Raw genomic sequence first — 72089 nt, 5'->3', positions numbered from 1 at the left:
ATAATTCAATTAACTCTTGCCACCTATTGATTTCCCATTCATATAATTACATTTAATAATAATAATTATTATTACAATAATTATTATACAATAATATTAAAATAATTATAGTAATAAATTTCCAACAGATAAAACATAAGAGTTTTGCAAGATGAGAATATATTCTCCGTAAAAAACGAAGTTCTAGTTTCGTGTATTTAAACAGACTAACGATTTCCCTTTTATTGGTAAGGAACCATCACGAGATGTGGTAGAAAATCAAAACATGCAAGAGGAATAGAATGGGTTCCAAAAAAGATAAATATTTTTATTGAAAAGCCAACATGAAAGAATTGCTATTAGAATAACCCTTGTGCGAAGACACATACATTTGAGGAAGGTTTCTTGCTCGTTATGCTTGGAACACAACCACACGGGTGGTGCACTGGTTAATAACGCGTTCGTGGGCCAATATAGTTTGGCAAAGTATTTCAACGTGGTGCAAACTCCCGCCTTTTTATTTTTTTTCCCATAGCCGGCGTTATAGAACCACAATTCAATCAACGACATCCGCATATCTCGATAATTCAATTAATATTCCGGGTCACGATTTGGAGCTTATGGAACGCAATAAACAAAAAGATATTTGACAACATAAACACATGTTCGAACAGGATCGTAAAAGAAATAAAAATTCTAAGATTCTTTGGGTTGATTCACCTTTTGTTATAATATATTGCCGTTTCTAAAGAAAAAAATTAGCCAACTATATTATTGTAACTCTATCAGTAGTAACTTTATTATTTTAGCTCATAGGTGCCATAACTAAGTCTTCGCTTATCCAAGTTACTTTGGTCACTAACAATTTTCTTTTTTTATTCTAAATTGATTCTACATACGGTAACTTATTTGTTGTTAATAGTCTATAGCGGCAATTTAACTAGTTAAACCCATAACGTTTTATTTTGATTGTTAAGATAATCTCACTTGTATAATCGTTATAGATTTTCATATAATTTTACTCGATTTCGCTTACATGAATGGTTATGGATGAAGGAGAAACATATTAGAAATTGAGTGGAAATCAGATACAAACGAGAAAACCTTGATTATAAATTTATAATTAATTATGATCAAGTGAGATTTGTCTTTTGCAGCTTAACTACTTAACTCTCGAAAGCAATGTGCGGTATAAAGTCTTATGATAGATGGACCATGATTTAAATATAGGGATGGCAATGGGTCGGGTTTGGGTCGGGTTTAGCCATTCCCAAACTCATACCCGATTATGAAAGCTTGTCTCAAACCCGTCGGGTTTTAATCGGGTAATTACCCGTCAGGTTTCGGGTTTTCCATCGGATTTGGGGTTTCCAATCGGGTTTTGTCAAAATACCCATTGGTTATATCCGGCCCAAAACCTATCGGGTTTCTATCGAATTTAGACAAAATATAACTAATCGATTACAAATAATGATTACCATAAAATAAAATGTCTCAAATAATTGCTATAACAAGTTTTAACAAATAATATATTTAAAATATTTCAAGTATACCATATATAAATATAGAAAAAGTTATGTCGGGTACATCGGGTATATAATCGGGTAAATGGGTTAATGATATCGGGTAATCGGATCGGGTAATCGGGTATATTGCAAATCCCAAACCCGTCCCAAACCCACGAAAAATTTCAAAACTAATCCCAAATCCTAATGGGTCGGGTATTACCCGTCCCATTTATGTCGGGTTTCGGGTTTTCCCATCAGGTTCGGGTTTCATTGTCATCCCTATTTAAATCACATTAAAAACTAAATTGTCCAAATAAAATAGTGAAGACAATCGGACGACCGCTAAATTATTTCATCTAATTATATACACATAATTAAAAGTATAAAAGGCAGCAAGGGTATAAAAAAAATGTTAAAAGAGCCGTATAACCTGGCGGCCAACCGTGAATGCAACTAAACATTGCACGCGGACCATCAAAGCTGACCCCACTTCAACGCCGGCTCACCATGCACGAAGATGCTCGCACTTTCATTGCTTACATATTACATCATCTTTGCATGCTTTCTCTTAAATCTCAATTTAACTATTATTAATATTAAATATTGTTTTATCCAAATTCGATTTGAGTTGTTATTTATTAAGAGATATGATACCAGACTCGGTTTGTCGGGTCAAATTAGACCATAGTATCCTAATCAGATTGTGACTGGATTGTGTCAGATTTCATATGTATGCTTATGTTACTACCAAACGGATTTCAGATGTCAAACATCAATACGGTTATACCATTTATAGTGACGCACAACAATACTTGGCATAGATAAAGCGACGCTATGTAAATCAGGTTATTCTCTCTCTCTCTCTCTCACACACACACACTTATTAAAGTCATATTCCGATACTTTTCTAATAATGAAGGATAGTCGGTTAGAGAATTCATATATCATGTGACAAGGCTAATGGCGTTATGTTTTGCATATTTGATCGGCTCATTCAATCCAGCAGTGTTCACTAATTATCACTGGCGGCGCAAGTGTCCAAATCCATGTGGCATCTAGTATTTGCTTATTCATTGGCATCATTCGTGAACTAGGTCGGAGTTCAACTAACGTTTTCCATAATGCTTTGAGAATTAAAAAAAATGAATTTAACACAGCTTAATTTCCATCAACTCGGTTAAAATTATAATAAATTATAAATTTATGTTTAGCCGACCTATTTCAACAATTGGCAAATCGTTTAGATGAATGGACGAAAAAATTTGTGTTAAAGTAAATTGAGTCATATGTTTTTTAACTTTGAGTGTGTAAGACGTTGATGAACTGGATAAGGCCGTCTACAATGGACGTTAACCTCCAATATCCACATCCACAGATGTGTCTCTCACCCCCATTTATATATATTTTTGATCTCGAGTTGGTTGTGATAATCAGTAACATTGATTAATGTATGTACTTGAAGTGGAGTTTTTTAGTTTTTCTTGTATTTGATCTAGTCATCATCATATCCATCGAGGAGGTATATAACATCAGGGCACGACTACTTTTGGGACCATTGTTGTAGGTCTAGTTGATCAGAATAGAATCCTATTAGGAATTATGAACAAATTACTCTCGTTCATAGTTAATTTAAATTCAAATTCAAATATTGTTATAGTCAATGGTTGTTATAGGTTGCTATGAATACTATTTTAATTACTTCTATATCCATGTATAGCTTGGCTATTTGTTCTTAAATAATATTGAAGTAAATCATTGAAGCCAATCTCTTTATGGTATCACAGCTCCTAAACTCGAAAGAGTAAATCGATCCTTTTTCCTTTCTTTTTCCACACTCATCATTAATGGCAGCCCCACAAAACCTAATTCCCATTACTGCCGCCACCCATTTCACCACAAAACTAAACTCTAATAACTATTCCGTTTGGCGGCGTCACGTTCAGTCCACTTTGATCGGACTAGCAATGGCGGAGCCACATTCAACTCACCGGGTTCGCCCGAACCCGGTTCATTTACGGTTTTATATATAACTTATAGGTATGATTTAACGAGCGAACCCATTATATTTCAACGAGGAACCCAGTGTCACGAAATCTCCGCAAACATTTCACCATTCGTCGGTGAAAAACAAAACCTTGAATTTTACAGAGAGACAGCGATGTCGTTTTCTTTAGCTTCTTTGTCGTCGTTTTTGTGATATTTTGAGTACATGCCACTTAATTTTAGAGCACTCATGGAGAAGTAGATGGTATGATGAGTTTTGTCAATTTCTCTAATTCACAATATATATGTCTAGACAACTATTGCTTTTATTATAAAAATATTTGTAGAACCGTTTTTGTTAATGGTCATCATCATCATCCATATGTATTTTTTTTATTTTTTAAAGGCTAAAATATTATTAAAAAACTCCAATACCTAGCAAAAAGCTTGAAACAGAGGAACACACATCAAATTTCAATTTTTTTAATTGTAAAATTACACAAACTCAACCGATCAAGTTCTTCTTGTTGCCCCTACTTTTTACCCATAAGAATGTACTCATTTGAATTTCCTTTATCGTCATTTTAAAAACATATTCGAACTACTCGGATGAGTAGCAGTTATATGAATGATGCTTGCATTTGCTGTATTAAAAATGAGTTCTTTTTTATAGTCGCAATCGAAGATGTTATGATTCGTTTTCAATACATGAAAATGTGTAGTTAACAATTATAATAATGTAGACTTGTTTTATTTAATATGACGTTTGTCTTTTGTTTTAATCGTGATGATGTACTTTTGTTGTGGTAATGATCTTGCGTTTTAGTTATTTGGATGGATGACCGACCCGAACCATCCGGGCCCGAAAACTTGATGCTAGAAAAAAATCGAACACCAATAAATCCCGAACCCACAGAAAAAAATTTCTGGCTCCGCCACTGCGGACTAGGGCTGGACAACTTTATCACCGGTGATGGCGATGCACCGTCGAAAACTACTACCGAAAACAATACTATCATTCTGAACCCGGAATACACTACTTGGTATCGTCAAGATCAAATTCTGTTCGGTGCTATTCTTGGTTCATGCTTCGATGACAACCAGCCTCTTATTGCCTCCGGCTGCGACTTCCAAAGAGGCTTGGGACCGTCTCACATCTAGCTTTGCAAGCAAATCACGATCCAGGATCCTCTCTCTTAAATCCAAGCTTGCCAAAAATCCTAAAGGTACCCGACCAATTGTTGAATTCTTGAACGAAATGCACTCAATTGCGGACGAGTTGGCGCTAGTTCAGAATCCAATTGATGAAGAAGATCTTCTAGTTCACATCCTCACTCAACTCGGTGAGGAATACAACTCCGAGAACAACTGATCTCCTACCCATAATTGTTTGATAAACTTGTTGATTTCGAGCGGTCTCTCAAGGATGTTGCACCTACCACTCCTCTAATCGCTACCGCTAATGCCTTGCAAAGGCAGTCGGGTCGCTCCCAGTTCAGATCCTCATCTGATCAATCCTCTCGCACCTCCCGATCCTACTCCGGCTCCTCCCAAAGACCATATTGTCCCACCAACAATTCTCCCCACACTTCACGCAACAACAGAACCAATCTGTTTTGCAACTTTTGCAACATTCCGGGACATGAAACACGTGACTGCAGGAAGCTTGTTAAGTTTTTGAATGACAATCACATAGCATTCAACAGCAACCAGGTTGCTCCAGTCGCTAACGCTACTTCATCTGCTCCTCAATCAACTCTGGGCCCTCAACGATGGATGATGGATAGTGGTGCTTCTCATCACTTAACCTCCTGCCCATCCACTCTTAGTTCTGTCTCCGAATACGGGTGACCCGACGAAATCGTTTTAGGTGATGGTTCAAGCCTTTCTATATCTCATACCGGTTCAACTTATTTTTACACTTCATCAAAAAAATCAGCTTTGCCTAATATTCTGTGTTCCTAATTTGCGTAAAAATTTGCTTTTGGTTGCTAAACTTTGTCGGACTAACAATGTCTCTGTTGAATTTTTTCCTTTTCATTTTTTTGTAAAGGATCTCAAAACGGGGGCGCCTCTCATGCGGGGGGGGGGGGGGGCATCTAGGATGTTTACTATCTCAATCGCTCGGCTCCTCTTCCTCAAGTCAATGCTACCACATCAACTTCACCAATCCAATGGCATCATACACTTGGACTGTGACACCCGGTAAATTCCCAATCCCTTAAACCAAGTAATCAACCTAAATATTAGGTAATTATGTTATGTGCGAGCGCGCCATGTTAATCAGCGCGTGCATTTGTTATGTGCGCCCTGCGCGAGCGCGCCATGTTAATCAGCGCGTGCATTTGTTATGTGCGCCCTGCGCGAGCGCGCCATGTTAATCAGCGCGTGCATTTGTTATGTGCGCCCTGCGCGAGCGCGCCATGTTAATCAGCGCGTGCATTTGTTATGTGCGCCCTGCGCGAGCGCGCCATGTTAATCAGCGCGTGCATTTGTTATGTGCGCCCTGCGCGAGCACGCCATGTTAAGAACCAGCGTGGGCATATGTTATATGCGCCATACGCGAATGTTTTGGCTTTATGTTTTCATGTACCTTAACGTTATGTTGTCTAATGGGTTGACCATCCCGCATGATGCTAAGGCGGGTGCATCCTAAATCGTTTGTGCGCGTGCGGAAGGGAACTAACCTCCCCGCATGGCGGGAACATTGAGAGCTAGTTTGTCTGAAGCTCCAAGATGGAATTGACTTCAACATGACTGATCACTATGTTGAAATACCAAGACCACCTGGAGAATCTACAAATGAAACTTAATGTCCCTAACTGCGAGAAGGTTACGTGCCTACCCGCAGCAAAGAAATGTCCTTCACGCAGAAAGCTATGCGCACAAAGTAATACGCGCAGAACACTTAGTCTATTCTCCAGTTGTAAGGAGATTACTCCCGCCCAAAAAGAAACGGTAGCGTGTTTCAGAGATTTTCCACTTTTTACTGTACACTGACGAAGTACCTGAAAAAGCACACTGTAACATGAAAAGTCAACTGTCAGCCACCCTATTCTCACCAACCCCAGACCTGCATGTCCTGACCAAATCAAATCAAATCTTTTATCCACTACTCCACTTTTAAATAAATAATAATAATTTCCATACTTTATCATCATTACCCCTAGATATGAAAAGATTTCAATCCCCTAAAGCAAGGGATTGTGTTCCCTTGAGTTTGCCTATAAATATGTAACCTAAATTATCACCCAAAACACACTCCAAAGAACTGCAAACTTGCACTAATCCTCTCCCAAGCATCCGTTGTTTTCATTTCCGATCCTGCTACTAGGTAAGCCGAGAATATAACCTTGAGATCTACTTTCCAACCCTTATATTCTCCCATTTCTTGATCTTAATATATATACTTCTTGTTATTTAATCGTATTCTAGACCTTCGATTCCGAGGCCAACACCAAGAAAACCCGAATCTCGATTAACCCCTTAACAAGAACCACAGGTGAGTCTCACAGCCCCTATTCTCGCTGTTTTCACTGTTTTTAAACTGTTTTCGGGGCGAGGGTCACGTACTTAAATAATGTTTTATCATGGTATACTTACAAGCTATGCAAGCGATTATGTGTTTAAATTATATTTCATGATGAGCAATGCGAACGGTTATCTAAGGTTTTCGATGTATGTGCGCTAGAACTCGAGTAAGTGATCACTTTACCATTGGAACTCTAAGGGTAGGGACTGCTGGTTTGATCCACCCACTCGTAGGGGTCGCACCTCTTTGCATGGACGAGTGCCTAGTATGGTCATGGGGCAGTACTATGGGTTTGAGCCCGCTCGTAGGGGTCGCGCCTCTTTGCATGGACGAGCGCCTTGTTTTCCGGCACAACGTCCGCGCGTAACCCGCGGGACGGAATTATTGATTAGCTCGTAGTGGCAGCGCCACTTTGCATGGACGAGCACATTTTCCTGAAACGTTCGCGCGTAACCCGCGGGACGGTATTACTTATTTTAGCTCGTAGTGGCAGCGCCACTTTGCATAGACGAGCACAGTTCCCAGAAATGTTCGCGCGTAACCCGCGGAACGATTTTATCAGAATATGTTGATAGAACTATGTTTTACCGAGCATGTGTTTTAATGATGCTATCAGAATTATGTTTCAGAATGATTTGTATCAAGATTATGATGCAATACGATTTATCAAGTTACTAAAACTTGTGAACTCACTCAGTTTATACTGATTCAAATGTTTTTACGTGTCTTTCAGGAGATAACTAGGTAGCGCATGGAGTCACACTTAGAGCACCTCACGCTGAACATCTAAAACTAGCTTTTTGGAAGATTTTAGTTCTATCCCTTCGATGCGCGTGGTTGTTCCCGCCGCGCAAGGGGATATGGCATGGAAATCTTCAACAGTTTTTATACTTGGATGTTTTTATGTAATTTTTAAACAATGTAATGTGTTTGTATTAAACATTTCATGCGCAATGAAAATCTTTGAATGTTTGCAATGGCCCGTGCTTAATTATCAATCCCCACTCGCGCGCGCCCGGCTGTTTCCGCCGCTCAGGGCCGGGTGTGACAGATTGGTATCAGAGCACTGGTTATAGCGAACTAGGAAAAGAAGTTTTAACCTAGACTATAACCGTTGGGGAATCGCATGAAATATTTTTCAAAGAAAATATTTTCAAAAGAAACTATGCACACACTTAGGAACACGGGTCACACAGTGTCTAGTAAATAAAGAAAAACATTATGTGCTCAGGGTACATGCGCTAAGTTTGATATATTTTCATTCTATTTTAAAGCGAGAATGCCTCCAACTAAAGCCAAAGGAATTACCATGACACCCGAGGAACTCGCGGAAATAATCGCGCAAGCAATCGCAACACATGAGGCCAGCAAGGCCGAATCAAGTCAGGGTCGTCAGAATGAGACCCCAGAACCCGAATCAGGAGCCTTGGACAAAGGATGCTCCTACAAGACATTCATGGCCTGTAAGCCTTGGCCATTCAAGGGTATCGAAGGGGCCATTGGGCTCTACAACTGGATTGACAAGATGGAGACAGTTCTCTCCATTAGCGGATGTAGTGAGAACCAGAAGGTCCTTTACGCGACCTGCATGTTCCAAGAAGCAGCTTCGTCTTGGTGGAAGCTTCAAGTGAAAACCTTGGGGCGAGAAGTTGCTCTTCACAAGACCTGGGAGGAACTGAAGGAAATGTTGATGAGAAAGTTCTGCTCTCGCGCAGAAATTCAGAACCTACAACAGGAATTCTGGAACCACACCATGGTAGGAACGGATATCGACGCCTACAACAACCGGTTCAACGAGCTTTGCCAGTTGGTGCCAGACATGGCAAACACGGAGGAAAAGAAGATCGAGAGGTATATCTTTGGGTTACCTCCTGTTGTTAGGGTTCCGCTCAACGCCGCAGCGCCTCCAACCTTTGATGAGGCGGGTAGCGCGGGCCATCACCCTTACAAGGGATACGGTCCGTGCGGGTATGTTAACTACGCGCGGAATCGAGCAGCGAACCTCTGATCCCAAGAGGAAGTGGAACTCTCACCACCGAGGGTCCGACTCCAAGCAACCACCGTTCAAGAAGCAGGAGAGCGTAAGGGCTTACGCGATCCAAGCCGCGGAGCCATCAAGGAAAGGATACAGCGGGCCTCTCCCATGGTGCAACAAATGCAAGTATCACCACGAGGGTGAATGCGCAAGAATCGAATGTGCCAAATGTGGCAGACCAGGGCACAAGACGATGAATTGCCGTGTCAGAGAAGCTGGAGCGAGCGACAACTGCTACGCATGCGGGAAGCCAGGGCATTTTAGTCGGGATTGCCCGCAAAAGGGAAACCAAGCTCGCGGGAGAGCTTTTGTGATCGGCACAGGCGAAGCTAAAGAAGAGCCGAATGTGGTAACCGGTACGTTTTTGCTTAACGGACATTTTGCATCTGTCTTATTTGATACTGGCGCTGACCTAAGTTTTATATCCGCTGAGTTTAAAGACTCCCTAGTCTTAGCGACCAGTAGGCTAGACACACCTTATACTATAGAACTAGCCAATGGTAGGCAGTTATGCGCAAACGAAAGAACTGAACAATGTGTAATAGTCATGGGAGGTCACGGGTTCAATATTAACTTGTTGCCAATAGACTTGGGAAGTTTTGACATTGTGATAGGTATGGATTGGTTAGTCGAGAACCACGCGGAAGTTATTTGCCATGAGAAGCAGGTTCGGATCCCACTGTTGAACGGAGAAACCTTGGTAATTCAAGGGGAAAGAAGGGGAGTTGCGACGAAACTGATTTCGTGCCTAAAGGCGCGCAAGTGCCTAAGGAAAGGGTGCTACGCCTTCCTGGCGCATGTCGTAGAGAAGAAAGGAGATGAGCGAAGAATTGAAGACTTACCAGTAGTGCGCGAATTTCCAGAAGTTTTTCCTGAAGATTTGCCCGGATTACCGCCGCCGCGACAAGTCGAGTTTCGTATTGATTTGGTCCCAGGAGCTGCGCCAGTAGCTCGAGCGCCTTATCGACTAGCTCCATCTGAGATGCAAGAGCTATCCAATCAGTTACAGGAACTATTGGATAAGGGTTTCATACGCCCAAGCTTTTCACCTTGGGGAGCTCCAGTACTGTTTGTTAAGAAGAAGGATGGTTCGTTCCGGATGTGTATTGACTATAGGGAGCTGAACAAGCTGACAGTCAAGAATCGGTACCCCTTACCGAGGATTGATGACTTATTTGACCAGTTGCAAGGATCCAGTTATTATTCGAAGATAGATCTACGGTCCGGATACCACCAACTTAGGGTCCATGAGGAAGATGTGCCGAAAACAGCCTTCCGAACTAGATACGGCCATTATGAGTTCTTAGTGATGCCTTTCGGGCTAACTAATGCGCCGGCTGTATTCATGGATCTGATGAACCGCGTGTGCAAACCATACTTGGACAAGTTTGTGATTGTATTTATAGATGATATTCTGATTTATTCTCGGACCAAGGCCGAGCATGAGCAACACCTGAGATTGATTTTGGAATTGTTGAGGAAAGAAAAGTTGTATGCGAAGTTTTCCAAGTGCGAGTTTTGGCTTAGAGAAGTTCACTTTCTCGGTCACGTTGTAAACGAGAAAGGAATACACGTTGATCCTTCCAAAGTCAAGGCCATCGAAAACTGGGAAGCGCCAAAAACCCCAACTGAGGTGAGGCAATTCCTAGGACTAGCTGGCTACTATCGACGCTTCATTGAGAACTTCTCCAAGATAGCTCTACCTCTGACCGCGCTAACTCAGAAAGACAAGAAGTTTGTTTGGGGCGAAAATCAGGAAGCAGCATTTCAAATGTTAAAACAGAAGTTATGTAGTGCGCCAATTCTGTCTCTGCCCGAGGGGACGGATGACATCGTCGTTTACTGCGACGCTTCACATCAGGGACTCGGATGTGTCCTTATGCAGCGAGACAAAGTCATAGCGTATGCCTCACGCCAACTCAAGACCAATGAAAAGAACTACACAACGCATGATCTGGAACTTGGAGCGGTTGTCTTCGCGCTAAAGATTTGGCGCCATTACCTCTATGGTACAAAGTGTGTAATCTTTACGGATCACAAGAGCCTTCAACATATATTTGATCAAAAGGATTTAAACATGAGACAACGAAGATGGGTGGAGTTGTTGAATGATTATGATTGTGAAATTAAGTACCACCCTGGAAAGGCGAATGTGGTAGCAGACGCGCTAAGTAGGAAGGAGCGAATAAAAACACTACGAGTCAAGGCTCTAAGGCTGACCATTCGCGCAGATCTCTTTACCAGCATCCGAGACGCTCAGCAAGAAGCTTTGAAACCAGAGTTTGCTAAAAACGAATCCCTTGGGGGTATGATTAAGAATTTGGAACTTAAGAACGGCAATCTATATTTCGCTAACCGCATATGGGTCCCTCTCAAGGGAGGATTGCGTGAGCGAGTATTAAACGAGGCTCACAAGACGCGGTATTCCGTACATCCTGGCGCAGACAAGATGTACCAAGATGTTAAAGCGCTGTATTGGTGGCCAAATCTTAAAGGCGCCATCGCGACGTATGTCAGTAAGTGCCTGACGTGTTCAAAAGTAAAGGCTGAATATCAGAAGCCGTCGGGGTTACTTCAGCAGCCAGAAATTCCCATGTGGAAGTGGGAACAAATCTCTATGGACTTCATCACCAAACTGCCAAGGACACCTGGGGGTTATGACACGATCTGGGTTATTGTAGATCGGCTAACTAAGTCAGCGCACTTCCTGCCAATCAAGGAAACCGATAAGATGGAAAAGTTAGCCCGATTGTATATTCGAGAAGTAGTTTCAAAACATGGAGTCCCAGTGTCCATCATTTCTGATAGAGATAGTCGGTTCACCTCAAGATTTTGGAGATCGTTACAAGGGGCTTTAGGTACTCGTCTTGACATGAGTACGGCATATCATCCCCAAACAGATGGACAAAGCGAGCGAACAATCCAGACATTGGAAGATATGCTGCGCGCGTGCGCAATCGATTTCGGTGGTAGCTGGGATACTCATCTCCCATTGGTTGAATTTTCTTACAACAACAGTTATCACACAAGTATCAAGGCTGCGCCGTTCGAAGCTTTGTATGGGCGCAAGTGTAGATCCCCACTGTGCTGGGCTGAAGTGGGTGACAAGCAAATGACTGGTCCAGAACTGATCAAGGAAACAACAGACAAGATTTTTCAGATAAGGGATCGCCTTAAGACAGCGCGCGATAGACAGAAGAGCTACGCAGATGTGCGAAGGAAACCATTGGAATTTCAAGTAGGGGATAAAGTACTTTTGAAAGTCTCTCCATGGAAAGGAGTCCCCCGTTTCGGCAAGCGAGGAAAGTTGAATCCGCGCTTCATCGGACCATTTGAGATCCTGGAAAGGATCGGTCCGGTTGCTTATAAACTCCGTTTACCAGCCGAACTCAGTGGAGTTCATGATACGTTTCATGTGTCCAACCTCAAAAAGTGTTTATCTGATGAAACGTTGATTTTACCGTTGGAAGAGATTCACATCGACAAACAACAGCACTTCGTAGAAGAGCCTATAGCCGTAACCGATTGGAAAGAACAAAAGTTACGCAGAAGCAGAATCAAGTTAGTAAAGGTTCAATGGAACTCGAGGCGTGGGCCTGAATTCACTTGGGAAAGAGAAGACCAGATGCGCATTAAATACCCACACCTCTTTCAGAGCATGGCTTCTGCCAGCAATGTCTCCTAAATTTCGGGACGAAATTCGCTTAACAGGGGGAGAATGTGACACCCGGTAAATTCCCAATCCCTTAAACCAAGTAATCAACCTAAATATTAGGTAATTATGTTATGTGCGAGCGCGCCATGTTAATCAGCGCGTGCATTTGTTATGTGCGCCCTGCGCGAGCGCGCCATGTTAATCAGCGCGTGCATTTGTTATGTGCGCCCTGCGCGAGCGCGCCATGTTAATCAGCGCGTGCATTTGTTATGTGCGCCCTGCGCGAGCGCGCCATGTTAATCAGCGCGTGCATTTGTTATGTGCGCCCTGCGCGAGCGCGCCATGTTAATCAGCGCGTGCATTTGTTATGTGCGCCCTGCGCGAGCACGCCATGTTAAGAACCAGCGTGGGCATATGTTATATGCGCCATACGCGAATGTTTTGGCTTTATGTTTTCATGTACCTTAACGTTATGTTGTCTAATGGGTTGACCATCCCGCATGATGCTAAGGCGGGTGCATCCTAAATCGTTTGTGCGCGTGCGGAAGGGAACTAACCTCCCCGCATGGCGGGAACATTGAGAGCTAGTTTGTCTGAAGCTCCAAGATGGAATTGACTTCAACATGACTGATCACTATGTTGAAATACCAAGACCACCTGGAGAATCTACAAATGAAACTTAATGTCCCTAACTGCGAGAAGGTTACGTGCCTACCCGCAGCAAAGAAATGTCCTTCACGCAGAAAGCTATGCGCACAAAGTAATACGCGCAGAACACTTAGTCTATTCTCCAGTTGTAAGGAGATTACTCCCGCCCAAAAAGAAACGGTAGCGTGTTTCAGAGATTTTCCACTTTTTACTGTACACTGACGAAGTACCTGAAAAAGCACACTGTAACATGAAAAGTCAACTGTCAGCCACCCTATTCTCACCAACCCCAGACCTGCATGTCCTGACCAAATCAAATCAAATCTTTTATCCACTACTCCACTTTTAAATAAATAATAATAATTTCCATACTTTATCATCATTACCCCTAGATATGAAAAGATTTCAATCCCCTAAAGCAAGGGATTGTGTTCCCTTGAGTTTGCCTATAAATATGTAACCTAAATTATCACCCAAAACACACTCCAAAGAACTGCAAACTTGCACTAATCCTCTCCCAAGCATCCGTTGTTTTCATTTCCGATCCTGTTACTAGGTAAGCCGAGAATATAACCTTGAGATCTACTTTCCAACCCTTATATTCTCCCATTTCTTGATCTTAATATATATACTTCTTGTTATTTAATCGTATTCTAGACCTTCGATTCCGAGGCCAACACCAAGAAAACCCGAATCTCGATTAACCCCTTAACAAGAACCACAGGTGAGTCTCACAGCCCCTATTCTCGCTGTTTTCACTGTTTTTAAACTGTTTTCGGGGCGAGGGACACGTACTTAAATAATGTTTTATCATGGTATACTTACAAGCTATGCAAGCGATTATGTGTTTAAATTATATTTCATGATGAGCAATGCGAACGGTTATCTAAGGTTTTCGATGTATGTGCGCTAGAACTCGAGTAAGTGATCACTTTACCATTGGAACTCTAAGGGTAGGGACTGCTGGTTTGATCCACCCACTCGTAGGGGTCGCACCTCTTTGCATGGACGAGTGCCTAGTATGGTCATGGGGCAGTACTATGGGTTTGAGCCCGCTCGTAGGGGTCGCGCCTCTTTGCATGGACGAGCGCCTTGTTTTCCGGCACAACGTCCGCGCGTAACCCGTGGGACGGAATTATTGATTAGCTCGTAGTGGCAGCGCCACTTTGCATGGACGAGCACATTTTCCTGAAACGTTCGCGCGTAACCCGCGGGACGGTATTACTTATTTTAGCTCGTAGTGGCAGCGCCACTTTGCATAGACGAGCACAGTTCCCAGAAATGTTCGCGCGTAACCCGCGGAACGATTTTATCAGAATATGTTGATAGAACTATGTTTTACCGAGCATGTGTTTTAATGATGCTATCAGAATTATGTTTCAGAATGATTTGTATCAAGATTATGATGCAATACGATTTATCAAGTTACTAAAACTTGTGAACTCACTCAGTTTATACTGATTCAAATGTTTTTACGTGTCTTTCAGGAGATAACTAGGTAGCGCATGGAGTCACACTTAGAGCACCTCACGCTGAACATCTAAAACTAGCTTTTTGGAAGATTTTAGTTCTATCCCTTCGATGCGCGTGGTTGTTCCCGCCGCGCAAGGGGATATGGCATGGAAATCTTCAACAGTTTTTATACTTGGATGTTTTTATGTAATTTTTAAACAATGTAATGTGTTTGTATTAAACATTTCATGCGCAATGAAAATCTTTGAATGTTTGCAATGGCCCGTGCTTAATTATCAATCCCCACTCGCGCGCGCCCGGCTGTTTCCGCCGCTCAGGGCCGGGTGTGACATGGACATCCGTGTTTTCGTACTTTTAAATTTCTTTGTAAAGACTTAGGTCTTCGTTTTAAATCATTGTCAACTTCCACTTTACATTGTCAATCATTTGCTATTAATAAATGTCACAAGTTGCCATTTGGCCAAAATTCGTTTGTTATGTCCAAACCATTGCAACTTCTTTACTCGGATGTATGGGGACTAGTGCAAAAATCTATTGATGGTTTTCAGTATTATGTTGTGTTTGTTGACTATTACTCTAAATATGTTTGGCTTTATCCGATCAAATACAAGTCTGACATCTCAAAATTTTTTCCTCAATTTAAACTGCTTGTGGAAAAGTTTTTTCAAACACCCATTCTATCACTTTTCATCGACAATGGTGTAAGTATATTAGACTTGTCCCATTTCTTCAGTCTATTGAAATTTCTCATTATACGACCCCTCCCCGTACCCCTGAACAGAATGGCATCGCTGAGCGTCGTCACCGACATATTGTTGAAACCGGGCTTGCTCTTTTACATTATGTCGGCCTCCCTCTTACCTTTTGGTCACAAGCCTTTCAAACTGCCGTCTACCTTATAAACCGCCTTCCCGCTCCTATACTTAAAAACAAATCTCCATACCACTCGCTTTATGGTGCATTACCAAATTACACCAATTAAAACCATTTGGGTGCTTGTGTTATCCGTGGCTTAAACCTTATACCACCTCCAAACTCCAACCACGATCCTAACCATGCATATTTCTAGGTTACTCGTCTTCTAAATCGGCCTATAAATGCCTTGATCCTCAAACACATCGCCTCTATCATTCCATGCATGTAGTTTTTGTTGAGGATCAATTTCCTCTCAAAACCAAAGCTACCACCATATCATCTCTTCCTACAGTGGATGAATTTTTCAAATCCATAAGCACTACTGTCCAAATTCCACCACCACCTGTCACACCCCGCCTTCGGGTCTAGGCGTGTGACTCACAATTGGTACCACTTTTGTCAATTTATCAAAGTTTGCAGCGAAAAATGTTATTTTAAATATTTACTTTCATAACATAGGGAATTAAATACCCTTGTTTGTTTTACAAAATTACTTGTTTAAAAACAAGTTTAACATATATATATATGCCTCAATACAAAATTTGCTGAGCCACCAGCTGTAAACTATGCCTAGTGTTCTTCTATCTCCACTAGCATATCCATCACTATTCCTTACTCCTGGTTACCTGAAAACAGTTTCAAAATACGTCAGCTATATGCTGGTGAATACGCTGACTCAATAAAACATTTTCACAATTCGTAATGACACAACACCAATAGTGTTCAACGACTCAGTGGGTCTCAATCCCATCTCATCGGAACTAAACATACGCACAAACCACATAATCGGACTTCACTCGCCCTAGAGACAGTCACTTGCCTCATGGTCAGTATGTCTGTAGTGTGCCCACTACAGTACATATATGTAAGGATCCAGACACGTGTGTATTTTAGTCTAAGTGTTTAGTTCTACCTTGTATCAAAACGTTTTTAGAGGATTTGAACCAACCCTCATGCAAATATTTCCATAACTCTTTTACATATGGATAACAGTCCATAGTTTCAAAGAGTAAATATCTTTTCAAAATATATAGTACATAGACGTATTCACTTCATAAAACATTTCACACTATAAAAAGGTTTGGACGTATTCACCTTTTGTTGATTTCAAGATTTCTCACCAACCGATGTCTAATCTTTATCTCGGACCTATAGTACGAGAATAACATTCTATAAATAACTAGATCTACAATCTAGCTATAGACCTTAAGTCTATTTGCATAACCTTTACCTTGATATTCATTTCCTTTTGTAAAACATTTATATGCTACGTTTCTTTATCATGAAGAAACGTATATATCAAGTTTCTTCTTTCATAAGTAATATCTTTATAAAAATAAAGAGAAACATTTCATCAATAATCTTATCTTATGAAAGCTTATATTTCACTTACTTACTTGATCAAGGTATAGACTATACCCTTGACTAGGGTCTAAGCTATATAAAATAATAATAATATAATAACTTAAGCAGAATCCCTACCTTACGCGGGTATTTTGATTTGCCTAAGCCTTGTACAAGTAGCACTTCTACTTAAACCGTCAGAACCTTGTTTCGAACTCGCTTAACCATTTGACGGAGCGTCAGAACTTCAATTCATGCACGTTTTACGAGAAATCAGAGTCTCGGAACCTTACGATAGTCGGGAACGCCTCCCTAGGTTATGTGTGTGTAAAGAAAGGTGTTTTTGGGATGAGAATGCTTCAAACCCGTAGCCCCCTTTTATAGGCAAAGTTTTGGCCACCATTGCGTAGCGCGATGGGGCTTTCCCCAAGCCATCGCGTAGCGCGACACCGCAATCCACCAGAGGTTGCCACGTGTTGACACGTGGTTGATCCGGTTACTTAATTGGGTCATCGTGTAGCGCAATACCCCCTTCCTTCTGGACCATCGCGTAGCGCGACGCCCCTTTTTTCTAAACTCATGGGAAACTGCATCGCGTAGCGCGATGATCTAGTCTGTATACCCGTCGCGACACCGCAATCCACCAGAGGTTGCCACGTGTTGACACGTGGTTGATCCGGTTACTTAACCGGGTTATCGCGTAGCGCGATACCCCCTTCCTTCTGTACCATCGCGTAGCGCGACGCCCCTTTTTCTAAACTCATGGGAAACTGCATCATGTAGCGCGATGATCTAGTCTGTATACCCGTCGCGTAGCGCGATGGGCCTGGAAATCAGAATTTTTATTTTTAGTCCTTGAACTTTAGTATCTTGTCACTTCTTGGTCGATCTTCCATAGTTCAAAAATACCAAAGCGGCCCTTATGTGGCTTGCGGCGATGCGAGCGTGCGAAGTGCGCCATCAAAACGCCACATTACGCCCATCGCCCGAGTCCGAGTCCGAGTCCGAGTCTGTGCGCGTCGGGTGCTTCACACCCTCCGCTAGGACTAGTGAGAGTGGTTAGCACCATAAGAACATTACCATGGAAAACTCCTTCCTTATAAAGTGCTTTTATTTCTTTCCCACCTTCCATGTGAGATGTAGTTTCCTTAATTATTCCCTTAACATAATATGTTTTCTTTTCTTTATCATACTTTTTCCCATTACCTTTCTCATAATTATTTTTGGTCCTTTATCTTTATGAACTTGTCAAATTTGGACCTAAACTTTTTGGGTGTTACACCTCTTTTGCATGATATTTCTACCTCATCATCCATGCAACATTGTCACTCACCCTTGCCTATCACACCCATTCTATCTCAACACGTGCAACCTATTTCCACCACTATCCAATTCCCACCGCCACCTTCTACACATTCCAATAGTACTCAAACCCCATCCTCACCCTCCACACAACATTCTTCCTCTACTTTGCCTACTGATTGCTCCTCTCCTTCCATTACACCTGTAACATTCGTTATTTTTCAAACCCGAAAATCCAACTCGTTTTAAATTTTCGTTTTTGTTTGTAAATATAAAAATATATCTTAATTTTTGTTTTATCTTACATTCGTCAAGGTTTGTTATTTATTGTATTTGGATTCGTTAAACCGACCGTTTTATCATTCAATATATTCTTATTCATTGTTTATCGTTAATATTATATTCCCACTAATTTACGACTATCGTTTGCTCATTTTCTATTCGTTTTAATCGTTTAACGAAACTACGGGACTTAAATATTTTACTAAAGTTAAACGCATTGCAAACCATTCAGGCAAAAATCAAAAATTCAAATTATACAATTTTGTTTTCATTTTATAACATTTTAAAGATTCAAGGTCCCAATTGTAATTATATTTCGATTCTGATTTAAAGACACTTGAAACTTGTTATGTAAATAATTCAAAATATATTAAAATAATAATAATATAATCAGAAAACCCAGCCCAACCCCTTCCCTTACACACGTTTTTCCGGTGCAAATTCCGGCCGCCGGAAAACGTCTCCGATGACCACCATTCGCGCCGTAAAACTCGTTCTTTGACCAATTAACTTGCGTAACGTGTTTGGACATTGTTAATAAGCAATAATCAATATGCTAATTATATTTTAACAACCTAAAATCGTTTTTCTAAGCCGTAATTATCGCCGGAAAATCGGCCCTCGTCAATTCATACCAATTAACGACTATAAGCTCCAATAACTAGTATAAATAGGACCCTAAACATCGACTAAACTCGTTCCAATCACCAAACATATCAAATATACACTCTTTCATCCAGTAATTGTTCATCCAAGTCGAAGCTCCGGCCAAGCTCCGTTCGCCATCTTCCCGACACCACTGCTGGTAATTTTATATGTATTTGCTTTAGTTCTAGCCGTTTAACAAAACCCCTAAAGTAATTTAAACAAACAAGGGACGGATTAAGCAATTCAATATTTAGGGTTTCATGATGAAGATGAAGCTTGTTAGTCGCCATCTTCCCGACACCACTGCGGGTAATTTTATATGTATTTTCTTTCGTTAGACCGTATTTTCGTTAACTTATGTCTCGTTCTCGTAAACTTTAAATTCGTTAGATTTTAATTCAATCGTTAACTTTAATTCAGTAACTTAGTTATATACGTTCAAGATAAAGATTATCAATTTAAAATCCGTACATCGTATTGATATTATATTATTAATTAAACAATATTAAAATAATTTAAACCGTTAAAATGAGTTTATAATTCGTTAGCTCTTAATTCGTTCACTTTAAACAAATAACATAATTACTTTTTGATATAAAACCCGTGTAATTATCATAACTCTTATATTAGTATTATGTTATAATATTAAATACTAAACATCGTTAAAATTTCATTAAACTTAAATATATGAAGGCTATAAAATGCTAATAAAACACACTAACGTAATGCTTAATTCCTAAAAATTTAATTGTTTAACATTTATAATCTCGTTAGTTAGATTTTGCTTTTGTTTATTTATAGTACAAGAAGTTCCAATCGCTTTGAGTTCTTTAACGCACTTTTGGTTGTTTTGTTTCATTATCATGTTTTCGGCTTATAATACAAGTTTAGCTTCGATTTCAAGGTGAGTTTCTTACAACCCCTTTTTAAACGTTTTCATATTTTAGGCTAGCATATGTATCTTATTACAAATTTAACGATTTCGCTTACAAACTACAATTCACTATATGGACTTGTGTGTTACTTGATTACTTGCTCGAATTTACTTGCACGCGGTAGCCTCAATAAGTATGATCATACGCCCCCCTTTGCACTCAGGTCCATTTGTATCAAGTGGAAAAGTGCATCATTATCCGAGTACGTTGGTTGTTACCAACTGGAAAGGACTTTACTTGCGCGATTACCTGATTACGTTGGTTGATACCAACCGGATAGAACTTTACTTGCTCGTTTATCACTTGTCCATGAATTGTATGATTTTTACGTATTATATCAAACTGTGGGAACCTCACCAGCTATGTTCATAGCTGACCTTATTTTATACATATGTTACAGGTTTAAAGATACGAGGATGAAAGTTAGAAGACACATAGCATGCCTATAGGATATTCAAAGAACAACTTATCATTTGTTTATTTATTTGTTACAACTTGTATTATTTGATAAACTTGTGTTACATGAATATTTAAATGAAATAATGTTATTATGGTCACCTAATAGTGTCACGTGTGTTTGAGCAATCTGTACGTCACACTCAGGCGTTTCCGCTTTAGCGGGGGTGTTAACACCTACATCCACTCAATCAAACCCTTCATCTGATACATCCCTTACTGCTCCTTCCTCACCTATTGTATGTTAACCTTTACCGCCGCGCACCAGCAAACCAAACACTAAGTGTTATAATCCTCATTTTGTCAACACTACCACACTCCATCCCATACCTCATGCACTTGAACCTCACACTTATCTTCAAGCTTCTAAGGACCCGTTGTGGCGTAAAGCTATGGATAGCGAGTACAATGCTTTGCTCCTTAATAACACATGGGAGCTTGTTCCTCCGACCACTCGTCATCCTATTGGATGCAAGTGGGTTTTTCGTATTAAACGGCACCCGAACGGTATCGTTGATAAATATAAGGCTCGGCTTGTAGCCAAGGGGTTTCTCCAAGAGTACAGTAAGGACTACTTTGATACGTTCAGTCCTATTGCTAAACCAGTCACTATACGAACTATTTTATCTATTGCCTTATCTCGGGGATGGTCACTTCGTTAACTAGACGTAAATAACGCATTCTTGCATGGTACCTTGGAAGAGGAAGTTTATATGGTACAACCTCCCGGCTACACGAACCCACAATATCCGAATCATGTTTGTAAGCTCAAACGATCCCTTAACGGTCTTAAACAAGCGCGCGAGTGTGGTATATGGCTCTTACATCCTTCTTACTTGACTCGGGTTTCACGAAGTTACTCGCCGATGCATCACTGTTCATACATAATCGTGATGGTATGTTGTGTTACTTTATGGTTTACGTCGACGACATCATATTGACCGATAACACACAACTATTTCTTGATCAGTTTGTTACTCGGCTAGCATTGCGGTTCTCTATTAAAGACTTGGGTTATCCAAGTCATTCTCTTGGGGTTGAATTAATACCTACAACTCATGGCTTGTTTCTTTCACAACACAGACACATACACGATTTATTAACCATGCATGGCATGGATGGGGCCAAGCCTGTTCTCACACCTTTATGCTCCTCTCAAATCTTAAAACTTGATGATGGTTCTCCCACACCTTATCGCAAGCTTGTCGGGTCCCTTCAATACCTAGCATTCACAAGACTAGAATTCTCATTCGCTGTTAACAAATTTTCTCAGTTTATGCACGCTTTCTCTCAAACGCATTGGCAAGCTCTTAAACGCTTGCTACGTTATTTAAAAAAAATTGGATTCGGCATTTCACGTTCGGGCACGTAAATCGAGAATAGTGGGCCAAATGTGCCCAAAAGGGGGCCCAACAATCGCAGCCCGCCAAAGTTGGAAAAAAGAAAACCTTTAATATTATTATTAGTTACTTAATATATAGGAAACCTTAGATATTTTTACCCATCTTTTTCCAGAAGTTAAACCAGTTTGCTGCTGTTCTTACACAAAAACAACAAACCCTAAGGTAACCTTCCATGTTTTGATCATTTAATATTTGTTTAAACAAGTTTAATATCATATAAACATAGTTTGATTATTAAAAATCATTCCTAACCATGCAAAAATCATAAAAATGGTCCGAAAATATGTTTTGATTATACACATAGTTAAGAATCAGAATCATACTCTTTTTGGCCATAAACACAGATTAGAGGGTTTAAACGACGTTTTTACGGATCAAAAGTTCGGTCTAATACCCTAGCCGAAACCCTAAGTTTCAAGGCTTCCATATTGATGAAACATGCTTGTTTTGTGATATAGGACCTGTACTTAGTTTGCATAGAAGCACAAGAACCTGAGAACTTGATTAGAAGAGCGAAAACGAACCAAAACCGCTAAGGTAATACCGAATCACTCGATTACGGGCTGTTTAGGTTAAGGTTGTGATGTGCATATTGTTAGGTCGTGAAATTTTTCAGGGACATCAGGGACCATATCATTGAGTCCCTAACCAAATTTGGGATTTTTTGACCATCCGAGAATATTTGGCAAATTTGTTACCAATTTGGGGCGTTTATTTGGGAAATATAGTTAAAATGCTAGAAAAATTATGAAATTTTGTGGGGAACTCAGATTTGGTATATTATGATCACATATGAAATTTGGGGTCATTTAGAAAAGCCTAAATATGTATTGTGCATTCGCGTTTATTTGAGTTTTTGTAGTTGTTTTTGGCTCAAAAAGGATATTTGGAAAGGTTGTTAGATTTTGGAATTTTTTCATGTTTTGGGATGTATTCAGGTCACTCAGAAATTTTGGTGGATTTTTTGAACATCGTTTGGTATAAACGGACAATTTTCGGGTTAATTATACCATGTAAAATGAATTTTTATAAATTAATAAATCAGTAAATAATTCCATAAATATTTTTATAAAAATCTACATATTTTAATTGATAAGTGGCTAAATTTTCATAATTTAATTATTAACGGATAATTAATTGTGCTAATTTGAAAATCAAACAAATTCAATTATGATAAAAACCGACAAGTTCATGATTAACGAACCTGTTGGAATATCAGAACACCAAGAGTGATAAAAAATCATATATTTGGATTAATTAAGTAAAATATGAACTTTTTGTGATAAATCCGGACAATTTGGATAGATTGTGCGTGTTTTTCTCCAAACCAAACTGAATAAACGGAAACGAGCCCCATGGTGAATCCAAACCCCCAATTTGTGATATTTCTTTATAACTTAATCATGTTATTGACCAAAACGTTTACCCAAGCTTACATCCCCATAACTGTTTTCTAAACGAATAAACGAACAACTTGGCCCAGCTGGTGAAACGAGGAAACTGAGCCAAGTTCAGTTTTAAGTATTAGACATTGAACAACATCACAATTTAAGCCTACTGACATTTCTGGGTATAACAGCTATACCCAGACAAGCTATACAACCTAGTTAGTATAATGATAATAATAATATTATAATATTAATATTATTATAATATTCATTATAGGGACTAGTGATACGAGTCAAACGAACTACAAGCCGATGCTGTACTAAATCCCGATTAAACCTTGAGTTTCATGACCTCACTTTTAGACTGTTTTTACGAACTTTTGGGGTGAAAAACATGTTGATACATATCTATATATTCTGAATTGTTTGATGATGGGAATTATCTAAGTGCTAATACACAAAAGTCCCCACTAACACAGTGATTAACTTCGAGCCGCTGTCTTGTGAATAGTACTATTGGTTTGACAAACCCAAATGGAATCGTCCTGGTTGTCGTGTCACACTTAACGTCGTTTGCACATGACCATAATTATACAAACACGCTATGTAGTGTTAGACATAGCTACTCGGGGCATGTTATGGGTAGAAGGGGGACCACAGTGGTTGATTGAGTGTGGGAAATTGAGGCACGCAACACAGACAGTCGAGGCTTCAGTATCGCTTGGCGTAATTACATCATAAACATACAAACGAACGTACTTGCGAACGTACATACGTACGTACAACATACATGCATGCATACATACATACAAACTGTGATTTTTATACGCTCAATTGAATTCTTGAAACCCGTGAAACTCACCAACTATTTGTAGTTGACCCATTTTAATATGTTTTTCCGGTATATCAGACTTGGATTAGAAAGTCATTGTGCTACGTGTCTGACTTGCGATCAATGCTGGGTGAATTGATGCAAGTATGCTAGTAAGAAGTAAAGCCGCTTAACGGGTTGGATTTAGTTTGTATCACCTAGTTGTAAACAAAGTTAGATTGGTGTAGAATATTGTAAACTAGTTTGTATTGTTCTTTATAAACAATGTAGTTGATACCAGAGGTGTCTGTTACATTTCCGTTTTACGCTTCCGCGATTTACTAAATGTGGTGTGACATAGTTTTAACTTTTAAAAGTAATAGATATACGAAAAACTGCAAATTAAAGTATTTAACTTTAAATTTTAACCCTTTTTATATCGAAAATCAAAATATTAACTTCTCTAAAATTCTTAAACAGGTTAACAGGTCAACCCATTTAACGGTTCAGGTTCGGGTTGACATGTTTAAGAAAACGGGTCGTGCTAGCCAACCCAAAACCTATATTTTTTCCGGTCGAATTTCGGGTCGTATTAGAAATGGAAAGCCCTGCTTTAAGCCTCCACTAATAAGTTAAACAAACCAAAAAGGGGGAAACAATAATAAAAGGAATTATCATGTTAACTTCCTTGGAGAATGTCTTCTTTCTTGAAAAAGCTTTCATTGGTAAACACCAGAAACTTGATTGGTGTGACAGATTCCTTGGGTTATTTACCAAATCTATCTCGAAATCCCATAGCCTACATTGTGAATGTAAAAAACCTTTTTTTTTCCTTTGTTTTTGATCCAAAATCTGGAACAATGGTTTAAACCTTATAAAAGATTAGATTTTCCTGTAATTGCTTCCTTAATATTTGTTTCTAACAACTTAACCAGCCTAAAACAGATTTTAAAATCAAGACCGTTTTCATAAAAATAATATTGTTTGCCAATAATCCAACACGTGGGAATATGATGACACACAGATGTTAACGTTAGTAGCCAACCTCTACAGCTTGTTCAAGTAAAATATTCTGATCAATGACACTTCAAGCGCCACAATACACATGTGATCACGTTCATAGTAACACAATCCGATTTACGATATCTGTTACTAAAAGTAAAATGAGACAAACAAGAGTGCATTAGTTTTAACTTATATGCTATAATTTATCTATGGCATTCAACACCTTAAAATCAATCAAAGGCTAGGCTATCCTTTAAAATGTTTTTAACCACTACTTTTAACAATCTCAAATGATTACTAAATTCAATCCAATTAAAGTAGAAAATGACAAATAAGTATGATCAGTTAAGAAAATCAAGAATCAAGGGAAAGTTTTTCAAACCCATGGTTTGAAGCCTTCTTCATTTCCAGAGCTCTCTTATAAGGCGGGTCAATCGGAGGCTGCACCGGGTCCAATATCTTGTAGGAACCATCAGGCGCTTTAGAAAGCGGATACGATCGGTCCGAGTCATAGCCACTAAGATCCCCACAAGCCAGAAATGGTATATAAACCTTGTTTGCTCCTTCTAACCATCCACTACTACAATCTGTCCTTTCACAAAAATATAATCATAAAGAATAAAATAATAAAGATATATATACATACACACACAATATAGAGAAAGAAAGAAAGAAAGAGACCTAAGTCGTCTGCACCAGATGGAGTCCCGACCTTCTCGAGGAGTCGGTGCAAATCTTTCTCATTGAACCCTTCTGGAGGTGAATAATTCTCACAAACAGCAAATGCCTCTGTTTTTTAAACCAAAAATAAGAAATCATGAATGACGCAATTATTTACTCTTTAAATGAACACACCTATGCTTGAATTCCGGCTACTTTTTGGTTTTGCAAGAGTTACTTCTGTGAAAAATAGTTTAAGCTGCAAGAAACACATATATCATAAGACATTTCAATTAGCTGAAAATACCGTATCAGTACCACTAACAGGCTTTATTTAATACTAATAGCATGTTTATATTCGTAAAGATGTCTTTGAACCTGACAATATAAGAGGCTTGTATCTTTTCCCCTGAAGATCTTTGCAATAAATTTTCCACCTTTCTTGAGTACGTGAGTGACAATTGTTAACCCCTGAAAATGAAAATACCATTAAAAATGAATTTAATCCCTAAATTCACAAATATGTGGATATAAAATATGAAACTGGTTGAACAAGAATTATAATCAATTACTTACCGCCAATATCAGTTGTGACTGAACAAATTCATCCATGTCATGAAGTCCAGTTACTGCATTTAGAAAGTGGAAGCACAGTCAACAACATTGGTCAACAGTCAACTATATAAGTTGTAGAAGCAAGAAAAACAAATATGCAGAACCGTGTTAGTAATCTCACCATCAGGAGCACCATCACAGACAACTAAATCAGCTTTGCACCCATCAAAATGCCTAATGACCTAAAAAAACAAACAATGACGAAAGAAATAAAAGTACAATCAAAAAATGTGTTTTTTTTGTTTCTTGTAAGAAATAAAAAGACGCAAAGTATTTCAATGCACCACTTCAGCTGTTCTAGCATTTGTTATGTCTCCTTGAACTTGAATAACACCTTCAATTGGAGCCATCGGTTGTAAATCAATAGCCACAATAAGTGGAAGATCAGATGACTGCTTAGCTGGTAGATACAGCTTACGACTCAAAACCTACAAAGGAAAGATAAGAGTATAAAATATAAATGAGTTTACAAATTAAGAGTGAAATGTAGTATAGTTGGACATACCTGACTCCAGCTACCAGGTGCAGCGCAGAGATCTACCACACGCTTAACTCCTGAAAGTTAAAAATATCAGAAATGTGAATAATATGGCTAAGTTTACTTTAATAATAATATTTCAGAGGTAATTTTAAATGCACCTTCAAAGATGTTGAACTCCTCATCAATTTGAAGAAGCTTAAACGCACTTCGTGCACGCCAGCCTTCTTCTTTTGCTTTGCGGTAATAGATATCCTATGTGCACATTTTTTTATTAAGAGAGAACAGAAAATCATAAAACTGAAAGATATGTAAACAAAAATAATACCCTTTTATCTCTGGATGCTTTTCCCATTTCTGCACTTGATTATCCTCTGGTGTATGAAACAAACCTTCATATAAGGATAAAAGATATACACTTAAAACATATCTTAACCAGCTCTTATTCACAAAAGGCACCAAAGAAATATAAATAACTTAAAACAAAAGACAAGTACATTTATAACTGGATAAGTGGTTTAAAGGGTAAGTGATAGGAACAAAGAAATAAGAAACGATTGCAGACTAGTTTTTATTCCAATAGAAAAGATAAGGCCCGATTCGAGAGGGGCAAGGACTCCAATTATAATAATGATAGTGAAAAACAATAATAAGATGATAAAACACCTAACTAGTCTGCCTATTTATAATAAGAATTGTAAAGTAGCAGATCCTAGAATTGTGGCACAATTGCCTCTAGAATTATGATAATTGATTTCCAGCTGATCATTGCTAAATATACCCGAATGGGTTAAACAAGCTGCCAAAAATAGCATTGAATTGCTGGTTAGTAACAGTTGTCCCGATTTTCTTCTTTTTCCTTCTAGAATACATCTTTATTGCCTGAGATTTCCTTGGTATTGCATCAGTCAGTCTGGAATTAGTGTTGATAAGCTTTTGCGTAAAAAGTACAAGTTTAAAACAGAAACAAATTACCATTTTAACCCAAAAGAGATTGATTTGCTAACTGAATGAGATTATTAAACAATCAAATAAAATGTCAAGTTAAACAAACTTTCGACAAACATATTAGATTAGCTGATTACAAAGATATACATACACCATCCAATTTCAAGTCAAAGTTCCTCAAGTTCATATTAAATAAGTTATCAAACTTAACCATCGACAGTACAGAAACTTCAAAGTAAGTAATCAAATTGGATCTTCCATGATGCAAATGCAAGCAGACGACTCCAATTAGTTTGGCAGAGTTCTTATTACAACGTCAAATGAATTGCTGCAAGCATTTGATTATTACACAGGTTAAAACTGGTTTGGGTCGGAACGCAAAAAGAAAAACAGGTTCAGGTAAAAAGGGGTGGGATATTAAGAAAATCATGAAAAATGTATCTGATGATAAGCAGGTAAGGTAGGTTCATGAACTCAGGATGACATAGTTAAGCAGATAGTTTGAGTAAACTGTAGTTGTAGACATCCTGATCCTAATATTATTAATATTATGATACAAGACGAGACAAACTAATAATAAAAGTTATTATTATTTATAGGAAGCAATCGAGGGAGGTGAATTTGATCAAACAGTTGGTGTTCATGTTGCTTAACTACCATAACCATTCCATCACATACATCAAACAGATTAAAGAATTGAGGTCATACCTACAAATCCAGTTAATGCAGTTTTAGGGTTTGCTGCTTTCTTCTGAGGTCATACCTACAAACCAAAAAACTCAACTTGTCTATTGACTATTCACAGTATAGGGTTTACCGATTGACCAATTTATTGGGTTTTTTTTTTTCTTTTTCTTTTTCTTTCTTGGTTAAAACAAAAACTAGAATCAGCTTGTAACCGGTACCGATTTGGGCCAAAAATTGTTTTGAAATGTTATTCATACACCACCAAAGAGGTTATTCACATACGAGTCCAGAAGAGCCTATGCAAGTCGTATAGAGCCTACACGACTCGTATAGGTGTAGTGTCAAGTCATTTTCGCTCAGAAGTGTCAGTTTTCATTTATTTGCATCGTATAGCCCTTATACGAGCCGTATAGTATTTTATTTTTTTAGATTTTTTTAAAATTACAAAATATTAAAATTAACATCCGAGTTATTTACAAAATAGAAACACGTAATTTAAAAGTAAATATTTTGCTATATGCATAAAAACATACAAACAGCATGAACGTTTTTGAGTAACGACTTTTTATATGTGGTAATGCAATCCATTTTGGTTGACGTCCATGTGAGTTATCTAAGCTTTTGAAATATAACTGACATAAAAATAATTACATTTGGAGCAAGAAAACTGATATCTAGCTTGTACGGGTCGTATACCATCTATACGGCTCGTATAGACCATAAAATAATTATGAATATCTGGCCAAGGTACAGCCAACATGCTGTCTATATGAGTCGTATAGACCCTATACGGCTACGAACAAGAATATCTATACGACTCGTATAGGCCCTATAGGAGCCGTATAGCCTTATTCACACACCATGGGAATGGTGTTTGTATATAACAACCCTTTTGTTAACCAGAATCGGTTTAAGTTTTAATAGTTTTGTAAATATTTATTTACTTTGATGGTCAACAGATTTCTACAACCTTAAGAGTAAAAATGTGTGGTATTTGTTTAGGGTCTTCAGGTTGTATCGATGGTTTTTCTCTTTTATTTTGAAACGACTAACACGGATTCTATAAACCTACTTTTAATTATTAGTGTGACTAAAACACTCGACCTTATATGAAGTATAAGAGGTAAACAATTTTACATATCATAATACTACCTGACTAAAAGTCATTTAGTGTGTATTCTAGATCGCGGTATACTATTTAACTAGAAGTACTGGGTGTTTATAGTTATGATATCAATAAAAAAAATACAAGTATAAAAATTTTAAATTTCAAAGAAACTAGTATTCAGTTGTTGTTATTATTATTATTATTATTATTATTAAATAACAGAAAAGGAAAAAAAAACAAGATTATTTTTTTTTTGTTAAGGTATTCATATGATACCGGCACTCGCTATAGCAACTGAAAAATAAAACTTAAAATAAAGAAAGTCATAATAGGCTCAAAATGGCAATCTCGTATCATGTTTTCAATTACGACTTAAGTTGGATGTTATTGACATGCATTGCTAAGCCGCCACCACAACAAACCGAGCACCTGTAGTTTTTTACATACATTTTGATATAAATTTTATTCAAATTGTTTTCGTTTCTTTATGCGCGCGGGTTACCATAACAAATGCGGATACCGTAACAAACCAAACCAACACCTACCGAGTTCCCACCGTGTCCCCACCACAACACGTGGGTTGATTGCAACTAGCTAATCTTGAGAATGTAACTCTATTCAAAATAGTTGGTTGTGTATTGTCACAAGTAGCATAGCATGAAACCAGCTTATATACATCTATTAACATGAATTGTGCAGCTTTCCTTAACTAATTCAATAACCCTTTTGAAACAAACTCTCAGCAAACTTCCCCAAGAAAGGTTCAAAACCGGGAATATTGACTGTCCGCACCACAAGAACTTGCAATTCTCACAATTTCTTGCACATTTTTTGCTATTTAAGGAAGCATTTCTGTCACCTCAGAATAAAACTGGGCTTCATATGCTTCTGGATTGTTCTCGTGTGTTGATGTCATGTCTCTTAGTCTAGAAAGCACCTCCAGGGCGGTCTTGCTTGAGGCGTCTAGAGTTCTTAATGCTTCTTTGCAATCAGTGAATATGCTATTGTTTTCGTTTCTGATATCTGTTACTTTGACGTTGGTTGACTTTGACGAAGAACTTGAATTACTTTGCAACGCAATGTGGTTTGGGCTTAGCGAGTTTTGTGGTAGTGAGTTTGAGTTCACCATGCCCTGCCATTAAAATAATTTATATCATTTTCTATAGTATAGTAGTGTGAGGGTCGGGCAGGCGGATTGACCAGTCAAAAATGGCATTAAGGATTTAAACAAGCCAAGCCGGCCGCTCATGAGCAACATGAGATCAGCTTGCTAAAATTTAAATCAAGCTGAGCTTGAGCCTGGTGGTATAATTAACAAGCCTGAGCTTCAGTTAAAGAGCTCAAGCTGGCTTGTGAGCCTAAACGAGCAGTTTTTATTTAACTAATATTATATTATTGTACATAAGATTAAATAAAAATAACTAAATAACATATACTATGTTATGCATAAAGCCATAACGAAAAAGAGAAAATATATACATGCATATAAAGACACACACCACACACATATAAATATATAAATAAATTATTAAATAATAAACGAGCCGAGCCCGGCCTCGGATCGGCTCGTTTACACCCTTAACTGGCATGTTCCAGGACAAGTCAGAACACGTAAGGTTGACACGAAACACATTTTTTCAAAGATTATATATTATGTTTAAAATAATTATTTCTAATATTATAGTTCTGTAATCATATATAATACCTGTGGGTTACTACATCCCCTTTCTGAATCTTCCTGTTCGGTCACACACAAGGCTGCTATATTGGTGCTGGTTTCTTTCCTGTTTGTGCTTTGACCAAGGTCAGCGATGGACGAGTCAAGTACCAGGGTTTCACCACGAACAAGATCCTGCCGCACAGTAAACCGTGCAGAATAGCATTTCCTTGCAGATGATTCTGGTGCTTTTAAACAAGAATGTTTCATGAACTTGAGATTTGTTTCCTCTAAAGCAGGGCTCTGTGCTGAATATATTCATCAATGTAGAGAAAATAAGTGGTCAACTGGACTAAAATAAATTAAAAAGTAAATTAATGAATAACTGGTGGCATGAAAGATTGTTAAGATTCAAATAAGGTAATAAACTACTAGGAATTTTTTTTTAAAAAAAAAGGAGAGAGAAAGAGAGAATCAACAGCCAAAGAATACAATTTTAAAAGCAGTACATGAACCGATTAATACTAACTTACGGGTTAAAATTTTGGTTTGGGCTTACATAAATCTGAAGATGAGGGCACCACTTGTTCCTTCACATTGTATACCTCAGGAGAATTTAATAGATCTAAGCATACAGTGTGAATAGTGAACCATCGCTTGTCCAATGCGAAGCTCCTGTAGCAGATATAAATAGCATCCACAGTTATAGGAGCTTCAAACCAATATTTTACTGGTCAGATCAATTCAAAACACTTTCGGTTCATCAGCTTCAAATTCTTTCATAGATGTCTAGTGTCTCAAATATGATCAAAGATGTTAAATTATTTCAATAATAATTATTATACCTTCATAAATACTAGTAATATGTTTATGCATCGCGAATACGCTTGAACCAGTTAGGCCGCTTCCTTTAATATTTAGTTTTTTATATGACATGTTTGGCACATTAGAGATAAAAAGTAACCACCCATTTAAAATTAAATGGGCAGAAATCACGCATGTATTGGATGGTCTTCTCAATTTTTTCAGCTATTAGATAATACCTGCAAGTTGGTTGAGTGGTTGAATCTTTGCTGTAATTAGGATCAGGTGAATTTCTGGACAGTGTTTGATTATGATTGAATGGTGTATGTAATGAAAGGTTCACAGGAGCGTTTGCCACACTAGTTGATTTGGAGGGAGAATGATCTTCTAATCTAACTTCCTGCTACCAAAAAACAATGCAATTATTAGTCATCTACAATCTAATTAATACTTTATTGAAAAATAAAAGTTATAGAATATAGATATTTGTTTGTGTATACCTCAGATGGTATAGGATCCAATGGGATAACAAAAGGACTCGTGACTTTAGACTTTGCCCATTGTGGAAGTCTGGATACACTAAGTCTGAATGTTGGTGTCTCTTGATGACATATACCTTCACAAATCACATTTGTACCAGTGTATTGCGATCTGAGATAATTTTCTTCATAATATTTAATTCGATCCACATCTGTTCGTTTAGAAATAACGTTTGGGGGCAACGGACAAAAGTTTTCCTTAATCCTCTGCAATATCCTTGATGTCAGCAGTACAGGCACTTTCCAAACAAATATACAACCATCACTTCCTACCTAAAAACATCCATCAAGTTAAAACGATAACCCACTGCAGATTATTTAATTTTCTGAATCATTTATTTACTCACAGAAACCAGATGTTTGCAGTCAGGTAAAAAGATGATCCCGTTAATGCCTTCACCATGCCCTGTTGCACGTGCAACCATCTTGCCAGTTACAATATCATACATGCAGATAGACCTATCAGAGTATGAGCATACTACATAGCTGCAACTTGGGTCTACACAAACCTGTCGACCGAATTTGTTAGAATCTTGTATTTAATTACCATGTTGAGCATATAAAAGAAACTTACTTTTATTGGGTCTCCAAAATCCCCACCCTGTTTAAATGATCTAATTACTTGCTCAGTAGCAATGTCCAAAATGTTTATCTTCTTATCCTGTCCCACTATAACAGCACTCTCTGTTGTTGAATAAATGGCAATATCATATATAGTTCCATGAGATGCTTTTTGCTGATGTGGCTGAGAAATGTTATAGTCATTATTGCTTCTAGAAACATCATGAAAAATTAAGGACCTACATAAACAAAATATAAAGTTAATCATAAAACCTAATGTGTAAAGCTAAAATGATTATCAGAATGAAAATAACTGCATTATCATATACAAAGTTACTTACTTATCAGAACCACAACTGATGATTTTGCGGCCATTTCCAGTGAGTTTTACCGATGACACGGGAGCTGAATGATCATTAATACTAGCAATCGGATGAAAGTTCCTGAATGGGATAACACATATAAAGATTCAAAGATGTATCGTTTACATCAAAAAAGATGTATCGTAAGATGTCTATCAAGGGAAAAAGTCAAACAAGTCAAACCTATTTACATCAAAAAGATGTATCGTTTTATCACGTCCACTTGATGCTAGAAAGTAGTAGCTTTCAACATCCTCAACAGAATTAGTTCTCTTTTTGACAGGCATGCTGAAACTTAAGGAAAGAACTTCTCCTTCATGAACATCCTGTATGCATGTATAGTCAGATGTGTATAAGTTAAAGATATGCAGGTTTCCATCAGAATCACCAGCAGCAAGATGTTTTCCATCTGAACTAACTGCCATAGATTGATATCCTTTAGTGATAACACCTGACACCATCGACTCACGTTCAAAAGTTCCAGCACCTACTGCACACAGAAACAGAAACAATAATATGGGTGAGTTGCCAACAGGTCAAAGTGGGTTCAAAGTAAAAAAACAATATAAGCAAGATGTTACCTAACCACAATGAGTCAAGTGGTTCAGTAGTGACATGATGTTGATCTAATGCAAGAATTGACCTATTTTGTGTTGATACGGATTGCAAGGCAAGATCCCATAACCTAATTGTACCATCTGCTGAACATGTTGCAAAGGAAACTCCTCCAGTACAGCCTCTAGCAACACATGCAAGAGAGGGATCATGCATGTTTTCACATGAAAGATTCTTGATATCCCATATGCATGCACTATGTAAAACTAGCACACAACACTTGGTAGCCTAACAAATACAACAATTTTTTATTGCATCAGAGACAACACTAACTGAAAAGGAATCAGAAGTAAGGTTTTTGTCAATGATATATCGGGCAATCACCTGAAACTTTCCATGAATGTTCCATATGTAAAGACTCTCGTCTCTGTAAACCACCACTGCAAGATAGGAAGCTTAAAATAATTCTTAACTTCTTACGTGAAAAACTAACAAAATACAACTTATGTATAACTTTGTCTTTTTGTTCTTGCTCAAATTGAAAATAAGACAAACATCCTAGAGATGCTTACCAAGCCTTTCTGAGGTAGAAAAGTGACAAGCTATTGCATCTGGAAAAGTATCTTTGTCATCACTATAATGTAAGTCTCCAGCATATTCAAGGGAACCAACAGTGTACAATTTCACAATTCCATTGTTGCATGCGCATGCAATGAACTCTTGTGATGTGGATAATGCATGAGCTTTCTCAACCTAAAAGTTTTATATAATAGATAAGTGGAACATGACAACTTATGAGAAAATTATAAGACATTGATTGAAGTATGTATAACAGATACAAAGATTGTTTGCAATACGATGAAGGCTGTAGAATTACTTACCTTTAGATTCACTGATTGTGTAATTGTCATCCCATCATGCAGAACACATAGAACACCTGTAAGCAAAAGAGGGGAATAGTTTAGATATGCAAACACAAACTGCAAGTGACTGAATCCATGAAAGAAACAATGGAAACCATCCACCTGAACTTGCTAGGGCATATGCAAGTACAAAATCACCACCTTTTCCATCAACTACATTCCCCTTAATCTTAACAGGGCATGAAACAATGTCTATAAATGTACAACCCTTGTGATGACCAAGATTAACGTGTTTTCCATGCATTGTTAGTGATACTGTCTCGGTTTTAGCTCGAGACTTTGTAGGCAATCCAACGGTCCATATCTTTATGTGCTTCTTTCCAGCAGTCAAAATGAACTTTCCATCTGATGAAAAGCTAACCGATGCAACATCAGAAAAGGGCGAACATGTTTTCAGCTTTTTAATTAACGTCCCACTTCGCCATTCCCAAAGACAAAGGCATCCATCTTGAGGGGTTCCTACTGATACTAGATGTTTCCCTGGATGATTTATAAGATAAGATAAAATAAAATAAGCTGCAACTAATGAATGTGATCATGTTCTGAGTTGATAAAAAAGATATTAGAGAGATAACTGACTTGTTTCAACTAACCATCAGGTGAGAAAGCAGTGCAAGCTACTCCATATCGATGACCTTTTAGTTCTGAAATGGAAGCCAAAGTTGCAGAGCTCCATATTATTATGGCAGGTTGATGCCCTGACTGTTAATGATGTAAAATTGTGACATAACCCAAAGAAGGTATAAGTGGTAGTGATTGTTAAAATTTCAGAATGTTGGGAATGATCAGAAGCAGATATTGCATAGTAAAGTGATTGCAGGCATAGACGAAACAAGAAATTGAAAGAAGATAAAAAACAAAGGAGGCAACATGTTACACTCCATCCAATGCAGAAGAATCTTTCATGCATTAAACTTACTTTGTGTATTCTTAATAAGTATTATTATTAATTTTGAGAGAAAAAAATGTTGTTAAGTGGACTCTAGTCATCAAACATAGCTTTATTTAATTTGTTTTTTTATTTTTATTTACTTTGTGTATTCTTGATAAGCATGTCTTCCATGTAGCAAATTAACAAGAGCAAAGATGATGCAGCTCCATCTCGGTAAACCTAAATTGGCTTCACTGATCAAATGTATATTATACAACAAAAGTTAAGCAGTGCGTTGAAATGAACCTCTCCAGCAGCAATGTAGCTCCCATCTGGAGAAACAGCAACACAGCTCAACGGCTTCGGGGAGCGATTACAAACCGCAAAGTGCGATTGAGTCCCCAAATGAACATCATACAGTACCACAACACACCCTGCCGTATACGCAAACTTAGAATCGGAAGGGCTGGACGCCAATCCGTTGGCATTCGTCACTGTTAATCCAATAATCTCTTCCAAATCTAACTGCAGATCTCAACATTTCGAACAAATTACAGTTAGGAATTCTAATTATACAACAAATTGCGTGATGAATTACCTTGAAAGAAGAAGTAATTTGCGGTTTCTTGAGCTTGCGATTTGGCTTCATCTTCGATTCAAGAAACTGCCAAATTAGGGTTTCAGTCAGGAGAAGCGGGAATAAAATGCAAATGAATACGTTTGTGTTTATAAGTTTGAATTTATAACTTTTACCCAAAAAACCCGAACTAACTCGATTGGAAAAACCCTAACCCGAGAAAAGCGAGCCCGAACCCGAACCGTAGTAATTCGGGTTAGTTATCAGGTTTGATTTATAAGTTCGTATTCACTATAGGGATCGAATAAAAGTTTCCTCATATTTAACTAGTATGATTTGAGAAAATCCATTGTGTTAATAGTTGTGCCTTATTCGCGTATTCTTTTCGTTTCTTTTTATTATGACACCCATTTATAACCAATTGGTTTGACGTCTATGGGAGTTCGAACTTCAGGTCCGAAAACGTTTGCTTGTCGAGCGAATTGTTTAAGCTTTTAAGGCATCTTGCCATTTTGGCAAATCATATATGTGTATTGATGATGCGTTGCATGATATTTTATCATGTACCAGAATTTCCTTATTCTTTCCTCCCCTAAGTCTGGGTATATTGCATCAGAAACTACGACAGTTCCTAGTGGTTGGTGACTTGATGCCCCCCCTTGTAGCAGACAGCAAGTTGTTAAGATTGCAGGAACACCGAAAACCGCAAAATCAGTGTTTAGCCGACGACAACAAAGATATGACGGCGATAATGTTTTGCACCGGAAGCAAAGAAGCTTAATATTCCTCCATCCACCCTTACTACTGACTTGATTGAGATAGTTTTTATTTGTGATTTGGTAGAGCAAAGTTGTTGATGACATGTTAAAAACTAGAGAGAATAGAGTGAAAGATATTTTATTCATGTGTGTATATAACCATTACAAGAAACATATATATAGTAGACAGAGATTGAAACTGACAATGCGATACTAATGGTGTATAAAACCGACTATATAATGAATGTGATACTAATGGTGTATAATGCCTCCATTAAGTGTATTAAACGGAGAGTTTCACAAAAGTATCAACTATAACCATGTAGATATTCCCATGTTGAAGCACATGATCAGTGACTCGACTGGAAATCCTCAAACAGAAAGCGAGGTAATCCATTGGTGAAGATTCAAGTTACATTCAAGCACATGGGGTAATTAATATTTCAGGAATACCTTAAGATCACTCATGAATGATTTAACCAGGATATTGTATAAAATCTCAAATCACCCTCGTGATATATGTGCTCTTTCATCGAAGGACACCAATGGCGTCAATTGTATTCGATGTCAAAAAGAAACTCTACTCTACACGGGACGAAAACTCTACTCTACACGGGACGAACATGCAAATTAAAAGACAAATTTTAAGTTTAAATAACAGTAATGTTTTCTGATTGAAGCTTCACTTCCATATATAGTAATAGCATTAAGAAAACATGGTGGACCAGATCAAATGAGCCAAATCCAAGTAAGCAGTTTGTTCATGGGTTCAAACAGTTAAAAGAGGTTCATAAACCCCTCAAGGTTCATTGATGACGGTCAAATACCACCACACAAAAGCCAAGAAAGTATCAATCAGGGGAACTAAAAATATACATTTACTAATCCTGGCTACCTGAAAAACAACTTCTTAAAATCAAAATGACTCGTATCCATAGCTTCACCAACTGGATCATAATTGCTGACTCACCACACCCCGCAATTTACAATAATACCCTCTTTCTCCCTCTCCTACTTACACACCCTTCTCAGTTATCCTACGCTAAATCAAACTCATTTGTGTCTTGACTCGAGTGCTGGTGGCCTTTGCTGTCACGTTTAATTCGGTCCGCATACATTGGCAGCCGAACTATCTCATTAATCTCATCCAACAACACTTCCTCTGTTATGTTATCCTTTATGCTCTTCATCACCTGCATTTGTTTCAATCCAAATTACAAGGGTAAGAATGCCTTTTTCACTTTACTAAATCCAAATTACTAACGACACACCTTTCTATATGTGTTGAACTCATTTGGGGTAGCTTTATCTGTCCTGACTCACATGCAGACCCACATGTCTTCCTCTGGATTCCAAGCACATTCCACAATCTTCCCAGAGTATGAACCAGGGTCAACATCATCTGCAACTTCACAAATATTAGTTTGACCCGTTTATAAGTCAATGGCTCAAAGTTAACATATTTGATTAGTTATTTACTGACCACCAAATGCAATTCTGTTCCCCTCCATCAGCTTCTTCTTCCCTCGTTCATATAGAAATAAAAGTTGGCGATCTTCAGCCATCTGTGAATACAAGCATGGAAATAATATAAATCAACAGCATATAAGAACATGACACCTGTAAGTTGATAACCAAACCTCGAAAAGGAAATCCACAGAGTTCATTGATGCATATTTCCACTTCAAAAGTCCTTCATGTGTACGAGGAACATAAGGATCATCCCAACCCTAACCACATCAAACAATTGCCGTTAGTATATGTGTGTGTATGCTTGCGTGCATGCGTGCGTGTGCAGATTTAGTACCTGGAAAACAAGACCATCTGCATCATGTGAAAGCTTTGGAATGAATTCCTTCAAAAGCTTAATGACAGTAGGAAGCAACTAAAAGGCCTTCCTTCTTACCTATCAATTTAAACTTCACAAGATAAGTAATGAGTTTGACCATTTTAGTTGACTTAATTCATGTAAATAAATAATACCCTGAATGGTTCCGAGTCATAGCTACATAAGGAACCTGTGAATTTATCACGGTTTCGAGGTTCAACCACTTCCCGCTCCAGCATTTTCCATCGTTCATAAAAAGGTCTCTGCATCAAGTTTCAAGCATCAGACGTGTGAATTAAAACAGAGTTATTTATCTATAACCCTACCTCAACAATAGAGATTTGATTTATTGCCATCATATCATAAATCAGATAACGTCTTTCTTGTTTCCCAGTGTCGGGCATGGTATCGATTATCATCTCACCATCAAGCAGTGTGAAGTGGTGAACCTTCTCAGCTAAACCCTTGCAAAAAAGTTTCATTTTTTGGTCACAATGGATGTTTTACAACAGGCATGCAAACAAACCGAATGTTGAGTGAATTGTGACAAGAAGTCTATGCCTGTTTATTTTATAACCGAATTGCAAACAAACACGAATAAAGTTGTGTTTATGCTCACTGGTTAAAATTCGTTTAAGTTTATTCATTTACATTCGTTTATATTCGTTCTTTAATGTTTGTTTATATACTCGCTAAAAGTTTTTGGGCACATTATAGTCTGGTTTTATGAAATTAAATATCACCCATTCCAAATTTCCAATCTACTCTAGTTTTATAATTTTTTTTTCAGCCCAACAAATTGATGTTCACGTTTAATTTTAACTAGCGTGCGCTTAGTTATTATGTTTGTGAACTGTTCATTTATGCTATTATAAACAAACACGAATACGTTCATTTTCTTAATGAACGAACGTAAACAAGAAAATCATGTTGGCTTAATTGCGCTTGTTCAATCGTTATTGAACTTAATATTCGTGTTCATTTGGTTCGATTACAAGTCCAAGTAAAAAAGACATACTTCATTACTGAATCTCCATGGAAATCTCATCTGGACCCTTCGGAACACAAAATTTCTGTCGATTAGATAACCTCCGTCCATAGTAATTAACATCATATATCTTGTTCCATCAGCTTTCCATGTTGCATAATAATAACGCTGCCTTAGAAGTTGCAAATTCTCCCTGGACAGTATTAAATCATTAAATTATAATCAATAAACATACCAACTGATATTACTCATTATGAGCAGAGTTAATTATACAGGTGGTCCCTGTGTTGTGTGGTTTTTGGTTTTGGTCGCCAAATTTGAAAATTACACCTTTAGTCCAATAGTTTGCAGGCTTGTAACAAAGATAGCCCCTAAGATGGATGGAGGTTAACTTTGGCTGTTAAATGAGTGTGAAATTTCTCACATACCCCTTCATAAAAAAATATAATAAATTAAAATCTCTTTGTTTCCCATCTCTTCCTAAACAATAGATGAATATATAACCAAAAAAAAATAGTTGAGGCCCACATGCAGTACACCCACTAGACTTCTTACCAACTTCATCTACTTACATGGCATCACCGTTTTCGGCTGGCAACCAACAATTTCCGGCAACACTTGTGAAAACCTTTCCATTTTAGCAATCAAAGTTAACGTCCATCCAATTTAGGGACTAATAGTGTTATGTTTATTGAAACTATTGAACTAAAGGTGTAATTTTTCAAAATTACGAACCACAACCAAAATATATGCAAACCACAGGGACCATGCGTGTAATTAACTCTTATGAGCATGAAGAACACCGTTACACATCACACCTGTCGAGTGAAACTGGATGTGAACCTGGAAACTGATGGTTCCCTCTAACCTAAAAAAGCAAAAAATAAATAAACAATAATAATAAATTATAAATGAGATGACGTCATAAATGAAGTAATTCAACTTACCCCTGCACTTAGTTTTAATGCTTGATAACAAAACTGTCTGAATCTATCTTGCTGATCTTGAGGAATACCATCACCCAAAACATCATCATTTGTCATGACCCCTTCTGTCTCATGATGATTCTCCTAATACAAATAAAAATTGCTTAAAACTAACTTTGTGGTAAATGGTCAAAACATGTAAACAAGTAGAATAACAGAATATGCACATCGACAGGATCCAAGGGTACGCCATCATCATCTTCATCTGGTAACGCCTCACCATTCAGGTCAAACTCAGAAGACCGTTTCCACTCGGGAGTTGAAGGACAGGTGATCATATCAGGCTTTCGTTCATGATAGAAGGTGTATAAGGCGTCGATATAATCGGGTTTGTATATTCCAGGTGGACGTGCTTCAGAAAATATTCTTATTGCCTGTAACACAAGCATAAGCGTCCATAACATAACGCGAATTTACTAAACGACACAAAACTGGTTGACTCAGTTTACTGACCTGAGTTACAGACATTGGTGATGTTCGCAAGAGAAAATGAATAATCATATACCCTGTACGGTTATGCCCGTGTGTGCAGTGAACAAGAATGTACTTCTTTGTGTTCTTTTGTCGTTCCAAAAACTGAGAAACCTGATGAGTAATGCAGTTATTATTATAAGGTGGCAAATGAACCAAATGAGACATTGTTCATGTTCGTTCGTTAAGAATTTATTGAACAAACGACTGGTTCACAAACACATAACCGAACAGAAATTCTTGTTCGTGGCCCTTCATTAGCGAAATGATTTTGTACGTGTTGGTTCATTAAGTTGATAAACGAGCACAAACATACATCAATTTGAAAATGTTAAATCGACCATTCTTAAACTCAAGCATTAGACATAATCACCCAACATAATTATAAAGTTAAGTACTTGACATAATTATCTGAAAACACTTGACATAACAAACTAAAATTATATATATATATGTATGTATGTATATATAGGGTAAGGATCCTAAGAGAATCCTTGGAAAATTGAGAACTTTGAGAACCATTTTGGGCCACTAAAAAAATCTCTAAAAAAATATTTAAAAATTATAAAAAAAAAAAAAAAGAAAGTTTTAAAAAAGTAAAAAAACCAAAATTCTTATATTTATATTTCATTCCAGTTTCATTAATAAAAAACCGAATTTTTTTTATTCGTATTATACCTATACACATATGTATACTTTCATTTAATCTCTAGTTTACGTAATGTACACATATGTACATTATCATTTACCTTAAATTATGCATATGTGTACATATATGTATATATTATACATATATGTATAATTTAGCTAAACCAAGAAAAAAAAATTTTCGTTTTTTTTTAATTCATACTATACCTATACACATATGTATACTTTCATTTAATCTCTAGTTTGCGTAATGTACACATATGTACATTATCATTTACCTTAAATTATACATATGTGTATAAAAAAAACACATGTGTACACATATGTACATATTATACATATATGTATAATTCAGCTAAACCGAGAAATTTTTTTTTTTTAGAAATCGGGATGATAAATAAGAATTTGGTTTTTTTCCTTTTTTTTATTTTTGTGTTTTTTTTTGTTTTATGATTTTTTTTATTTTTGGGTTTTTTTGTGGTCCAAAATGGTTCTCATGGTTCTCAATTCTTAAAAAGTTCTCACATGATCCTGATATAAACAAACGAACATGAACAAACGTAAAAAAATGAGAAATTCGAGCAGAAAACAAGAATAAATAACTCACCTCATACACAAACTGATTAACCGCCTCGTTCTCGGGAACTGAGCCACGCCCCTTGCAGTTTATCTGAATCAAATAAAACCAAGAATAAAACAATACTCGTATATGATAAAATAAGTACAAAACAAAGTATTTGAAAACTAACCTTAACATACTTGATGCCTTCTTTCCTCCAATCATTTACAGAATAGTAACGAGTTGTATTTGTAAGATCAATCACTATGCCCAGCTGAAAAAATAACAAATCAGATATAATAAAAAGAATACCTTCATAAATTTGGTATGTTTTATATTTTATCTTAGAGTTGTGCCTACTGACCTTCCGCCCCATAACTCTTTGTTGATGAATGACTTGTCTAAACGAGTATCTTTTGCCAGGGACAATACAGTCATTAAACGACTCACCAAGAGGAACCTTTGAAGGAACAATACAGCCTATTTCCTGACCATATGCAGGGCAATCCAGCCATCCTACATTATAACAAAGTTATTTAAAAGGTAATTTAAGAATTAGCTGATGTGTCAATCAAGCAAAGACATGATACTTACCTGGAGGAAGCCTACTCTTATCATAAGTTCTCTGGTTCTTCGTATGAAAAAGATGATCATTCATAGACTGGTAAGCCTGATGTGTCGGCTTATCATCTGGGCGTTCTCGTTTCAACCTTAGTTTTCTTTCTTCACGCTCCTGATTCAAGAATATGATTAGATATATATGTAAACTTTCATTTGTGAGTTATGACCAATTACATCAAACATTACTATAATAATACTATGATTGTTATTGGAGTAAACAAAAAATGAGTAAGTAAGAGAGTGAAGTACCCGGCGCATAATATCCACTGCTGACTCAACATGGTCTACATGATGATTAGGATGATGATAATTCTGATGGCTATGTGTTTCTTCAGGTGCATGTGGTTCTTTTGGCGCACTGTCCTGAGTGTCCCCACTGAAACTTGGTTCAAAAATTTCCTCGTCTTCTTCAGGTTCAGGCGATGCATTTAAATCCATATTCGTGATCACTTAAGACACACTATTCCCTTAAGTAAACCAAAGAAGTAAAACGTATGAGAAGCTTGAACACAGATACATCAATTAAACCAAAACAAAACAATTAATTCAACAACTAACTAACCAAGAAGTTCAATCATATATGGTTCAATTTTTCAAGCTCAAATCATATACAGTCTTGTCAAATCACAGTCCATTTCAACAACTTTAACAGTAGCAATAACTCAGCAAACTATGCGGTAAAACATTGGATATCAGTCAAGGAGCCGATACTTAAGATATAGGTTATCATATCGGTAATTTTAATATCATGCAGAATTTATATATATAAATATATGCAACTTACAGAACACTAACAGTTGTAGCAAGTAGGAAGACTATAAACACTAACATTAACACTAACAATTGGCAATTAAGACTTAAAACACTGATATGGCGTCAGTCAATATCCATACAACTGCTGCAAAATCATCGATACAAATTTTGTTTGTGTTTGTAAAGTAATTTCACTTCCTAACCCTAAACTAGCCCTAGAATCTAATATCCTAAAATCGTCAACAATCAATAGGATGAAAACCACATTCTGCCCTAATTTCATACACTATATAACCAAAACATTACAAATTGGGTGAAAATAGAATAAGGAAGAAGTTAGTTGAAACCTGGAGTAAGAATTGGGCAAAATTCACGGCGACGGCTTCATTTGGACACTGGAATTGGAAGGATTTGTGGAGAATCGGAAGATTTGTTGACTCATAAACCCTAAAGTGACGTGATGAGAGATCGCAAAAGTTGAGATGGCAATCAATATTATTATTATTATTATTATTATGATCAAGGACGACGACCGAGTGTTTATTTTTATGTTTATTATTTTGGACTTGGTAAATATTAACATAGGGTATATTGGCACACCCCCTTATCTATTAATTATATGTAAAATAGATGGGTTCTACAAGTCAAATCTCCAACAATATGCTCCACATTAATCAATATAGAGCATATCAGGCTTTCCATGTTTCCGATTTGGAGACAAAAGCATATTACCTCCTACTTACTCATAATCACATGCATACCGTAAGTCAAATCTCCCACAAAATGCTCCATATTGGCCAATATGTAGCATATCAGGCTTTCCCCATTTCCTATTTGAAGACAAAAGTGTATTCCCTGTTACCTACTCATTGTCACATGCATAATACAAGTGTGTATTCCCTATTACCTACTCATAGTCACATGCATAAAACAAGTAAGTCTGTGTTTTCTATCAATATGTTCCATATTGGCAACTATGGAGCATATTTGGTTTTTATATAACACCATCCATCACCTGCGAGAAACATTCATTCTCATTTCAAAACCTTTTTTTTACATGCAATAACACTCATTGTCAAAATTGTCACAATGTCGTGGTGGAACGCCAACTATTTTTCCGGCAAAAATTTTAATGAGTCGGCTGTTCCAGAGTCTTACGATCGGCCAGACATTCCTAATTCTTACGAGAAACCGCTGCATCTAGCCCTAAACGAGGAGGTCGCCATTGGTTTTCATTCACAAGACAAGAGACCCGTGTTGCCCGACCTAAACCAGGCAAAACATTTATTTCTAAATTTACAATTATCTTAAATTTATGTTCACCTTTTAACCGTAAACATGTTTCAGGAGCCTCTCCATCACGGTGAATCTTCGTACGAACAACAGGGTTACGCGAGCTACGGATACGGGGGTGAACCTTCGTACGCACAACACGACTGCTCAAGAGACGAATATGGTTGTGAACTTTCATACGGATAGGAAAAGTACGGGGATTACGCCTACGGTAGTGAACCTTCGTACATACAGAAAAACTATTCGGACCGGGCATATGCAGATGAACAAATCAAGAAGGAATTAGTGGATGACGAGAAAGGCCCTTACTCGATAGTTTCGTTCGAAACTGGCCAGGACAGCTGCTCATTTACACGCCCAAGATTAAGGATGAAGAATTTGACGTGGACCAAGAATTTGAAAAGTTGAAACAACAGATTATGCCACAACCTACGCAAGTGAAAAACAATATGTTTGAGAAGGTCTTAAAGATGTTTAACCCAAGCAATACCGACAAAAAAGCACCTGTGGTTCAACAATATACTCGCGGTCGTCCATCATTGAAGATGCAACAACAAAGGAGAGATGATGCTGCGCGAAACAACTCATATGAAACGTCGGTTCTACCGTCTGAACAAAGAAAGCACGACCCCCCTCGGCACAGCTCGTATATACCATTACAGGACTCTCAAACACCGAGTTCCGTCATAAAGCCCGTAATGAGACGCAGTCGCTCAACAACTTCCAGAAAAGGAGAGCCACATGATAACCCCGAGTTTCCCTTGATCCAGGGGAATACATCAATAGCTGTCATCAGGCGTTATAAGGATCAAATTCCAAAATTGTTTCACCCATACATATCCGTATAAAGGATGTTAAGCCAGATGGTCATTATGGGTTTCGCTCTTTAGCTTTGGCATTAGGCATGGTCCTGTGACGTGTCCCGCAACTTCGTGTATCGCGAAGATGCAACTTAGATTCTTCGCGTATCGCGAAGATGCAAAACTTTAAATGTGTTCATTTTAGTCCCTGATCTTTTGGTAACTTGCCATATCTTGATTTCGTCTCATCATCTAAAAATACAAAGGCGGCTCTTTAGTGGCTCGCTGCGAGGCGAGCGTGCGAAGTGCACCATCAAAGCACCACATTGCGCCCGAGCCCGAGCCTGAGCCTGTGCGCGTGCGCGTCGGGTGCTTCGCACCCTCCGATAGGACTAGGGAGAGTGGTTGGCCACATAAGAACATTATCATGGAAAGTTCTCTCCTTATAAAGTTCTTTATATTTCTTCCTTCCTCCGATGTGGGATGGAGTCTCCTTATTTCATTCCCTAACATAAGCTTATTTTCATTCTTTATCTTATTTAACCCATTATTTATCATGAATATTTTTAGTCCCTTATCTTTATTCTTTTCAAAATTGGTCCGAAATTTTTGTGATGTTATAGTGACACACAGTTGTCGCCACCGATCAAGCCGAAGAGGTTTGATAAGAAATCAGTGATGAGCATGCGTTGTACCAGCATGTTTAATAGAGCCCTTCGATTTCGCTCTAGGGACCACAGGAATTTTGTTTCTGTGCCATTGCCGGTGGTCATCCCGGTTTATCATGAGGTGCTTCCGAGTGAAGGCAGGACTCATGTTGACGATCCGATTGATCATGATCTACCATCGCCACCTCAGCCGCAGCTGCAACAGCCTCAATATCCTCAACACGTCTATTTGGATTTGCCTCCGGCTGTACAGGCTCTCGCTCAGGAGTATGGTCGCCGGATCGACCACATTGAAGACTTACTGGGGTGGACGGTTGAGACGTTGAAGGATTTGAGGCAGGCCCATGGATTGCAGGAGCGACCATTACCATTACCACGACAGTATCCGGCGGCCGAGCAGGATTTGCAAGCCACTCAGGATCCGCCCGCCGCTCAGGATTCGCCGGCTGCTCAGGATCTACAGCCATAGCTTAGGTTGTGGTTATGTTTAATTTCAAGTATCAGTTGTAATTTTGTTATGTATGTATAAACTGATTGTCTATTTATGCAAATTTCTGTTGTTCATATCTTTAATGTATGTTAAAAATGTTTTGAATATTTGCTTAGCTATATATGACTCGAGAACTTAGTTTCGATTAATTCTATTTTTTAGTATAAAAATTAAACGTAATCACTCAAATGAAATCTACTTTTTATAAATAAATAAAATAACTTTATAAAAAGTTCATAGTTTTTTACTACAATATGAATGATATGTACCATATAATACTTCTCACCATATAAGGAACTTAACATTGGCAAAAAGTTATCACACTATAGTTGATATGGTTCATATCGACCATATGGTGCATATACTTGTCACCATGGCCAAAAATTTCACTGTAGTTCATATGGCCCATATCGACCAATATGGTGCATATACTTGTCACCATATAAGCAGCTTCAACGTTGCCAACAAATTTTTACACTATAGTTAATATGGTCCATATCGACCAATATGGTGAATATTGACGAAGCCGCCACACCAAAACTGACAACGACCAGGTTTTTGTCTATTTGGCGGACCAATATGCCTCATATTAATCAATATGGGCATAACAAGGGTGTCTAAATAGAAAAATGGGGCATGCCAATAGACGAAGCCATTAATATATCTATGCTATGTTAGCAAGTTTCGACCTAAACATATGGTAATTTTTCATTTCTTCTATATCATGTTATAATGAGGTTAACTAGTTTATGACTGTGTACGTATAGTGAACGTGCTGTGCAGATATGCGTAAGTCATGATGGATTAGATGATTCTAAGACGAAGGATGTTTGTTATATCTCAGTTTAATGACATCTATAAAGGCTTGTTTCACTAGTTCGCTCAAGAACCGTGGGGTAGCCTTAACAGGTTATTGGAAGACACTGATGATATAAGAGTTCAGATATTAGTGAAGCAGTATGACCCTTATCAGCAGGTTAACATCATTTCAATCTGTATAGAGGTTCATCTGTCGAGCAAGCGAAATAAAAAGTTGTGAGAAGTTCTTGAGAATGAGGTAATTGATTTTTCATGTACGTGTGAATATACAAAAATATTAACCAATTAATTTTAGTACATTATTGTGTTCCAGTTATAAATATTGTAAAGAGAAAACAATGCTTATGATGTTAAATTGTAATATAGCAAAGATACAATTTGAAAACAATAAGAGAAAATTAAAGTTCTTGAAAAATAAATTGTCGAAAACTCATCACTAATACTACTTGTTGGTGATCCCTTGGTATTCAGTCGGTCATCCCTTGGTGTATTTCGAAACATTCCTTAGGAAAACACACTACCCGTGCTTTATTTGCAAACGAAGTATCACCAACTGAATAGCGTAGATTCATTTGTCTGTGAAAGCCATCTATTTTATAGCAACCTTGAAACAATCTGAAAATTCATGCCAAATTTACCAATTTTAAAAGTTGAATGGTCTAATTTTAATTATGCCAAAGTTAAAGTCCACGTTCTGATGGAGACCATTTGAAGGATTAAACGACCCGTCTAAAGACTAGACTTCCTCATGAGTATAACATATTAGACGACCCGTCTCATCCACTTTACTTTTGAGACACCTCATTTAAAGGTATCCTTAGCCGAAAAGTTAAGATTAAATGGGCCATCTATTCCTCCTACTATTTATAAACGATCTATCTAATGTGTCAAATCATCATGCAATTTTAGCACACAAGCCCCTAATGTGTCAAACGATCATTTATGCTTATCTTGGACGAGTTGGCCTATAAAAGTACATGCTTGGACGTTCATTTCACACACAAAATCGGTTCTTGAGCTCTCCTAGATCAAACAAAAGTTATAGTCAAGTTTTGGTGTTCATAAGTAAGCTTAAACCACAGCCAAGGTGTTCTGATCAAGCAGAGGTTCTGATTCAGTATTCCAGAGGTGTTAGAAGTTATACCAAGTCGTTAATAGGGCGTACATAGCTTGGAAATAAGGTAAATATGTTTAATGTCACACCCCGACCAAAGGCGGAACATGCCGGAGCGTAACGTATTGATTGGACAGTAGCTCAAAAGACACTAATTAAAGCGACAATAATTATTTAACTTCATTAACATTAAACAAGTACACAAATTCAATAAGTAAATACATCATAACTTGTAATTTGAATAAATATCCTAAGGTCAACTAACTATCTTTGATCTTGAATATATCAAATACTTGAACATGTAACATGTATAAAAATAGAGTTTGTCAACACGAATGTTGGTGAGAATACATAAGTTTTAGTTGTATATATATATATAGGCAAATCACAATTCATATGTAAATGGTGAGTATTACAACACTTATGAAAATGTAACAACTAAATAGATGTGGACCCGTTCCTATTGATACAAAATCAATGTACTTGGGTAAGTGTATGATCATACTAGATGAGAATAGATGATGATGGGATACCAACCACCAAACATAAAATAAACACTTAAGCACATAGAGCATAATCATAAAGCATTCAATAATCACACATAAACATAAATTGAATTGTTTTTTGAATAGATGAGGAAATAAAACATGAGTAAAGTTGATAAGGTATACATGCTACCCCCAAAATATAAAAAGATGGAAAAAAAGGGGGTATGTAAACTCACCTTAACGAGTGGATTAACGAAAACGAGATGGCGATAAAATTAAGATAAAAGCGATCAAGTTCCTCGGGATATGCCAACAAAAGTCCTAGTTGTTAGCGATATATAAATTAGTTACAATAGAATTATTACAATTACAAGACATATGACGGCTTTGGGATTCGATCGGGTTTAAGTAAATTTTTAATTAAAAATATTATTAGTTTAAATATCAATAAATTTTGTACAATATACGTAACTAGAGTATAACAATTAAAATAATGCAACATGACTTTAACGGTTCCTAACTAGTTCAAAAAGATTTGGAGTCCTTTAGGGTTTAGACTATTATTATTATTATTACTATTATTATTACTATTATTATTATTATTATTATTATTATTATTTTGTGTTGGTTTAGATTTCAAAAAAAAAAGAATAAATGTCAATTATGGTTAAATAAATGAATATTTATATATTAATGAAATTTGTTTCGAGCATTATTAGGTTATTAGTTCGGTTTAGTAAACGAGTGATAAAAATATTTTGGTTTTTTAATCTTATTTATTAAATGCATGCATGCGTGCATACATAAATACAAACATACATAAAGAAGCGAGGGTTTTAAAAGAACAAGAGAACAATAAAACGGGGTTCGGTTTATCGAATATAATGTTTATCTAGTTAGATAATAAAACAAAAATGATTAAAAGAAGTTTTAAAAAAAAGAAACAAAAACCAGGTCAGGGGGGATCAAACCCGTGCCCTGGCCGGTTTCCATATTCTAACGCACCATGCACCAGCCAACTGGGCTGGTGCTTCGACCTATTCAAAGCATGAAACAAATAGTATATGTACATATATCCCAATTGATCCCCAATTCCATTAGAACCCTAAATCGGCTTTAAATCCCAATTGATAAACGATTGTCCTCTGTCAAATGAAATTGACAGAGGGTTTTGATTACTTGGTTAAAAACGCATCATAAACATGTAACAATTACCAGATTTGATGACTAATCGAGTGAGAACGAGAGGCATAAAGGTTCGGTCTGCACAGGTACTCGAACTGTATTAAATCGGCTAACTAAGTTGCAATTGATAGAGGGCTTAGCTCTGTGATGATCTAAGGATGGTGTGTGCTCGTTCAATTGTATTGTAGACGTGTATTTATAGGGTTTTGAGGGCAAAGGAAGCTGCTGTTCTTGTGTACGAATATTCGGATTGATTAGTTGTTGATTTTCATGATTAAACGGTGCTGTAAACGCGTTTTCAATCAATTATGATTTCGTGAAGCCTAATCCATGATTTCTGGCGTGAATTGATGAATTAAGAATTAAGCAAGGAAGGTTTTCATTGAGTCCATCGGTGGGAGGAAAAAAAAAGAAAATAAAAATTAAATATCTTTGAATATTATGCATTCTAGCCCCTAGAGTTGGATAAGTTAAACAAGTTAGATTAAAGCATATACAAGGGTTGTTTTTGCAAGTTCGCGATAGTTTTAGTATCCTAATAAATAACTGAAACTAGACCGAGTGGCGGAAAGCGAATTAAATAATCAATGATCAAGAGAATAATTAAATTATTGATTTTTTAAAATAACAAGAGTCTGGATAATAATGTTTTTTTATGGGTTGGGTTTTGGGTTTGAAAAAAAAAATAACGAATGTTACAGTATTCACAACTTTTTGGAAATTTCTTCCCGAAATTAAAAAAAAACATAACGTAATGGATGAATATAAGGGTCAAGATAATTTTTTTTAATAACACAGATTTTCAAGTGACTCGGATAACGCTACAAACGGAAAATATGATAAGGGCACTTATATATTGGATGTACCAGCGACGTATCCACCATGTTCTTATTATATTGATGTTTGTACCGTTTCCCAAAATCACCCTCGGTTCTGAGTTATGACACACAACCGTATTCACTATGAGTCCCATGCGAGGATTTTGATAATTATGCGTGCACTCATAATTATTTAGATCGTCGCAAGATGCACATAGTTCGTCCCGTTGTGTGGGTTCGAAAACAAAGTAAAAGGAAACTTTTTAAATCGATATTTGAATGGGATTATTTGACCAAGAGCAATGAAACTACATAAATACGTGAAATTTGATTTGCCATGGATAACTAGTAAATAAGCTTTGAATATATATATGTATATATATATGTATGTATGTGTGTGTATGTATATAACAAAATTGCTAAAGTTAACCGTTAAAAATAATAACAACAAAATGAAATAAATTAGATGGGGGAACTTTTGCAATTAGATAAGTAATTTACACTTTCAATGCATAGTAGTACTTGCGATGACAGCAAAATCCATAAATAAGTATTCACATAGATATGTTCATACAACAAACGACTCACATGATTAAAAATATAATATAGATGAGGCTTGAAGTCAAGACTATAAAATCAGATGAAGAAATAGTACCATGAGAATGAGGTGAGTTTTGGGGAATTTGGGTAGTCATGTATTAAAATATCGAAATATAATTTGTACATATGGCTCCTATTAGATAACTATGTACAACGCATGTTCATATTCCCAATTTCTAAAACGAAACGTTTGTAGGAAATCGGTCATAGGTAGTTCATAACACAAATACAACACTATTAGATAACCATGCACATTACCATGCACATAGTCCCGGTAAATAACCGGTCATAGACCACTTGAAATGTGATAATAAATTGCGTAAATAGTGCAATAAACGATATAATGGGAATACATGAGAATTTGAAGTCAATAATAAGTAACCATGATTCAAATTCACAACAAAACTTCATTTAATTATTCATAACAATACTTGAGATTAAGTCATTACACTAGGTTTAAAACAAAAAGAATTCGATAAAATAAACGTCTCTTGTGTAGCATGTATTCTTGAAATGTGAGGCTTAAACTTGGGAACCGTTGATGTAACACGCATGTCCTTGAGTTCCTTGAATAGCTTGGTTAACTTGAGGTTGGTTGGGTGGGCTTTGGTTGGCTTGAGTATTGGGATTAGGTTGGGCTTGAATTGCTTGAATGGGTTCGGCTTGGATTGGTTGAGATTGATTTACTTGGGCTTGGTTGAATTGGGCTTGGGTAAAATGGGTTGGATAAACTTGGCCTTGATAAGCTTGATATTGAGTGGCTTGGGTTGGGTAAGATTGAATTTGGTTCATGTGTGCGAGTCTTGGGCATGCATTGCGGAAATGGCCATGATCTCCACAATTGTAATAAGCTCTAATAGTTGAAGGTACTTGGGTAAACGATTGAGCATAAGGTATTACTTGGGGTTGGGCAAGAGGTGAGGTAAATGGTTGAATCATGGGTTGGTTGAGTTCACGACATGTGGTAAACAGGTGACCAAAACGACCGCAATGAGTGCATTGACGACACTTGAGGTTAGGAGAATGGTGGAATTTACACGTATCACATAAAGGGTGGGGTCATGTGTAGGGCTTCTTGGTGGGTTGAGCTTGTTGGGCTTGAGATTGGGCCAAGACATAATTTTGGGAATTTGACTTTCTTTTGTTGTTGCGGCAATGGGGTGAGTTGTTGCTGTGTTTGGAAGATTCGGGCTTAGAGGATTCGATCTTGGACATTTTAGTGGGCTCGGGTGCGGGCTTATCATTGGGCTTTTTGGAATTCCTCCGCGTCAAGTTCTCGGTGAGGGTATCGGCTATGGTAATGGCATCGTGAAGTTCCTTTGGGTCTCGACTTAGTACGGAATCTTGGATTTGTATCGACAAACCCGTGATGTACTTGTCAATGTCACGCTCCAAGGGAGTGACCATGTGCGGGATGAGAATGCTCAATTCGTGGAATCGGTCGTTGTAGGACACATTGTCACCACCTTCTTGTTTTAAATTCCAAAACTCTTCTTCCAACTTTTGGAGCTCATATTTCGGGCAAAATTCCTTGAGCATGAGTTCCTTAAGGTCGTCCCATGGCAAGGCCATGGAAACCTCAGCCCCAAGGGCTTTCTTTTTGCTACTCCACCAGGTAAGGGCACTCAATTTGAAAAGGCTTGAAGCATAAGTGGTCTTTTTGTCTTCCGGGCATGCACAGTGGAGGAACACTCTTTCCATGTGCTCGAACCATTGAAGAAGGGTTGTAGCACCCTCGGTCCCAAAGTAGTTGGTCGGGTTAGCATTCTTAAATTGCTTGATTGAGCAAACAGTTGGGTTTTGGCTTACGGAAGCATTGGTAGGGGCATTCATGGTTTGGAGTTGAGAGATGAGTATTGGGATGGCTTCCACGATTCCCTTCGTAATGCGGGATGACATACTGCGGCCAGAGTTGTCGGTGCAACGGTTACGGTTGATGAGGCGGGAGGAAGACATGCTACATGGACGAAATTTTCAAAAATTTATTAGCTTTTGGGATAAATTGCAAAATTTCGAGTTTTTGTGAAAATTCACGAGGGTACAAAAATGAAATTTTATTAGCCTTCACTTGGAGTATTGATAAAATTGATAATTAATTGAAATAGTAAAATTTAAACTGTAGATTGAGATGTACATGAAAATAATCATTCATAACAAAATAAAAAATTTAAACCCAAAAATAATTTTCATCGTTGAAATATCCATGTATCACCATGGCTTTTCCCACCAATTCTTTCAACTAAAATGTCAGAAGGATGAACCGAGTTTAGCCACGTATCACCGTGAATTCAGTTATTATTTAAGGATGTGATCGTCACATGACCACGATTGATACAATGAGGGTAGTAGATTCGTGAATGTTTGGTGTGATACGCTTTGGCTAAACAAGTTTCATACTCACACCTTACCCTCCAGGATGGCAACCAGGTCTCGCGGCTGATCGAGATTTACGCGCATTACACTTCCTTTGGCTCGCAAGCCTTGGTGTCAAGGGACAGTGTAAAGGTGTGTCCCCCTTATAATTACTACGTATCCGTTACACGAATCATCCTCAAGGAGAGGGGAGTAAAAATGGAGGGAATTCTTAAGGAATTTCCCAATTTTAAAATAATAACTAGGGTTTTCAAAATAATTTTGAGAATGAGGCATAGCCTCGGAATTGTGTGTGCTTTTGTGTACAAGAATAATATCAAACAATTAAATAATATTTAAGCTACCGCAATCAATCATATAAATTAGGGTGCAAATACGTAAAGGCATATCACGTATAGGGACCCTAAGCATGCTACTAGGTCGTTATATCTAACCACCTATCTTATAGCCTTCGGCTCTGATACCAATCTTTCACACCCAGACCAAAGGCGGAACATGTCGTGGCGTAACGTATTAATTGGACAGTAGCTCAAAAGATACTAATTAAAGCGACAATAATTATTTAACTTCATTAACATTAAACAAGTACACAAATTCAATAAGTAAATACATCATAACTTGTAATTTGAATAAATATCCTAAGGTCAACTAACTATCTTCGATCTTGAATATATCAAATACTTGAACCTGTAACATGTATAAAAATAGAGTTTGTCAACACGAATGTTGGTGAGAATACATAAGTTTTAGTTGTATATATATATAGGTAAATCCCAATTCATATGTAAATGGTGAGTATTACAACACTTATGAAAATGTAAACAACTAAATAGATGTGGACCCGTTCCTATTGATACAAAATCAATGTACTTGGGTAAGTGTATGATCATACTAGATGAGAATAGATGAGGATGAGATACCAACCACAAAATATAAAATAAACACCTAAGCACACAGAGCATAATCATAAAGGATTCAATAATCACACATAAACATAAATTGAATTGTGTTTTGAATAGATGGGGAAATAAAACATGAGTAAAGTTAATAAGGTATACATGTTACCCCCAAAATATAAAAAGATGGAAAAAAAGGGAGGTATGCAAACTCACCTTAACGAGTGGATTAATGAAAACAAGATGGCGATAAAATTAAGATAAAAGCGATCAAGTTCCTCGGGATATGCCAACAAAAGTCCTAGTTGTTAATGATAATATAAATTAGTTACAACGGAATTATTACAATTACAAGACATATGACGGCTTTGGGATTCGATCGGGTTTAAGTAAAATTTTAATTAAAATATTATTAGTTTAAATATCATTAAATTTTGTACAATATACGTAACTAGAGTATAACAATTAAAATAATGCAAACGACTTTAACGGTTCCTAACTGGTTCAAAAAGATTTCGAGTCCTTTAGGGTTTAGACTATTATTATTATTATTTTGCATTGGGTTAGATTTAAAAAAATAAGAATAAATGCCAATTATGGTTAAATAAATGAATATTTATATATTAATGAAATTTGTTTCGAGCATTATTAGGTTATTAGTTCGGTTTAGTAAACGAGTGATAAACATATTTTATTTTTTATCTTATTTATTAAATGCATGCACACGTGCATACATAAATACCAACATACATAAAGAAGCGAGGGTTTTAAAAGAACAAAGGAACAATAAATCGGGGTTCGGTTTGTCGAATATAATGTTTATCTAGTTAGATAATAAAACAAAAATGATTAAAAGAGGTTTTAAAAAAAAGAAACCAAAACCGGGTCGGGGGGATCAAACCCGCGCCCTGGCCGGTTTCCATGTTCTAACGCACCATGCACTAGCCAACTGGGCTGGTGCTTCGACCTATTCAAAGGATGAAACAAATAGTATATGTACATATATCCCAATTGATCCCCAATTCCATTAGAACCCTAAATCGGCTTTAAATCCCAATTGATAAACGATTGTCCTCTGTCAAATGAAATTGACAGAGGGTTTTGATTACTTGGTTAAAAACGCATCATAAACATGTAACAATTACCAGATTTGATGACTAATCGAGTGAGAACGAGAGGCATAAAGGTTCGGTCTGCACAGGTACTCGAACTGTATTAAATCGGCTAACTAAGTTGCAATTGATAGAGGGCTTAGCTCTGTGATGATCCAAGGATGGTGTGTGCTCGTTCAATTGTATTGTAGACGTGTATTTATAGGGTTTTGAGGGCAAAGGAAGCCGTTGTTCTTGTGTACGAATATTTGGATTGATTAGCTGTTGATTTCCATGATTAAACGGTCTGTAAACGCGTTTTCAATCAATTATGATTTCGTGAAGCCTAATCCATGATTTTCGGCTTGAATTGATGAATTAAGAATTAAGCAAGGAAGGTTTTCATTGAGTCCGTCGGTGGGAGGGAAAAAAAAGAAAATAAAAATTAAATAACTTTGAATATTATGCATTCTAGCCCCTAGAGTTGGATAAGTTAAACAAGTTAGATAAAAGCATATACAAGGGTTGTTTTTGCAAGTTCACGATAGTTTTAATATGCTAATAAATAACTGAAACTAGACCGAGTGGCGGAAAGCGAATTAAATAATCAATGATCAAGAGAATAATTAAATTATTGATTTTTTTTAAATAACAAGAGTCTGGATAATAATGTTTTTTTTATGGGTCAGGTTTTGGGTTTGAAAAAAAAATAACGAATGTGTACATTTAAGACTCGTTTAAAGTTTGTTTCTTTCTGTATAAGCCACGATCCAAGCTATATCGATCAAACCTTGGTAAAATGATGTTATGGAAACCGTGAAAGTGTTTTTAAGCAAGTTCAAAAGTAGAGAATCAATAAACAAACGTTGGTTTTGTGTTTAAAATGCTTTTTTTCGTAAAAAAATCAGTTATGTGTAGAGTGTTAGACAGACGGTCTAACATTTTAGACAACCCTTCTAAAGCCAGTCATAGACGGGGTATAAGTCAAAGAGTTGGACGATCGTTCAACCATTTGACAAAACATCTAAACATGAAAAAGTGGACAAATTATTCCCTACAAAACAATAAAACTACCCATGATTCTAGACCCACTACTTTGACTCAATATAATTAACAATTTTATGCGGACCCATATCCATCTCTGACCCGCTTTCATTTGACCCAGTTTAAAACCTATACCCATCAAGATTAACCCAACAATAAGTTCAATTTGCAAACGCATGTTATTTTTTGTTATTGATACATAAGTGTTGAATATGCGCGGAAGGGACTTTATAGAATGAGTTTGAGTCTTAATATTATGCAATGCCTGATGAGGTTTTAAAGATGAAATATTGTGGTGGTGGTCGTTACTTTTGCCATCCACTTCAAGTATACAAGATTTTATATCGCAGACATCAAGTTTGAAGTAGGGCTATAAAATGGTGACTTGCTCATTCTAATATTACAAGCAAAACAGCTGTATTATAACTGTATCCTTTGATAATAAAGGATTTTTTAAGATGATGCCTAGGGAAATATATGAGCTAGCACAATGTGTTATGCTGATTATATCGTTAGAACATGGGCAATATTAACATGTAAACTCAATCATAAACATTAGATAAATAAATTATTAATCATACTTACTTGTAGGAATAGTTATCTTTGAAGATGATGAATCCATTATACTAATCTTTCTTACCCTTTGGATGCCTTAGTTTTGATGGAGATGGTGTGCATTTGAGATATCATATGGTGTTTTATTGTATCTCTATTTATACACATACAAGACATCAAAGGGTAAGAGTCCTTTCATATTATGTAATTACATCCATCATGTAACTACCAATTTAATCAAATTAATGGGGACTTTTCATGATCATTTGGCTAAATTCAATGAATGATCTAGAAGACCATATGTAATGTAGGTTATTTTCTAACATTCTCCGACTTGGTCGATTGATCATTTGTGATGAGTATTCATTAATTTTGGCCAAGTTAAAACACTCATCAAGCTTTACATTGAAACTGAAGTTGATAGTTACAGTCATTTGAATTTTAATTAATTCACAACCCCCAACAGTCATACTAAAGTCTCAATATAAAATAGTTAAACGTAAGACACAAATGACTTATGATAAACCCTTATTGTACAATATTTAATTTGTACAATTTTGTCAATAGATCATTAAGTGCGCACATACTTTATTATTGACAAAATAAACATTCGAGAAAATTACATTAGTAAATAATGCACACTTGATATGCTATTACAAAAGATCATTACTAAAACCCATCCTTGTTACTAGTTCTTGGAAAGTTTTGGGCGGTAGACCTTTAGTCATCGGATCCGCAAGCATGTCATTTGTGCTAATGTGATTGATACAAAGTTTATTTTCCTCTACTCGTTCACGTACGAACAAATACTTTGTATCAAGGTACAAACCAGCTCCGCTCGAACTGTTATTGTTCGAGAAACTCACAGCAGCTGAATTGTCATAGTAAATCTTCAACGGTAGTGATATGGAGTTAAGAACTTTGAGTCCGGTAATGAGGTTTCTTAGCAACATCCCATGGCAAGTTGCATTGTACACTGCAACGCATTCCGCCATCATTGTGGAGGCTGTTGTCAACTGCTGCTTATGACTCCTCCATGAAATTGGTCCGCCTGCTAGCATAAAAATGTACCCCGAAGTTGATTTCTTGTCATCTTTACATTTTGCAAAGTCGGAATCAGAATAGCCCACTATTTCCAAGTTATCAGTTTTTCTGTATGTCAACTTGTAGTCTTTCGTTCCTTGAAGATATCGCAATACTTTCTTTGCTGCTTTCCAATGATCTAGGCCAGGATTAGATTGATATCGACCTAGCATTCCAGCAATATATGCAATATCCGGACAAGTATAGACTTGGGCATACATTAAGCTTCCCACTACTGAAGCATAAGGTATCAACCTCATTTGTTCCCTCTCAACCTCTGTTTTTGGACATTGAAAAGAACAAAAAACATCTCCTTTAATTACTGGAGCTATTGATGGAGAGCAATGTTGCATCTTGTATCATGTAAGGATACGATCAATATAAGCCTTTTGAGACAGTCCTAATATACCATTGGCTTGATCTCGGTGTATTTCGATGCCTATTACGTAAGAAGCTTCTCCGAGATCTTTCATGTCAAAATTATGCGAAAGTAATCAATCGCTTTGACTCATGCAACAAATCTAGACTATTACTTGCCAAAAGGATATCATCCACATAAAGGACAAGTATAGCAAAGTTGCTCCCACTCATTTTGAGGTAGGTGCATTGATCCACTTGATTTTTTCTGAAACCTTGTTTCTTCATTACTTCATCAAATTTTAAGTGCCATTGACGTGATGCTTGTTTTAACCCATAGATGGATTTCTTTCACTTACAGACTAAGTGTTCTTTACCTTTAGGTTTAAAACCTTCAGGTTGAGTCATGAACACATCCTCATGTAAGTCACCATTCAGGAAAGCTGTTTTGACATACATTTGATGTAGCTCTAAGTAAAAATGAGCTACTAATGCCATAACGATCCTTAAGGAATCCTTCCGTGATACAGGTGAGAAGGTTTCTTGATAATCAATTCCCTCCTTTTGAGTATAGCCTTTAGCAACCAATCTTCCTTTATAGCGTTCGACATTCCCATTTGGGTCTAATTTGGTTTTGTAAACCCATTTACAACCTACGGGTTTTACACCATTAGGTAATTCAACCAATTCCCAAACGTCATTCTGTTTCATGGAATCAAGCTCATCAATCATAGCTTTATTCCATTCAGAAGACTGATCGCTACTAATAGCTTTTTTATAGGAGGATGGATCGTTACATTTTCCTATATCCATATTAGCTTCATTAAGGTAGGTTACATAATCATCAAAATTAGTCGGCCGTCTAGACCGTGATGACCTCCTTAGCTGATTATTGGGTTCAACAGTTTCAGTAGTTGTCTCAGGGATAGTTTCAGTAGTTGTTTGCTCTTGTGTGTTTGATGTGCCTTCATTTACAAGGATTTGTTGAGTATTAAGTGGTGCAGTGTCATGTACAAGAGGTGCAATAAGAGGTAAATTCGTAGAAGAGTACATCCCCCCTCCTCTTGCACTTCTTGGAAATCAAAAACTCGACTTATATTTCTCCCACTGACCTTAGAGTTCTCTAGAAATTCAGCATTACGAGTTTCTACGATGCGAGTAACATGGGAAGGGTAATAGAATCTAAATCCGTTTGAATGTTCGAGATATCCGATAAAGAAACAGATGATGGTCCTCATGTCAAGTTTCTTTTGATGAGGATTATAAAGCTTAGCTTCGGCGGGACAAACCCATACTTTCAAATAGTTTAAGCTTGGTTTCCTTCATGTCCAAATTTCATAAGGAGTTTTAGGGACAGACTTAGAAGGAACCCTATTCAATATATGAGCTGCCGTCTTTAAAGCCTCGTTCCATAAAAAATCAGGAAGATCTGAGTTTGCTAACATACTTCTTACCATATCCTCAAGGGTTCTATTTCTTCTCTCAGCAACACCATTCTGCTGAGCAGTACCCGGCATGGTAAATTGGTTCACAATCACATTTTCTTTACAAAATTCAAAGAAAGAACCAGGAGCTTGACCAATGTCAGTATGTCGACCATAGTACTCGCCTCCTCTATCTGACCTGACTAGCTTTATCTTAAGGTTAAGTTGATTTTCAACTTCAGCCTTAAAGATTTTAAACATGTCAAGTGCTTCAGATTTCTCTTTGATTAAATACAAGTACATGTAACGAGAATAATCATCTATGAAAGTTATGAAAGACGTATGACCAGTTATGTCAGGAGAGAAAGGACCACAAATATCAGTGTGTATGAGTTCTAAAAGTCCAGAACTCCTGGTGACACCTTTCTTATTCTTTTTCGTCTTTTTACCTTTAATACATTTAACACATTTTTCAAAATCAGAGAATCAAGATTGGGTAACACTTCATCCTTTACGAGTCTTAACATTCGATCTCGTGAAATGTGGCCTAAACGTTGATGCCACAGTATGGATGATGTTTCCAAATCTCGTTTTCGTTTGTTGGTGTTTTCATTCACATTATATGATAACAATGGTTTGGAAAATTGATTATCTAGTTCTAACTTATAGAGACTTCCTTCTAGAGAACCACAACCAATGACATGAGAGTTTAAAGTAATAGTGACTTTCCATTTCCATGCAAAACATTATAACCGTCACTATCCAACTTTGGTACCGATACTAAATTCCGAGTTATTCTCGGTACATACAAAGTATCAAAAATCTTAATACAATGACCAGTTTTCATTATTAATTGCATGGTACCAACAGCTTCAACATTCAATTCGTCACCATCTCCCACTCTAATTGTCCTTTGGTTTCTTTCCAGCCTCCGGATTGTAAGGAATCCCTGTATGGAGTTAGTAACATGAACCATAGAACAAGAGTCAACCTACCATGTGTTAATTGGAACATTAATATTAAAGGAATCAAATATCATAAATAGATTATTACCCTTCTTAACTAGCCACTCCTTGAATTTAGGGCAATCTCGCTGCTTGTGCCCCTTGTTACGGCAGAATTTGCAGCTAAGTTTTCTAGATGTGGCCTTTGAGTTGGGGGCTGCACTTGTACTACCTTTATGGACTTTGAAGCTTTTCCCCTTTGTAGTTTCCCTTCCTCTTTAATGGCTTGGTAGTGGTGACATGAACAGTATCTGGTTTTTCTAACTTCAAATGTTCTTCCTCCTGCACACACATTGCTATCAACTCACTCATTGACCATTTGTCTTTATGAGTGTTATAGTTAATTTTAAAAGCATCAAAGCGTGCCGGAAGAGAGGTCATAATGAAGTGTACTAGAAAACCATCACTGATTTCCATGTCTAGGCTCTTAAGTTTATTAGCCATGTCATTCATCATCATTATGTGCTCACGCACACCACTTACCCCATTATACTTTAAAGTAAGCATCTTCAGAATCAAAGTGCTCGCATGCGCTTTTGAAGATCCTTTGAATTGTTCCTCCACTGAGCCCAAATAATCTTTAGCATTTTCTGAATCAGGTATTGCTCCCCTGATAGCAACTGAGATGGAATTCTTAATTACCATCAAACACATTCGGTTAGATCTTTCCCACCTTTCATACTCATGTTTATCTTCTGTTGTGCTTTCATCAGTAAGAGTAGCGGGAGCATCATGCCTTAGTGCATAATCAAGATCCAACATGCCAAGAATAAGTCTAATTGAGTCCCTCCATGAGGCAAAATTTGCCCCACTCAGAACTTCAACTCCAAAATTTGGAGTAATAGTGGATGCTAGATTAATACATGCATAAGTGGCAGAGTTGAAGTGAGCTAAATAATGGGGTAATCAAAATAAAATAGACATAATTAATACGTTGAAGATAAAACCTATTAGAACACCAAAATAATAGGTTAAAATAAAATTCTATTTGAACATTGGCTTGCGTTGGCTATGACCAATATCCAAAAGTTATGAATGAAAACAATGTTCTAATTGAACGTTGGCTTCGCGTTGGCTATGACCGGCGTTCAAGTGTTATGAACAAATAATTGTATGGTTCTATTTAAATGTTGGCTTCGCGTTGGCTTTGACCAATATCCAAGTGTATTTATGAACATACAAAGAATTCGGCGTATAAACACACAAATCATTGTTGGGCATAAGTATATATTCATGCATGCTACGCCTATATATCATCAAACAACTAGCCGTTGGGTTCATTGTTTGACTATACGCATTAAATGAATTTTATACTCAACTGATTTGAATAACTTTTCGTTGGTTTCATCATTCAAATCATCAAAGCTAATAACTTTTATTATTATTATTAACTTATGCCATTAGTAATGCAACAAGAATAATAACTTTAATATATCATACTGTGCCCAATTTTAATCCATAGAATAACCAAAGAATTTCAGTATGAAATTAAATTGTTTCGTATTAATCTTATGCGGAAATTATGGGAAAATGATGCATAAGAAAATATCACTTTGGTGAGTCCCACGTGAAGTTAAATCATGTCAAGAGATTGACAACACTTAAATTAGTTTACATGAAAGTTCATGAAAAATATTCGTAATAAATTGAATTTGTATGATACTTAAGTGTGCCTTTTGGCTTCCTTATTTTATTTATGGGCAGTTAATCATAAATTCATGGGTTTTAAGCTTTTATGGGCATCCAAACGAAAACCAGCAGAAGAATGGAAAAAATGTATACGACTCCAATTATTACAAAAATCACTTTTTCCAAATGTGAGTCTGACATACACTCCACTTGATTCATGAATTTGTTCAAATCAGTTTTATCCAAAAACAAGAAAAATGAAGGCAGATTGTAACTTGTGTAAAACTCCATTTCATCATATATTTAGAAAGAATAAGCCGTATATGTGTTTTCAATATTCAATTTTTTAATTCACAAAATTTGAGTGGACCATATTGATTTGAAGCAAACTTTTGTGAGAGTTTACTCAACGTAATTATAGCTTCACACATTCATACAACAACAAAATATGTTCTTAGAGAAATGAACCGATCCATTCAAAACACAATTAGGTTCCAGTCGTTCCAATCTACTATTAAGCAAATAAATTTTAGGATTGAATTCGATATAATCAACATACGCTCTAATACCACATGTTGATTGTATCGTTAGAACATGGGCAATATTAACATGTAAACTCAATCATAAACATTAGATAAATAAATTATTAATCATACTTACTTGTAGGAATAATTATCTTTGAAGATGATGAATCCACTATACTAATCTTTCTTACTTCCCTTTGGATGCCTTAGTTTTGATGGAGATGGTGTGCATTTGATATATCATATGGTGTTCTATTGTATCTCTATTTATACACATACAAAACATCAAAGGGTAAGAGTCCTTTCATATTATGTAATTACATCCATCATGTAACTACCAATTTAAACAAATTAATAAGGACTTTTCATGATCATTTGACTAAATTCAATGAATGATCTAGAAGACCATATTTAATGTAGGTTATTTTCCAACATGTTAATCAAGCTATTGATGGTGATAAAACAGATGGAGCACATCTCTTTTAAATTAAAGAAATGGCAAATTATTCAACTGCAGAAGTGAATGAGGATATTGAACATGCTCGTTTTGTCATATCTAGGTCATCAAAGTGGTGGGCGCAAACAACGAGGAAGAAGATGTTAAAGACAATAATGATGATTAATAGACCGAAGGTGAACCAATTTGTCTGATCATTCTTCTGGGACAACGTATTTGTGTCATATTGTAACAAGTTTTGAGCATTACGATACTCCAAATACGGCTAAAGACTAATGTATTCATAGTAACTATATGTTATTATTAGTGCCAAGTGTGACTCTTGAACATCGTTAGGGTAACTAGATAGATAAATTGACATTGTTAATTGCATTGCATTTTTAAGACTATAATTGTTACAAATAAAACTATAAAACATTTAACGAAAATATTCTACCAAAGATAGTCAACAATTAATAATCTGTCAGTGAAGGGGCTGGTTGTGATCTCCAATCGACATGAAAATTTGAAAGGAGAATTATACTTCGACCATCAAAAGTTATTCTTAGTTTTCTTAGACAATATACGAGCTGGGCATGTGATACCTTGTTTTATAGTGGTGTGTCACACCTTTTTAACTCGTTTTCATCTACCAAAGAGTGTTTATTACATGATCCAGTAATTTATATCGTGTGAAAATTACCTCCTTTTGTTGCTCCTATGCATGAACATTTTCAGTTTAAGGTTTGTTTCATCTCTTTGACATGAACCCTCCATGTTTATGCGAGTAGTCAAATCCTACCCTGTATATTACATACTTGAAACCAATGTAACCAATTTATTTTATTTAAAATAAAATATTTATATAGTATATTAATTTTTAATTAACAATTTTTTTTACTCCACAGGTTATCACGGGTTTGAAACACAAATAAAAATAAGCAAATGACGATTGTATATTTTTCAAAGGCAACAAAGCAAGATAAAAAAATTTCTGGAAAAAACTTAATTATAAAAAAAACTAAAGAAAAAACAAACATAGAGGTAGCGGTATAAATTTTACAACACTAGATTAGAGTTTAATGGTGTAGCAAAAACATGTCTAATTTTGTTCTAAAGATAAACTCAAAATACGCAAACACCGCGAATCAAATTCGGGTCCCACAAGTTGCGCATGTTAGCATACTTTCCACCACACCATATGCGTTTCTTGTTTTAACTTTCTAGTTTCTATTGCGTGCATATGCAATGAAGCATTGACGAAAAAAACAAAATATATATTAACTTACCACCGATCATATAACGAATATTCATTAAAGTATATAACTAATAAAAATTAAGATTTACAAATTAAAGTCACAAATACAAAGAAAAAAAAAAGAGCCACAAATAGAAATGAAATATGCTCATAAATGAACAAACTTACCATATTATTTCACTTTACATCTACTTTTTAGGTGTTCAATAAATCGAATTTGAAGTATTATTATTTACAATGGTTTCTCTGACTTTATTCTATTATAATTTAATAGCTAAAAACCACTTTATCTCTAAATTATGTTAATCTTTTTAAGCTACCAGCATCTCACTCTCTATGCTTATTTTTTCGTTTTTATTATGTAACTTTTAGCTATTCTCGATCTATATACTTTTTCTGATTTTAAAGACGGAGTACGCAATAGAAATGTTATGATTTTTAAGTCGGGATTATAATTTATATGCAGTTCTGAGAGGAAACATAAAAAAAAAATGGAAAAAAGCAGTGCCAAAACTATAAGGGGCAAATCACACAGTTATAAATCTTGTATGAGAGACATATACGTATGGTTTTACTATAGAAACATGAGATCATGTACGTAACTGGTTAGATTGCCATGAGTTTAAAATAATTTTTAACACTTGGCTAACCATAATTAATATTTTTGATTGACTTGCAATTTTGCCATGGAAACAACACTAAAAAACATATCACTTTTTGTGTTCTTGTCATCCCTTTTGTATACTCTGGTCTTTTGCACATCAACCGACGGTCTCGTTAGGATACAACTGAGAAAAGAGAGTTACGATTCCAGCGGTCGTATCAATTCAGATTCAAGTTTGTATGATGACGGTGAATATATAAACGCGCTCGTTAAGAAGTATGCATTAAATGCTGATGATGTTCAAGACTCCAACAGGTCTGATATAGTAGCACTAAAGAACTATAGACATGTTCAATACTTTGGCGAGATCGGCATTGGCACCCCACCGCAGAACTTCACTGTGATCTTTGATACGGGTAGCGCGAATTTGTGGATACCGTCTTCAGAATGCGATTCTTCAGTAAGTTTTTCACACAGAATATATTATAAATAAATATCTAGCTTTGTGTTTGGCTGAAAATTTTAAGCAAATGGATTATGCTGCTCCAATAGGCATCCTGCTTTCTCCACAAGAACTACAAATCTAGTGAATCAAGCACCTACAAAAAGATTGGTTAGTCACTTTATAGCCTTAAATTTTCATTTTAGTATGAACTTGTACATTCCACTATGATAAGTTGTAGATTTTACTGTCCAGACTTGGCAAGACGGGCGGTGGGGTCAAGTAGGGTGAGGGTATGCTAAAAAAGTATCAACCAGGTTCGGGTCAAAATGGGCATTACCAAAATGAAATCACGTTGATTTGAGTCGATTGAGAAAAAAATATTAAAATACTTTTGCCTTCCATATTAAAATAGGTTAACCTGCTATATTCATGGACAATATATACTAGTCCAGGTCAATGATCTAGCTACAATGTACATCATAAATTTTAGCTTGGGAATTCATCCTTTCTCATCTATATACGATCAGTGCATCTGGTGATACCAATAGTGGGCATGTAATATGTGTTACATACTTACATTATATGTCCCTGTTGGAATAAAGACGCACAATAAACAAACTGAATAGAAAATGAACTGAGAACATGAATTAAACAAACTGATTAAGATTATCAACAAAAGACACAAAATATTGGTATTAATTTGCGTTCTAAGGACAAGCCCACTCGCAAGTCAGCGAGTTGGAGATGCCCGGGCAATCTATCATTTGTGTTAATGGGTTTCCTTAATGATTAAGTTAGAGTACATGAGATTACATGTTAGCTAAGTTGCGCTAACATTATAAATACATAATCGAGTCTTGGGTTATGTAGGATAGTCGTAATCAAGGTTTCTTGAGTTATATTTCCTTGATAATTGTTGCCCAGACTTGATCTTTTCACACGTTGATCGAATAAGAAAAGATGAGACAGAATTGACTCAACAAGAGCTTTATTGATAATCTGATAATACAAACTTTATAACAATTCTGAATGTTTTGATTCTTGAACATTGACCCCTATTTATAAATTACTAGAACCAATCCTAATCTGACATGTGTCATGGAAGCTACATGGAAGTTATAAACCTTCCATTTGACACTTTTAGACCCTATACTTACATGGACTATATACAATATAAACGTACTTTGACATAATTACACTATAACCCCTAAACTTTGATTCCCATGGATTAACCAAATTATCTTCCAACATCTCCCCCCTAATTTGTTAATCCATGCCATCAACATCTTCGAGTTTTATCTTGAATCTTTGAAGGAATGGATTCTTCATCTTCCTCTTGATCTTCATCTCTTGCACTTTGATTCTTCTTCTTATCTTTATCATCATCTTATGCTTCTCTATCTTCATCTCTGATAATTGCCATTAAAAGTGTTGGTTCCTCGTTTTCTTGCACCAAATTGGACTCGTATTGTGCTTTCCTTGGACAATCTTTTGCATAATGTCCAAATTTATGACAATTATAACATTCTACTTTTCTCAGATTTCTTCCAAATCTGCTTTGATCTCTAGGGTATTTGCTTCTTCCATCATGGTCATCATAACTATTTTTGAACTTGTTGCGTGACATGTCTCCTTCTCTTCCCTTTCGTGGACGATTTTCTTTGTCTCCCTCTTCATCACCTTCTTCGTCTTCGTTTTCTTCTCGACTTTTCCTTACGCCAATTTCCTCGTGATGTGATGGATTGAACCTTCCTCGCTCACAATTTCCAAATCTTCTTTCACGTCCTAAGTTGTTGTCATGACGTGAATATAACAACATATGTTGACTATCTCCAAGGTTTCCCTTCTTGAGCTTTATCCTTTCCTCATAGGTCTTCAACTTCTTGATAATCTCATCTATCGAGACTTCATCCAAGTCGGTACTTTACTCTATCGATGCAACAATCTGAATAAACCGATCTGGCACGAATTATATAAGTTTTCGTACAAGCATGGGTTCATCCAATATTTTCCCAATTCACTAGCCTTAGTAGCATATGTGTTAATCCTCTCCATGAAGGCGTCTACTGATTCGTCTTCCTTCATTTGCATCATTTGTAACTCCACCATCAATGATTGTAAATGAGCCTTTTGCACTCGTTCAACACTGACATGTATTTTCCTCAATGCTTCCCACACTTCCTTTGCCATTTTGCAATTTGCCACTTGCAAACTAACACCCTCCGCTATTGCTTGATACAGGTACGTAATCGTTGCTTTGTCCCTCCGGACATCCGGTTGTGTATCACCCGTAGGTTCTATCGTTTCCCATAAACCATTCACCTCAAGAATAATCTTGATTTGAATCACCCTAACCGTGTAGTTTGTTGAATTTAAAATTGGGCATTGATAATGGTTTAACGATCCTACCTGTTTGTGTATAACCATTGCGTTGGTATTACTCGGTCCTCCTGAATCTGACATGCTTTCTATGCTTATAACCTTCACTTTGACTGATTAGGGTTTCCAAATTATCCGTATAGCCAAACCTAACAGTTCTATATACAAAAATACAAAAAAATCAGAATACAATTTTGCAAACCTGATTTTTTTGTATTAACCGAAACCCACAACAATTTTCAGTCACCCTTGATTATTTCTGAATCGATACTTTTTTCCTTTTGAAGCATGTTATACGAACCGATCTAACCGAACCAACCCTTTTTCTCATTGTTGGTTTGAAATCTTTCAACAAAATCTCCTATTTTGTTGGCATAGATCACTCTTGATCTTTTCTCTTAGGCTTCTGATTCGTATTCAAACGAACCACCGCTGTGTCCGCCTTTATTTACCGGATATCACCTGATTTACAATAGCCCGCAAACACAATTACCGTGTTGCCTTGACTTCCGATTACCTTGCCGGAAATTCAAAATCGACGCTCTTTTTATATCACCGAAAATCGCAGCCGCTACCACCACGCCGCCAGAATTCACCGTTGTCGCTGCCTTGCACCACCGGAATACTACCGCTTGATACCTTCTCTTATCTGCCAGAAATCACAACCGACCACCACCACGCCGTCGGAATCCACTGTCATCGCTGCCCTACACTACCGGAATACCACTGTTGATGCCCTTTATATTCGCCGAAAATCACAACTGATCACCACCACAAATCACACTCTGATTTGTTAAAACAAATTGAAACTGGAATCACCACCAATATTCAATTACTTGTTGGAATCCGCTGCCAATCACCACTAATCTTCAATTAATTGTCGGAATCCATCGCCAATCACCACTAATCTTCAATTAATCGATCAAAGAGCCTGATACTCTAATACCAATTTTTGCCCAGACTTGATCTTTACACAAGTTGATCGATTAAGAAAATATGAAACAGAATTGACTCAACACGCACTTTATTGATAATCTGATAATACAAACTTTATAACAATTCTAAATGTTTTGACTTTTGAACGTTGACCCCTATTTATAGATTACTAGAACCAATCCTAATCTGACATGTGTCATAGAAGTTACATGGAAGTTATAAACTTTCCATTTGACACTTCTAGACCCTATACTTACATGGGCATTCTATATACAACATAAACATACTTTGACATAATTACACTATATCTCTTAAACTTTGATTCCCATGGATTAACCAAATTATCTTCCAACAATAATAATATTGGGAGTTGTCCAATAAGTTATTGTTAATTTGTGTTTCCGTTTGGTGTTCATATTCAAGACTTCAATTGGTATCAGATTCGGAGATGGATCGATCTTGTACTCAAAAAATCCTTTTCATTCTATGACCCATTTGAGGTCTCCGGTTGTTCTTGTTCGATATCAGCCTCTTAACCGCGTTCAATTTATTTATCACCTTCTTCAAACATTTTCATGATATAGCATACGCCTCCTTCAGTAGATATGTACATCATGTCATAATTTTTTCTATCAAGGCTAGGACATAAAAAAAACATTAGGTACGACCCGTTTCCTTTAACCCATGATAATTTCAACTTGATTGAATCTACAAAAGAACAGAATGTTGGGTTCATCTTTTCGGCTTTTACCTCTAAAAGTTTGTTTTTTAAAAATGTGAATAGGCTTCGGTTCCTAGCCATGTGTTCTTTGTGAAATGTATTCAAATACCAAATTTTATCCCATACTAGAGATTTAGTACCCATAACCATGAGTTTCTTTTTTCTTTATTTTTTTTTTTGTGTACACATGAATTTGGGAATATTAGAAAGCGTGTTGGACATACATAAGCAAAATGTCCAATTTTTTCACAGCTATATAGTATTTGATTGAAGACTTGTTAGTTGTTAGTTGTTTTTCATTGAGGCTGAGTGGTCTAATATGATGGTTGTTGGCCGAGTAATTACTTGAGGCTTTGCAAGTTGGTGGACTAGTCGTTTTTAATAACAAGTGAGTTTTATAGTTCAAGAGGTAATTAGGGTTTTATTAATTTTCTTGTTCACCAAGTTTGGGTGAGTCTATACATATTGCATATATGTATACCAAGTTAGACTTCTTAACCATTGTCGCACCCTTTTAATCCATACGACTAGACTTTGGCTGGAACATACATATTAAACTCAATAGCATAACATAATCAGTTGTTACTTAATGCTGATAATACTAATATATCCTTAGTTTATGTTTAAAGTATAATATATCAACCATGATCATTTTAACTAAAGTGTTAAAATACTATCCAAGTTGTTTGCAAATATTGACTAGAATTCTTGCAGGGAAACATGCTGATATTGATTATGGTAATGGATTGATATCCGGATACTTCAGTGAAGACAACATCATAGTCGGAGGTCTAGT

The 72089-nt window shown here is 36.8% G+C and overlaps 5 protein-coding genes and 1 pseudogene across 6 annotated transcripts in view; 1 reads left to right on the top strand and 5 right to left on the bottom strand.

Annotated features, from left to right (window-relative positions):
- Positions 1 to 25487: 25487 nt before the first annotated feature.
- LOC143560385 (uncharacterized) lies at positions 25488 to 27455 on the bottom strand. The gene is made up of 10 exons (XM_077048698.1): positions 27384 to 27455; positions 27217 to 27310; positions 27083 to 27132; positions 26862 to 27005; positions 26699 to 26759; positions 26539 to 26591; positions 26341 to 26433; positions 26158 to 26221; positions 25984 to 26091; positions 25488 to 25889 (listed from the first exon to the last, which is right to left on the bottom strand). The coding sequence occupies exons 1-10, from the start codon at positions 27408 to 27410 to the stop codon at positions 25657 to 25659; spliced, it is 927 nt and encodes a 308-aa protein (XP_076904813.1). The 5' UTR covers positions 27411 to 27455; the 3' UTR covers positions 25488 to 25656.
- A 3181-nt stretch (positions 27456 to 30636) lies between these two features.
- Positions 30637 to 34492, bottom strand: LOC143560947 (uncharacterized). The gene is made up of 10 exons (XM_077049134.1): positions 34303 to 34492; positions 33905 to 34211; positions 33701 to 33802; positions 33373 to 33598; positions 33146 to 33307; positions 32760 to 33071; positions 32499 to 32662; positions 32015 to 32130; positions 31504 to 31763; positions 30637 to 30930 (listed from the first exon to the last, which is right to left on the bottom strand). Exons 1-10 carry the CDS (start codon positions 34490 to 34492, stop codon positions 30637 to 30639), a joined length of 2133 nt encoding a protein of 710 aa, XP_076905249.1.
- LOC143560937 (uncharacterized) lies at positions 34377 to 36262 on the bottom strand. The gene is made up of 4 exons (XM_077049127.1): positions 36232 to 36262; positions 35793 to 35897; positions 35302 to 35679; positions 34377 to 35213 (listed from the first exon to the last, which is right to left on the bottom strand). The coding sequence occupies exons 1-4, from the start codon at positions 36260 to 36262 to the stop codon at positions 35080 to 35082; spliced, it is 648 nt and encodes a 215-aa protein (XP_076905242.1). The 3' UTR covers positions 34377 to 35079.
- Positions 36263 to 38146: 1884 nt separating this feature from the next.
- On the bottom strand, positions 38147 to 44078 carry LOC143560374 (uncharacterized; annotated as a pseudogene). Its single transcript, XR_013140108.1, has 17 exons — positions 43756 to 44078; positions 43480 to 43618; positions 43250 to 43401; positions 43076 to 43159; positions 42934 to 42996; positions 41661 to 41792; positions 41375 to 41581; positions 41169 to 41291; positions 41040 to 41089; positions 40252 to 40414; positions 39560 to 39697; positions 39389 to 39496; positions 39213 to 39311; positions 39046 to 39135; positions 38889 to 38970; positions 38677 to 38807; positions 38147 to 38598 (listed from the first exon to the last, which is right to left on the bottom strand). The product of XR_013140108.1 is annotated as an uncharacterized LOC143560374 (transcript).
- Positions 44079 to 62535: 18457 nt separating this feature from the next.
- LOC143560911 (uncharacterized) lies at positions 62536 to 64281 on the bottom strand. Its single transcript, XM_077049107.1, has 2 exons — positions 64194 to 64281; positions 62536 to 63251 (listed from the first exon to the last, which is right to left on the bottom strand). Exons 1-2 carry the CDS (start codon positions 64279 to 64281, stop codon positions 62536 to 62538), a joined length of 804 nt encoding a protein of 267 aa, XP_076905222.1.
- Positions 64282 to 66873: 2592 nt separating this feature from the next.
- Positions 66874 to 72089, top strand: part of LOC143560366 (aspartic proteinase oryzasin-1-like) — a 7965-nt gene continuing 2749 nt past the window's right edge. The window contains exons 1-3 of the mRNA XM_077048681.1: positions 66874 to 67272; positions 67365 to 67425; positions 72008 to 72089. The exon at positions 72008 to 72089 is cut by the window's right edge and continues 13 nt beyond it. Coding sequence (XP_076904796.1) covers positions 66895 to 67272; positions 67365 to 67425; positions 72008 to 72089 — 521 coding nt within the window. The 5' untranslated portion in view covers positions 66874 to 66894. The remainder of the gene's footprint in view (positions 67273 to 67364; positions 67426 to 72007) is intronic.

This window comes from Bidens hawaiensis, unplaced genomic scaffold (assembly GCF_021521415.1).
Source record: "Bidens hawaiensis isolate Kalapana, Puna unplaced genomic scaffold, B.hawaiensis_p1.1 tig00001143_1, whole genome shotgun sequence".
In the NCBI taxonomy this organism is placed as follows: domain Eukaryota; kingdom Viridiplantae; phylum Streptophyta; class Magnoliopsida; order Asterales; family Asteraceae; genus Bidens; species Bidens hawaiensis.
Note: the sequence above shows the minus strand (reverse complement) of the source record. Positions and strands in the feature narration are given on the sequence as shown.

Bases quoted from the DNA above. Each gene is read 5' to 3' on its own strand.
- LOC143560385 (XM_077048698.1), bottom strand. From the start codon at position 27,410: ATGGGAAAAGCATCCAGAGATAAAAGG. The intron at 27,006-27,082 runs GTATGTCCAACT...TTTCCTTTGTAG, and splicing joins CACCTGGTAGCTGGAGTCAG to GTTTTGAGTCGTAAGCTGTA. The intron at 26,592-26,698 runs GTGAGATTACTA...TTCTAAATGCAG, and splicing joins CTGTGATGGTGCTCCTGATG to TAACTGGACTTCATGACATG.
- LOC143560947 (XM_077049134.1), bottom strand. From the start codon at position 34,492: ATGCATGATCCCTCTCTTGCATGTGTTGCTAGAGGCTGTACTGGAGGA. The intron at 32,131-32,498 runs GTATTATCTAAT...TATCTGCTACAG, and splicing joins ACCACTCAACCAACTTGCAG to GAGCTTCGCATTGGACAAGC. The intron at 31,764-32,014 runs GTAAGCCCAAAC...GAATATATTCAG, and splicing joins GCCCTCATCTTCAGATTTAT to CACAGAGCCCTGCTTTAGAG.
- LOC143560937 (XM_077049127.1), bottom strand. From the start codon at position 36,262: ATGGAAGACATGCTTATCAAGAATACACAAA. The intron at 35,898-36,231 runs GTAAATAAAAAT...ATTAACAGTCAG, and splicing joins GCTTATCAAGAATACACAAA to GGCATCAACCTGCCATAATA. The intron at 35,680-35,792 runs GTTAGTTGAAAC...TAAATCATCCAG, and splicing joins CACTGCTTTCTCACCTGATG to GGAAACATCTAGTATCAGTA.
- LOC143560911 (XM_077049107.1), bottom strand. From the start codon at position 64,281: ATGGAGTTTTACACAAGTTACAATCTGCCTTCATTTTTCTTGTTTTTG. The intron at 63,252-64,193 runs GTATGTCAGACT...CCCATTATTTAG, and splicing joins ATTCATGAATCAAGTGGAGT to CTCACTTCAACTCTGCCACT.